At 40.2% G+C, this 71,615-nt stretch overlaps 4 protein-coding genes across 4 annotated transcripts in view; 1 reads left to right on the top strand and 3 right to left on the bottom strand.

Moving 5' to 3' along the window:
* Window positions 1-22,199: 22,199 nt before the first annotated feature.
* LOC148131912 (vomeronasal type-2 receptor 26-like) lies at window positions 22,200-27,787 on the bottom strand. The gene is made up of 3 exons (XM_087958869.1): window positions 27,447-27,787; window positions 24,913-25,704; window positions 22,200-22,463 (listed from the first exon to the last, which is right to left on the bottom strand). The coding sequence occupies exons 1-3, from the start codon at window positions 27,753-27,755 to the stop codon at window positions 22,200-22,202; spliced, it is 1,365 nt and encodes a 454-aa protein (XP_087814995.1). The 5' UTR covers window positions 27,756-27,787.
* Window positions 27,788-32,778: 4,991 nt separating this feature from the next.
* On the top strand, window positions 32,779-48,265 carry LOC148131911 (vomeronasal type-2 receptor 26-like). The gene is made up of 6 exons (XM_087958868.1): window positions 32,779-32,999; window positions 33,656-33,947; window positions 38,296-39,090; window positions 42,808-43,020; window positions 44,901-45,027; window positions 47,361-48,265. The coding sequence occupies exons 1-6, from the start codon at window positions 32,788-32,790 to the stop codon at window positions 48,263-48,265; spliced, it is 2,544 nt and encodes an 847-aa protein (XP_087814994.1). The 5' UTR covers window positions 32,779-32,787.
* A 14,015-nt stretch (window positions 48,266-62,280) lies between these two features.
* On the bottom strand, window positions 62,281-66,093 carry LOC148131910 (vomeronasal type-2 receptor 26-like). Its single transcript, XM_087958867.1, has 3 exons — window positions 65,914-66,093; window positions 64,579-64,705; window positions 62,281-63,341 (listed from the first exon to the last, which is right to left on the bottom strand). The coding sequence occupies exons 1-3, from the start codon at window positions 66,091-66,093 to the stop codon at window positions 62,440-62,442; spliced, it is 1,209 nt and encodes a 402-aa protein (XP_087814993.1). The 3' UTR covers window positions 62,281-62,439.
* Window positions 66,094-70,769: 4,676 nt separating this feature from the next.
* LOC148131909 (vomeronasal type-2 receptor 26-like) overlaps window positions 70,770-71,615 on the bottom strand; it is a 5,308-nt gene continuing 4,462 nt past the window's right edge. Inside the window, exons 3-4 of the mRNA XM_087958866.1 lie at window positions 71,035-71,287; window positions 70,770-70,792 (exon numbers count right to left, since the gene is read on the bottom strand). Coding sequence (XP_087814992.1) covers window positions 70,770-70,792; window positions 71,035-71,287 — 276 coding nt within the window. The remainder of the gene's footprint in view (window positions 70,793-71,034; window positions 71,288-71,615) is intronic.

Raw genomic sequence — 71,615 nt, 5'->3', positions numbered from 1 at the left:
TATATGTGTATCATATGCATATGTGTGTGTGTGTGTGTGTGTGTGTGTATTGTCAGAGTTCCAGCGATTTCCTAATTAAATCATGAGCCTCCAGCCAAACTTCAAAAGAATGCAAAAGATTTATTAGGAGCAACATGTTGGCATTATCCTAGTGGAAGCCAACTCTGACATATGTAATTCACAGTCACCTGTGACTCTGTTCCCTCTTCCCCCTGGGTGTGTCATACATCAGATTCTCCCAGCGAAGCATGTTCATAGGCTTGTCATCAGTCACTATCCAATGAAGGATTTTCATGACTATAAGCTTTCCTATTCCTCTGTATCAGTTATTATCCAAGGTTTCTGGAAATGTAAAAGGAGAGACTATAAAAGAAATATTCCTTTCTGATTTCTCAGATAGTAAAAAATACACTTCTGTACCTGATGATCAATATCCAACCAAGAGCCAGGATTAGTGTATCCCCAAAGAATATCCTTCTTTATCCTATGAAGAATAGCTGGGCATCACATCCTGGTCTCCTTTTCCTTACTGTTATTTGCAACCACAGATTCATCTTAATTACATTCATTAAATACCTCGAAAGTCCCATTGTCAAAGCAAACAATTGGGACCTCTCCTTTATTCTCCTGGTCTCCCTCTTGCTTTGCTTCTTGTCCTCTTTTTGATTTCTGGGTCGACCAGGAAAGCACCTGTCTTCTACGACAAACTGTATTTAACATTGTTTTCTCAGGAGCTGTGTCTTCAGTGTTGTGGCTCAATCCCATGGTTGTGCTGGCCTTCCTGGCCACAAAACCAGAAACTGAGTGAAGAGATGGTTGAGGGAAGAGCTTGGCCAACTCCATCATCCTTTCTGGTTCTGCTGTCTGGGGTACTGATCTGTTCCATCTGACTGGGTTTCTTCTCCATTCCTGAATCTGACCTACACACCCAGCCAGGAGAGATCATCCTGCAATGCAATGAAGGCTCTGTCTATGTTTTATGTTTGTTAGGGATATACACTAACTTAGGCGTTAGCGGCAGTCTAGCAGGCAGGCATATATGTGAGACAAAACGTTGTAGTAGCTTACACTCAGTAAGACAGATACACTGTGCAAGTTAAATAGTTTTTATTCCAGCAAGAGTTATAGCATAGTTAAAACGGTCCATATGTCATACACTAAGTTCAGTCAGTCCGGGGGTTAATCAGTTTGCAAAGTCCAGTGTTGAAAAAGAGTTCATTAAACTTACAATCAATCAGTCCAGTGATATATCTCTTTTGCAGTCAGAGATATGAAGAAAAATCAAAACCCCTTTTCTTCTCTCAGCAAACACGCAGTTATCACCATCAATTCATCATTGTCAGCATTCCAGTAAAAGCCAGGACAAACAGTGAGCTCTCTTGCTCCCTCTTATGGTGATTTTACAACCGCACCCAAATACTTGGTTTACAGTTTAAAGTGATACATACACTTAAACTCGCTAACATAGTTTATATATATTATTTTACCCAAACTAAGTTAGGTAACCAATGTTATCCCTAACAATGAGCAAAGCAAAAAATTGCAATAGCTGGCAGGTTAACATCACTTCTTAGAGATAAGCAATCCAGGCTGGGTCTAATAAGGGAGGAAATAACAAAAGATAAATCTCCTTTGACCAACTTGACTGAAGCAAAAACAACAGAGTTAATTACAGGTGGGAGCCAATTAGAAGGGCCTATTATCAGTGCAGTGTGTGTTTGTGTGTTTGTGTGTGTGTGTGTGTGCTATGAAAAACAACAACAAAAATAAATCCCCAAGAGAAATTCCTGAAGTGAAAACCATCCTTCATTATAAAACCCCAATTCATAGTCAGAAAGGAATTGGGAGCGAACTAACACAACAAGGTTGTGCAGGAGGGAGAAAGCTGGAGAAAGTGAAAGGTGCTTTTAACCGGGACAAGACGGGAGAAAGTGATTTGGAACCTTGAAAGCTGTTAAGGATATATTGTTCCTTGTGAGAGCCACAAGCTGCAAATACCCTAAAGGGGAAAAAAAATTTTTTCTTTGTTCTACTCTCCTTCCTAAAGTGACAGTGGGGAAAAAAAAATCTTTTTGGCTGTGAGTGGGAAGGGAGAGTGAAAAAAAAAATCAGAGCAAAATTTGAAAATAAGGAGAAGATTGCCTAGAATTGCAAAGAGTTTAAAAACTTCCAAAAATATATTTGAAAAGGATTTGTGATTACTTTAACCTCAGAAAGAAAAAGTGAAGAAGAAGAAGGTATTTAAAAGAAACAGTCTGTTTGGATTGTTTGGTGATTTTGGAACCTTTGGAAATTATTTCTGATTAAATCATCTGGATGGTTGTTTGGAAAAACTTTTTCTCTACACAATGGCATCACCTGTGGATGGATTGGAACTTATATATCAAAAATATGAAAGAGAAAAACAAGGAGGGGAAGATGGACTTGGCACTATTTTTCAATACTTAGAAATGGCGGTTTATATTTATGCAAAGCAGAATGGGGATGATGGGGACAAAGAAGAAGAAGAAGCCATCTTTGATGAAAAAGGACTTTGATTGGAGACGGGAAAAAGCAAGAGAAAAAGGAAAAGAGGTCTTTAAGATCTGAAAAAACAGCCCAAAAAGAGAAGAATAAGGTGAAAAAGGGACATTATGTTAAGAAACAACAGAAAGGGGGAAAGCAGAATAAAAGGGAGGTGGAGAGACAAGGGGTTAAAGAGGACAAGGAGAAGAAGAAGCAAGGGAGAAAGGAAGGGATGAGAAGCTCTAATGGTGGGGAGCAGGATATTAAGAAGCAAAAGTTTTTCAGAGATAATGGATAGATCTTATTGTTAATGGGATTCTAGAAAGGTACATAAGATTGCATTTTTATATCTGTATTTAGAAGTAATTATAGAAAATTAGAAATAATATGTAGCTTAAAATGTGATAAAATATCTAACATAAATAAGTGAAATTTTTGTTAAGAAAAAGAGTACTGTAATGAAATATGATTCAAGATTATGATGTGGGGGTAATAATCGTGGAAAGCATAAGTGTTCCCACAAAAGGCATAATATTCAATTGAAATGGATAAAATATTTAAGATATAAATGATTGTTAAAATTAATGATTAGAACATGGTATACTAGCAAAAAATTTTGTGAAATGAGATTTGAAGTAGAAGAAGGAGGAACACTTCAATGAAATATTGAGCTATAATATGTGATGTGGGGGGGGATAATTATGGAAAATAGGGCTCTCATAAAAGTATGTGATTTAATTGAAAAGTAATGAGTTAAACGTCTAAGATATGAATGAATATCAATATTAATGAATAGATTTGTATTATTTTTGATAATATAGTATAATTTTAGAATGTACCAGACAGAATCCCAATGTATGTTATGTATTTTATATTAGGTACTATAAATATAAGGGAAAAAGATAAAGGCATCATCTCCATATAGTGTACAGGAGAAGTATTTCTTCTTTTTTTTAAAGAAGAAAAATAAATGATTGGCTGGAATAGAACAGACAAAGAATAATAAATATTAGGATATGAATTGAGAGGAGGGGAAAAAAATAAAATAAAATTGAGAAAATTTAAAGGAGATGAGAAGTTATATAGAAAATTGAAAATGTTAATAAGATATGAAATGGTATGTAAAATGAATATGAAACTGAACTTGTGTCTGTACCAAGAGTTTTAACCCGGGATTAAGCAACTTTCAGAAAAGAGATTTTTTATGCTTTTATGTTTTGTGTTTATGTGTATTTATGTATTCTTTGTCTTGAAAATAAAACTTGTTTTTTTTAAAAAAAAAAAACTTACAATCAATCAGTCCAGTGATATATCTCTTTTGCAGTCAGAGATATGAAGAAAAATCAAAACCCCTTTTCTTCTCTCAGCAAACACGCAGTTATCACCATCAATTCATCATTGTCAGCATTCCAGTAAAAGCCAGGTCAAACAGTGAGCTCTCTTGCTCCCTCTTATGGTGATTTTACAACCGCACCCAAATACTTGGTTTACAGTTTAAAGTGATACATACACTTAAACTCACTAACATAGTTTATATATATTATTTTACCCAAACTAAGTTAGGTAACCAATGTTATCCCTAACATTCTCCCCTTTTAGGTAATATAATAATATATATATATATCTATTTACAATTTCAACCCATAGTTTTTACAATTTTCCTTGTGCTTGACTGAACCTTGGGCTTTTGTAAATCCATCTGCAAAATTTTCTTCAGTCATGCAATATTCCAATCTTATCAAACCATTTTTTCACAGATTGTCTAACATTCAAATATCTAAGGTCAGTGTGCTTAGATCTAGTCTTTACAGCAATATTTGTAGCCAACCTTATGGCTGCTTGATTGTCCTCATAAACTACAATGGCATCCTTAACAGTTACTCCCATATCTAACAACAACTGTTTATACAGAATTAAATAATAAAGATAGAATAAATAATAAAGAATTACATAATAAAGATAGACATGAAAATTCTGCTTCCATTGTGGACATACTTATATGTTGCTGTCTAATTGACCTCCAACCAATCAGTGTTTTACCTAATAGTATAGCCATGCCTGAAGTTGATTTTCTAGTTTTTATATCTGTTGCAAAACTTGCATCAGCATATGCACTTAAAATCAAATCATCTTTTGGCTCTAAATACAATGCGTAGTGCATTGTCCTTTTAAGATACCTTAATATACGCTTTAGCGCTTGCCAGTGACGTTCATTTGGTTCAGCATTAAATCTTGCCAATTGATTAACGCCATAAGCAATATCTGGCCTTGACCAATTACTTATATATGATAAACTACCTATTAATGACTGATAAATAGTCTTATCAGATTTTGAACTTTGAGCATCAGTATGACAAAATTCCTGACTCATTGGAGTTTTTGCCAGTTTACAAAGTTCCATTTTATACATTTTTAGCAATTGGTATATTTTATCTTCTTGTGATATCTTAAAGCCACTATTGGTTTTGTTTATTGTCAATCCTAAATACTGTCTTATTTCTCCTAAATGCTTTAATTTTATCCTCTTACTTAATAATGATATTATCTCAGTAGCTTCATTATTAGTCTTCGTTATTAAAGCAATATCTTATGGGTAACAGTCCCATTTTTACCAGTTTTTAACTTAAATATCCATTTGCAGCCAATGGACTTTTCACCTGGAAATAATTTGGCATTTTCATAAACTTTCATTTCCTTTAATGAATTTAATTCCTTCTCCATTGCCTTTTGCCAATTCTCCTGATCCTTTGCAGGATACATCCTAAGTTCTTCAACAGTAGTTGGAACTTTACTAACTTGGCAAACTACACTTGCTTGATACCTATCAGGTGGTCTGGTTACATGTGTAGAACGTCTAGGTATTACAGGGCTTACAGGTGGACTTTCATGTTCTACCTGTTCCTGATTATCTATTTCTTCCTGTTCTGGTATTTCTTCCTGTTCTGGTCCTATATGCTCTTCATGTAATTCCTCTTTAATTGTACTCTTCTTATTACTGATTTTTTCTTTTTGTCTTTTGTAGGGTTCTATAATTACTTCCTTACTTGAATCTTGCTCCAGTTTTTCCCATCCTACATGTTCTAGGAATTGTGCACTAGCGCTACAGTAAACTCTAGATGTACCTTTTTCCCAGAATCTGTATGATTTGTGATTAGATTCATAACCTACAAAAAATAACCTTTTAGCCCTATGTTGCCCTTTCTTTCTCAGTTGTGTAGAGATATACACCCATGCTGGTGCTCCAAATGTATGTATGTAGCTTAGGTCAGGTTTTCTGCCATGCCACCGTGTGAATGGTAATTCACCAGTTGTTGAATTAACAACATTATTCAATATATGATTACCACACATTATTGCTTCTCCCCACAAAGTTTCAGGTAATCCTGAATCCGACAACATAGTACGAGCCATTGCTTGTAATGTTTGGCCTCGTCTCTCAATAAAGGCATTATGTTGTGGCCTATATGGTGCAGACTTTTTATGTTCAACACCTGCCATCTTCAGTTTATTTTGGAATTTATTGTTTATAAATTCCGTACCATTATCAGTGATAAGAGTTACTAATTTCCTTTTAGTTTTTCTTTCAGCGAATTTAAGCCAATTAAAGAAATTCTGATATGTTTCCGTTTTGCTGTTCATTAGATAACAGAAACCATATCTGGAATAATGGTCCATTATACTTAGTATGTAACGAGCACCTCCCACACTTGGTTTTTTAGGACCTATAATATCAGCAAATACTACCTCTAGAGGCTCCTTTGTTTTAAATCCATTAACTCTATTTGCTGGTATCACCTTGCTTTTCTCTTGACTACAAGAATTGCAGTGCAAATACTTACTGCAAGGTTTCAGTTTTATACCCTTAGATAGTTCTACCGTTTGTTTAAGCATTTTAAAATTTATACGCCCTAAACATCTGTGTAACAGATGTATGCACTCATCATGAGGTTTAACATTATTATAAACTGTGTTAGCTACCTCTAAATTATCATTTAACACATACAATTCACCTTTTAAAGTTGCAGTCACTTTTTTACCTTCTTTTTCAATTATGCAATTGTCTCCCCTAAAGGTAATTACATAACCTAGTTTATCCAAAACTCTAACCGAAAGCAAATTAAACTTAAGCTGTGGTACATATAACATTTTTACATTTTCTTTTATGCAAGAACAATATGCTATACCTTCACCTTTAGCTTTAAGTTTCCATCCATTAGCTAACGATATCAGCTGTGAACTCGTGGACATCTTAACAAATCTTTTCTTATCTTTCGTTATGCAGTGTGATGCTCCACTATCTACCACCCATAAATTATTATTCACAGTTTCGTTGCTATACATGGCTAACTCTATGCATTTTTTATCCTTTTTTTGCTTTTTAGCATTCTGGCTGGCCTTTTGGCTTTTTCCTTTCTTGCAGAATCTAGCCAAATGTCCTTTTCTTCCACAATTAAAACATTTTCTAATTGTATACGCTGACAAAGATATTTTCTCTTCTTCACATTGTGGTTTTTCCCTTCTGAGTTGATCCCTTTCAAGCCTTCTCCTGGCTTCTTCAATTAATCTGCCAGTAATGTCAGTTAATGTAAGGTTATCTTTTGGCAGAACTTCAAGTGAAGTTACGTAGTCATCGTAACTCTCATCTAACGAAGACAAAATTATATAAACTTGATGTAATTCAGTGAAGATAAGTTCTTTTTCATGCAGTTCTTGAAAAATTCTCTTCATATTGTTTATATGACTCAGCATGTCTCCATTCTTTTGAAGATGTGTTCTGAACAGCTTTCGTGTAAGATTTATATGTGCTCCTACACTGTCTCGAACATAAATCTTCTTTAAATTCTCCCAACATTTCGCAGCTGTTTCTTCTCCACGAATATGGACAAGTTGCTGGTCACAGAGTGTCAGTCCTATTATACAGAGAGCTTGCTCATTCTTCACTTGATATTCTTGTATTTTCTGGGCATCATTCTCATCCTCCGGATCCCATGCATCTACTTCTGGTGGGTTTTGTATTATACTCCACAAACCTTCTCTTCTTAGAAGTAGGCTGCATTTCATAGACCATGAAACATAGTTTGTTCCATCCAGTTTGGATATTAGAGACAAACTTTGTAAATTGACTTGTGCCATCTTTTTCTGGATATTAAACTATAATTAATAAAACACAGCTGTCTGTTTACAGTATTGTGTAACTAAACAAACTCTCACTCACAAGCCTGTTATATCCTGGTTAGTCTGACTGTGCACCTGGGCCCATAACCAGTGTTAGGGATATACACCCTAGCAGAACGTGCAACAGCAGTCTAGCAGGCAGGCAGATATGTGAGACAAAACGTTGTAGTAGCTTACACTCAGTAAGACAGATACACTGTGCAAGTTAAATAGTTTTTATTCCAGCAAGAGTTATAGCATAGTTAAAACGGTCCATATGTCATACACTAAGTTCAGTCAGTCCGGGGGTTAATCAGTTTGCAAAGTCCAGTGTTGAAAAAGAGTTCATTAAACTTACAATCAATCAGTCCAGTGATATATCTCTTTTGCAGTCAGAGATATGAAGAAAAATCAAAACCCCTTTTCTTCTCTCAGCAAACACGCAGTTATCACCATCAATTCATCATTGTCAGCATTCCAGTAAAAGCCAGGACAAACAGTGAGCTCTCTTGCTCCCTCTTATGGTGATTTTACAACCGCACCCAAATACTTGGTTTACAGTTTAAAGTGATACATACACTTAAACTCACTAACATAGTTTATATATATTATTTTACCCAAACTAAGTTAGGTAACCAATGTTATCCCTAACAATGAGCAAAGCAAAAAATTGCAATAGCTGGCAGGTTAACATCACTTCTTAGAGATAAGCAATCCAGGCTGGGTCTAATAAGGGAGGAAATAACAAAAGATAAATCTCCTTTGACCAACTTGACTGAAGCAAAAACAACAGAGTTAATTACAGGTGGGAGCCAATTGGAAGGGCCTATTATCAGTGCAGTGTGTGTTTGTGTGTTTGTGTGTGTGTGTGTGTGCTATGAAAAACAACAACAAAAATAAATCCCCAAGAGAAATTCCTGAAGTGAAAACCATCCTTCATTATAAAACCCCAATTCATAGTCAGAAAGGAATTGGGAGCGAACTAACACAACAAGGTTGTTTTATGGCCACAAGTCAGAGAAAGTTCACAGTTGGTGCACAAGAAGAATCTCTGTGTAGGCCCCTCTAGCTATGGCTGTCGTTAAGCAGTAGTTGTAAGTGTAGGAGAAGTCCCAATTGTGAAGCACCTCAATCTATGGAAATGCCACCCCATCCACAGTCAGAGGTAGACTATCATCTGATTTTGGGGGAGGGGGAGGAATCAAAAACAGTAACCCATGGTAAGAGGGCCCTGGGTGCTAGTTGCATCATATGTAACATCTTGATGAATTTACCTCTTGCAATCTAGGATTTTGTAAACTTTCATTGCTTTGATTGGGTTTTATAAAATGTTTTATTGCCGGTTTTCTTGTCAGAGACACTTTGCGTGAAGTGGATGGCCCTCTAAATTTGAAAAATAAATAAATGAAATAATTGTATGTCAAAAAAAAGAAGATTAATCCTCAAGTAATCCAGAAAGAAATATTGAATCGGTTACCTGTCTTTGCAAAGTTTTTAAATGGTTCCAAAAATGAAAAGATGAAGCAATATATTTTCATTTTAGATTTCATTTGAAAAATTAAAATGAAATGAATGCCAGATAAATGGATATTATGTAGATTTTTTTAATTAGTTCTCTTTTTCCTCTCTTAGATTTGGTTCCTTTTAGTCCAAAAAAAGTGTATGTAAGCCTCTTTTTTTTCTTTTCAGAAACACAACTATATTTTTTTTTAATTCTTGGTGGTGTTGTGTTATTGTTTCTATTTCACTATTTAATAAGAAAGATAATTGGAAAGATAACAAGAGATGGGAGGCCCAGGAGCCATTCTATCATGGAATCAATGCTGTAGGTGATACTAAACCTAGGGCTGTTGAACTGGGTTATAAACAATATGTCAACCCTGAATATGACATATGTGTAGCCATATTTTATATATAGCCTTTGTATTCCTTTTTCTATTAACTTTTAGGTTTGTAGTATACTGATACTTAAGGTTCATCACTTTCTAATGGTTATAAGGGGGGTTGTAAAGATAAAGAGGGGATGTTTTGTCTAGGTGACATTCCTTTCCTGTGGAAACAGATCAGATGCCTGCAGCAGAGGTGGTATTCATCAGGTTCTGACCAGTTCTGGAGAACTGGTAGCAAAAATTTTGAGTAGTTCGGAGAACCAACAAATACCACCTCTGACTGGCTCTGCCCCCATCTATTCTCTGCCTCCCGAGTCCCAGCTGATCAGCTGGTTCTTCTTTGGTTGCCCTGCACAGGAGAACGCAGCTGGAAAGCAGGTTAGTGGGATGGGGAGGGAATAGGATTTTGTAGTAACCTTCCCCAGGAGTGAGGAGGGAATGGAGATTATAGAGTATCCTTCCCCTGCCACATCCACCAAGCCCTGCCATGCCCTCCAAGCCACGCCTATAGAACCAGTAGTAAAAAAAATTGAATCCCACCACTGGCCTGCAGCTGGCTGAAGGTGGAGTTTGGAGTCGTCAGACAGTTGGAGTGAAAAGTGATTAGAGATTGTGACTGAGGGGGCAAGTTTCACACTTTTGTTTTCATTGGGTATAATTCCGGATCCACTTCAGAGTCAGAATTACACCAAGTCCTTGCCAATTTAATGTGTTCCTAATAAATGGAATTGAAATGGAAAATGGATGCCATGGACTTTATTCTTTGGGACATGTTACTTGGAGGCTTGACAAAATATTTGTGTTTACCTCTTAATCCATAACATGGACCATTAGAGTATTGGAGAAGAGAGGCATATTTTATCCCTAATAATGATCAATTAAGTGTATGGCCTTTCTCTCACACTGGTTCACTCTCAATAGATTTTATGATGAGTCCTCTGGTTTTCTTTTCATGTTCCTTGCTCCCAACCACTCTCTCTCTCCACAATCCTCCCATTTATATCTGTCTGCTTATGTGGCTGTATGGTCTTAACAAATATTGACAGATTGACCGATTGATAATTAATTGATTGATTGTTTTATGCTTTGGCTAGTAAAATAAAGTTGGTTTGGGTGAGCAACAGAAACTATTTCTAAAGTTTAGGGACTTCCGGTTTGCAAGGTTTCGGCAGCGGCAGGGATTCACAATACTGCGCGATCCCTGCTGCGTTCGCCGCCAAGGTTCCTCCGATCCATTTGGATCTGGGGGATATAGCTGCCCTGTAGAGGCAGCTGAAGACAGGGGGATCCGGACAGGGGCTTGGGGATGTCGCAGACCCCCTCCCCAGCCGGCAGAACCCCCTTTTCCCAAGGCGGAGGAGCGGCAGTCAGCAATGGCCGCCACGAAGAAACCTGCAGCCGGATAAGCTGGTGCAGGAGGGAGAAAGTTGGAAGAGTTATGAAAGTGGCTTTCGACCGGGACAAGGCAAGAGAAAGTGCCCTGGAATCTTGAAGGCTGCTAAGGATACATTGTTTCCAGAGAGAGTTACAAGCGGCGAATATCCTAAAAGGGAAAGTTGTTGGTTTTTTTTTGTTTCACTCTCCTTCCTAACGTGACAGCGGATGGAATCATAAGAGAAATCCCAAAATCTGCATTGGAGGTAATTGAATGCTGAAGGGATAAGGATTTCTGAACATTTAAAGGGGAAAAAAATCTTTTTGGCTGTGAGTGGGAAGGAAGAGGGGGAAAAAATTGGAGCAAAATTTGAAAATAAGGAGAAGATTGCCTAGAATTCTAAAGAGTTACTAAACATCAATAAGACTTCTAAAAGATATGTTTTAAAGGGAACTTTGTGACTAAACTTTAACCCCAGAAAGAGAAAGTGAAGAAGGAGAAAGTATTTAAAAGAAACAGCTTGTTTGGATTGTTTGGTGATTTTGGAACTTCTGAGAATTATTTCTGATTAAAAGCACTTGGGTGGTTGTTTGGAAAAACTTTTTCTCTATACAATGGCATCACTTGTGGATGGACTGAAACTTGTATACCAAAAATATGAAAAAGAAAAGCAAGAAGGGAAAGATGTCCTTGGCACTCTTTTTCAATTTTTAGAAATGGAGGTTTGTACTTATGTAAAGCTGAATGAGCAACAGGATGACTGGGACAAAGAAGAAGCCATCTTTGATGAACAAGTGACTTTGGTCGGGGAAGGAAAAAAGAAAGAGAAAAAGGAGAAGAAGACTTTAAGACCTGGAAAAACAATCCAAAAAGAGAAGAATAAGGTGAAAAGGGGACATTATGTTAGGAAACAACAGAAAGGAGGAAAGCAGAATAAAAGGGGGTGGAGAGACAAGGGCGTAAAAAGGACAAGGAGAAGAAGAAGCAAGGGAGAAAGGAAGGGATGAGAAGCCTTAATGGTGGGGAGCAAGATGCAAAGAAGCAAGTTTTTTAGAGATAATGGATAAATTTTATTGAAAAAGGGATTCTAGAAAGGTACATAAGATTGTATTTCTACATTTGTACTTAGAAATAACCATAGAAAATTGGAAATAATATGCAATTTAAAATGTGATAAAATATTTAGTATAATTTAGTGAAATTTTTGTTAAGAAAAGGGGAGTACTTCAATGAAACAATGATTTAAGATATGTGATGTGGGGGAAAAAAATAATTTTGGAAAGCATAAGTGTTCCCATAAAGGCATGATATTTAACTGAAATGGGTAAAATGTTTAAGATATAAATGATTGTTAATATTAATGATTATACTATGTTATCCTAGTGAAACTTTTTGTGAAATGAGAGATTTGAAGTAGGAGAGGGGGAACATTGTAATGAAATAATGATCTATAATATGTGATGTGGGGGGGGAATAACTATGGAAAATAGGTGCTCTCATAAAAGTATGTGATTTAACTAAAAAGTAATGTGCTAAATGTTTAAGATATAAATGAATATCAATATTAATGAATAGATTTGTATTGGTTTTGATAATACTGTATAATTTTAGAACGTACCAGACAGAATCCCAATGTAAGCTATGTATTCTATATTAAGTATTATAAATATAGGGGAAAGAGATAAAGGCATCATACTCCAATTAGTGTACAGGAGAAGTTTTCTTCAGAGAAGAAAGATAAATGGATAGCTGGAAATAGAACAGACAAAGAATAATAAATATTATGATTTGAATCGAGAGGAGATAAATAAAATAAAATTGAGAAAATTTAAAAGAGAGGAGAAGTTATATAGAAAATTGAAAATGCTAATAAGATATGGAATGGTATGTAAAATGAATATGAATTTGAATTTGTGTCTGTACCAAGAGTTTTAACCCGGGACTAAGCAACTTTCAGAAAAGAGATTTTTTATGCCTTTATGTTTTGTGTTTCTGTGTATTTATGTTTTGTATGTCTTTAAAAATTGATAAAATTTGTTCAAAAAAAAAAAGAAACTATTTCTAAAGTTTCAAAGAATTCAGATGTTCCTAAGAAAAGCAAACTTGGAAAAACACTTCCCAAAGGACAATGCCATGGCCCCATGGGAGCCCAGTTCCTTAAAAATGTAAATATGGAAGGACACTTCCCAACTGTCAAGCAGAAGGGAGATTTCCTCTGGCAGAAGTAACCTTACCCAATCCATCATGTCTTTCTATCTCTTCCCACCTCATCCTTCAAGGTTGTATTCTTATTCCTCCTATTATGCAAGAAATTGGGCATGTTGAAAATAAAGACATACAAAATAGTCAATGTTAGATGTGTCTTTCAACAAGCTTGATGATCAAAATGTTCTGGATGAAACCAGTATCCTTTCCTCAAGTGTCACCCACCTTCCTGAGTGGAGATGGTCCCCTCTGGACAAGGAATGCAGTCATAGCAGCAAACTGGATGTCCTTCTTGAGCCCGCTTCACAAATCCAAGTTGACAACTTTCCACACATTTGGACTGAGGCAGAGTCTTTGCAAAGAAAACCATAACAAAACAAGAAATGCCAAACAAAATGTGTCAAGCCATGGAAAATGAAGATAGGCATGAACAGTATTTAAGTACTATTCTATGCTTTACTTAGGTAAATACACAATCCCTCACTGTTTTTTAAAAATAAAGATACTTCAATTACTTTTTCCATGTTGCTTCTGGAATATCAAATTGCCATAAAGTAAATTTCTACTTAATAATGTCTGGGAGAATGGAATCAAGAAATTATTTCAGCATTGACTACTCGTGGCCAAATGTCTATGGAGGTTCTCAGATATCCAAAGGTGCTTTTTCAAAAAGCAATTGGGCTTTCTTTGTTTTTCCTTGAAGATATTTTGCTTCTCATCCAAGAAGCTTCTTCAGTTTTGAAGACATTCAGTTCTTCAATTAGAACTGAAGAAGCTTCTTGCATGAGAAGCAACATGTCTTCAAGGAAAAACAAAGAAAATTCACTTGCCTTTTGAAAAAGCATCTTGGGAACCACCAGTGGGTTCTTCCTAATGGCCATATTAACATGCATTCCTTCATTCTTCATGTATCTTTTAAAGTATGATTACCTATTCAATTAATATTTAAAGTATTGTAAAGGTTTATAAATTTTTATTTCATTATAGTTATTAAAATAGAACAAAACTGTGATGAAGAAAGAAACTTCTAACCTGTAGGACCTGGAAAGATTTCTTCTAGATAAACATAAAACTTTGCAATCTTTGAAAGTATTCAAGAACAGTCTCCAAGTTAAGATACAAAGGTGTGATGACCCCGGGCATGACACAAAAATAACAAAGTCACAAAAATGAATAACTTTCCTTTAATGCCTCCAACTTGGCCCACAATGTCCAATTATCCTCGGCTGGATATCAAACTCTTCCAAAAACAGTCTATGAAAGAAATGCAGTCCAAACCCAAAGTAAAAATAATTAGAAATTAAAAAACCAACACAAACCACACTGAAGTAATTAAAACGGCAGGCCAGGATGATAAATTGCATACTTCCAAAAGATAAGGCAGCACCCACAGTTGGGAGAATGCCAAAACCCAGATAAGCCTCAACCAATATAATGCACACTTTGTTTCCAGCAAGGAGCTGTATGCAAATGCCCCACTTATATCCTATTCTCCCAGCTGCAATTAATAAAGGGGATCAGGGCCTTTTTCTCTTCCATAAGCCACATTGCTCCCTTCTGAGTTCCTCCCTGCATGCCCTAGGATGAAGAGGGAATGGACCTGAATGCCCAGCCAGACTGTGCTCTTTCCCCTGTTTTTTCCACAGCCACCGGACCCACACTCCCACTCCCTGTCAGCTGCTCAATCTCCCCCTCAGAATCAGATTCCAACAAGGGCATGACACAAAGGACAAAATTCTTAGGGTTCTTTCAGTTCATAAGGCTGCCTGGCTGGTGAAATAAGATTAAAAATGACTGCCTAAGATGAAATGGAGATAAAATGGAGGTGAGGTCATGAGAAAGTCTCCTTCAACAAAAGTAAGACAAAAATCTTTTGGTGCAGTACCTGGGACATGAGTGTAAGCCCTTTGTCAGCTTTGGAAGCCATATTGAGACCAGGTGCTCCCACACTGCCACATTTTTAGCCTGGGAAAATGGGAGGGGAATTCTTGGAATGTATGTAGTTAGACATAATAGCACTCTTTTTCTAATTCAAGGTCATGTTAGTTTGCGCATAAGTGAGGGGAAGTCTCAAGTTGAGACGGATGGTGATTGGGGCATGTGATGTGATGATGGGTGCAGGGGATGGATTTGTAGTTTTTACTTATTGCAAGGAAGCCCAGAACTTTCAGATTCAGGATTCCCCAGTTGTGCCAGCTACTATCCAAATAAAAAAAAGAACTTTTGAGAGGATGTTGTGGGAGCACCATCAGTTGAGACTTTCAAGAAGAGATTGGACTGCCATTTGTCAGAAATGGTGTAGGGTCTCCCACTTGAGTGGGGGGTTGGACTAGATGACCTACAAGGTCCCTTCCAACTCTGATTATCTGTATCTGTATCTGTATGTCTATCCTGGAGTTATTGGTTGGAGTGGAGGGTTTTTTTTGGAATGCTGACACCCTTTGTCAGTAAAGGACATTTCTAAGGTCCAGCTAAATATCCTAGATAATATCTTTTCCCTTCATAAATTAGAATTAGATGACTCCAACTAGCATGGAAAGATGGACACTCATTCATTATTAGTTAAATTTGGAGCCTTCTTTTTTATCAGAGATGCTTAAGGTAGCTAAAAATCAAGATAAACACTTGTATTTAAAGGGTTTTCAGATGAAGTGCCCTCTTAAAAGTCAAAGGCCAAATCTAAATAGCATTTCCATTCAAATTACCCTAATTATTTCAAATATAAGGAATGGCTTTTCTTAATAGAATAGAATAGAATAGAATAGAATAGAATAGAATAGAATAGAATAGAATAGAATAGAATAGAATAGAATAGAATAGAATACTTTATTGGCCAAGTGTGATTGGACACACAAGGAATTTGTCTTGGTGTAACTACTCTCAGTATACATAAAGAAAAGGTACATTCGTTAAGAATCAAGAATCATTTAATGTACAACGCTTAATGATAATCATAGGGTACAATCAACAATCAAATCATACTAGGAAACAGTCAATATAAATTGTAAGGATACAAGCAACAAAGTTACAGTCCTACAATCACAAGTGGGAGGGGATGGGTGATAAGGAGTGATGAGAAGATTAACAGTAATAGTAGTGTACACTTTGTAAATAGTTGGACAGTGTTGAGGGAATGATTTGTTTAGCAGAGTGATGGCTTTCGGGGAAAAACTGTTCTTGTGTCTAGTTGTTCTGGTGTGCAGTGCTCTATAGCGTCGTTTTGAGAGAAGAAGTTGAAACAGTTTATGTCCAGTTTATGCCCTCTTTTTGACTCGTGCAGTGTACAGGTCCTCAGTTGAAGGCAGGTGGGTAGTAATTGTTTTTTCTGCAGTCCTAATTATCCTCTGAAGTCTGTGTCTGTCCTGTTGGGTTGCAGAACCAAATCAGACAGTTATAGAGGTTCAGATGACAGACTCAATAATTCCTCTGTGGAACTGTATCAGCAGCTCCTTGGCCAGTTTGAGCTTTCTGAGTTGGCACAGAAAGAACATTCTTTGTTTTGCTTTTTTGATGATGTTTTTGATGTTAGGTGTCCATTTTAGGTCATGTGATATAGTAGAACCTAGAAATTTGAAGGTCTCTATTGATGATACTGTGTTGTCTAGTATTGTAAGAGGTGGTAGTATGGGAGAGTTTCTTCTAAAGTCTACCACCATTTCTACGGTTTTGAGTGTGTTCAGTTCCAGATTGTTCTGGTTACACCACGAGGCAAGTTGTATAACCTCCTGTCTGTATGCAGATTCATCGTTGTCTCGAATGAGACCAATCACTGTTGTGTCATCAGCTTCAGTATTTTAACAGATGGATCATTTGAGATGCAGTCATTGGTATATAGGGAGAAGAGAAGTGGAGATAGCACACAGCCTTGGAGGGCCCCTGTGCTGATTGTACAGGTATCAGATGTGATTCCGCTTAGCTTCACCTGCTGCTTCCTGTCTGTTAGGAAGCTTATGATCCACTTACAAGTGTGTTCAGGTACCGCTAGTTGGTTTAATTTACTTAGAAGAGTGTCTGGAATGATGGTATTGAATGCTGAACTGAAGTCTACAAAGAGGACCCTTGTGTAGGTATTTGGAGATTCAAGGTATTGTAGGATGTAATGCAGAGCCATGTTAACAGCATCATCTGTCGATCTATTTGCTCACTATGCAAACTGAATGGAATCTAACAGCTGATCTGTGATGGTTTTCAGGTGGGACAGCACAAGCCTTTCAAAGATTTTCATAATTACAGATGTTAGAGCAACTGGTCTGTAGTTCCTTGATGGAGGGCTTCTTTGGCACTGGGATGATGGTAGAACGTTTGAAGCAGGAAGGAACATAGCACATCTCTAGTGATCTATTGAAGATTCGGGTGAAGATGGGGGCCAATTGGTCAGCACAGACTTTTAAACAAGAAGGAGTTATCTTGTCTGGCCCTGGTGCTTTTCCTGGCTTCTGTCTGTGTAATATACCATGCTTAAGTCAGACCGAAGACGGCGTAATTCAAGGTTTTCTAGTTCTAGAATTTCAAGTCTGGTGGCATAAGGTATTCTACAACGAGTAGAGGAGTGGAGAACTCTTCTTGTGAAATATTTCTGGACTTTCTCAATTGTGCTAATATCAGATACGTAATGTGGGTTCCAGACTGATGAACTGTATTCGAGTATTGGTCTAGCAAATGTTTTGTATGCTCTGGTTAGTAGGGTGATATTACCAGAGAAAAAGCTACGTAGGATTAGGTTAACAACTCTTAATGCCTTTTTGGCTATGTAGTTGCAGTGGGCTCTAGCATTTAGATCATTAGAGGTGAGTATTCCAAGGTCCTTTACAGAGCTTGGGTCATCAACAAGTTCTTGACTATTCAGCTTGTATTTTATTTTCTGATTTTTTTTGCCAATATCTAAGACAGAGCATTTATTTGTTGAGATTTGAAGTTGCCATTTGTTTGACCATTCTGATACATAGTCAAGATCTTTTTGTAGGGTAGCAGTATTGTCTGTGGTATTGAACAGCTTTACGTCATCAGCGAAGAGAACGCAATTGCTCTTAATATGATCACAGAGGTCGTTTATGTAGAGTATGAAGAGAGTTGGTCCTAGAACACTGCCTTGGGGGACACCACTATTGACAGGTACTGGATTTGATAGGACGTTCCCGATTTTGACCATTTGTTGTCTGTTTGACAGGAATGCTTCTATCCAGTTATTCAGTTGTCCAGAGATACCATAGGATTTTATTTTTAGGAGTAGTTTGTCGTGTACCACTGAATCAAAGGCTTTACAGAAGTCTATGTAGATTGCGTCTATTGCTTTGCCCTGGTCGAGTTGTGTCGTCCATATGTTTTTGCAGTGTAAGAGTTGCAGATTACAGGATAGTTTTTTTCTGAAACCAAATTGTTTATTGGAGAGTAGGTTGTTTGTCTCTAAGTGGAGGATGATGGATTGGTTAATAATTGATTCCATGACTTTACAGGTGACGCAGCATAAGGAGATTGGTCTGTAATTTTCAACTAGGCTTGGGTCTCCCTTTTTGAAGTTGGGGATGACTGTGGCTTGTGACCATAGGTTAGGCAAGGAGCTGGTCCTGAAAGATTTTTCAAAGATTATGCTTAGAGGTTTGGCTATGGCAGTGGATAGCTTTTTTAAGAAGTAGGCACATATTCCATCCGGTCCAATAGATAGAGATGGTTTTAGATTGCGTAGTGCTTTTTCAACATTGTCTTCTGTAAAATCGATATGTATTAGATCATTGTTGTTATCTGTGGTACGGCTAGGAAATACTGGGCATGATCCATTGCTGTTTACAAATACTGAGCCGAAGAATGTGTTAAAGAGGTTGGCTTTAATGGTGTCGTCGTTGCAGTCTTTACCATCAGGTCCTATCAAGGGTGGGATGGACCTTGAGTCTTTTAGTTTGTTGTTTACAAAATTGTAAAAAGCACGGGTGGAATTGGTGCTTAGAAGGTTTTCCTCTTGTTTAATGTGATAATTGGTGCATTCGGTCTTTATCTGGTGGCATAAATTTTTGTGGCTTTTGAAATTGGCAACGTGACCAGATTTGTTTTTCCGCCAGAGTGATCTCTTTTTGGATTGAAGTTTCCTTATTGTTATGGGTAATCTGCTTTTTGTTTTGTTTTGGGAGTTGTTGTTGGTACATATAGTTTGATGACTCTTTTGACTTCAAGTAAAAATATGTTGTAATGGTCTTCAACAGTATTGCATCCAGTGAATAGAGATTGCCAATCAAGGGATGAGAGATCGTTGTCTATAAGATCATAGTTGCCTTTTTGAAGTTACAATTGGGGATTACATCATTGTGGTGATTTTTGTGTGGGCGTATGTTGAGACAAAAGTCAATCATATTGTGGTCACTGCTGGAAAAGGGTTCTTTAGTTTGTATTCCGTAAATTAAATTCAAACTATTGCAGAAGATGAGATCGAGGCAGTTGTTTAGTCTAGTGTTGTTGGTTACTAGTTGTTCCAGTCCCAGATTTGTAATAGCATTGTAGAAGGCTGTGTGTATGATTTCAGTTGTACATTCATTTAGGGTCCAGTCAATATGAGGTAGATTGAAATCACCAAGAAAGATAAAAGGGTATGGGCAGGATGCAGCCCATGTTAGTAATGTATTTAGCTTGTTTACATGTTCGATGTCATAATCAGGTGCTCTGTAACATAGTAAGAATTGAATTGTGATATTTAAGGATAGTTCACAGATGATGGTCTCAGGAAGAGCAAGCTCCTGGGTAACTTGGATATTTTTTAGATGTAAGGACTTTTTATAGAAGATAGCAACACCACCTCCTCTACGAATTTCACGATCTGATCGGTAAACATGATAGTCCCTTACTGTGGTAATGGAGTCAGGGAGAGATGCATTGAGCCATGTTTCACAGACAAATATAATGTCAAATTTAGCCATATTTAGTAGGAGGAAAAATTCAGGTATTTTATTCACGAGGCTTCTTGCATTGAGTAGTTTGCATTTAAGGCCTTGCATTTAGTTTGCATTTAACATATGATGTTATAGTATCTGTGATGTCATCTAGGTCTGCAGAGGCATCTTCAAAAACATTCCAATCAGTGCAATCAAGGCAGGCCTGAAGTTTCAGCTTTGCCTCATTCGATCAAGTCTTCACTGATTTAATTGTTGGTTTAATGATTTTAAGTCTTTGTCTGTAGGCAGGTACAAGGTGACTCATGCAGTGGTCAGAGTGTCCCACAGCTGCTCATGGTAAAGACCTATAAGCATCTTTTACTGTTGTGTAGCAGTGGTCTAAAGTATTTTTGCCTCTGGTGGGACAATTTACATGCTGGAAATATTTTGGGAGCTCTTTCCTTAAATTTGCTTGATTGAAATCTCCTAAAATGATGGGAAAGGAACCAGGTTGTTTGGCTTCAGCCTCCATAATTTGATCAACAAGAGTTCGTAATGCCTTGTTTACATAGGCTTGTGGGGGAACATACACAGCTATTAAGAGAAATGAGGAGAACTCACGTGGAGAGCAAAATGGCTTGCAGTTGATGTGTAAAGACTCTAAGTTTTCATCACAAAACTTATAGTTATATCCTGAGACCAGCCGTTGTTGATATATATACATAATCCTCCACCCTTTGTTTTACCTGATGTCTCTTCAATTCTGTCTGATCTAAATGTCTGAAATCCTTGGATGTATATTGTGTTGTCCCCATGAATTTGTGGATTAAACCAGGTTTCAGTAAAACAAAGACCAGCTGAATTATGAAAATCAGATTCCATCTATTTAAGAGATGAATTTCATCCATCTTGTTACCCAGTGAGCGTAAGTTAGTCAGAAAGATTGAAGGGAGAGGAGTTTTTTTCCCCCTATTCCTTAGTCTGTTTAAAATTCCTGCTCGTTTACTTCATCTCCTCTTCCAGCGTGGTCGCTTCTTTGCTTTCTTTGTTATAATCCATAGCACTGGGGAATTGATTAGAATCTCCTCTGTGTTTGCAAAGACAGGTGGGGGTGGGGAATCAGAAAGCTGCTCCTTAAGGAAACATTGCCTAATTCTTAGCAGATGGTCTCGTGCGTATGAAATCCATAGTGAATTGCAGATAATAATAAGGAATAAAGAAACCATTAGAGAGCATTTCACCGAGGCAGCTGTCGTCGGTGCCATCCTGACTTTTCTTTGGGTTAAAGTCAGTGTTTAAGTGTTGAGGGTATTTTTATCTCATATTGGACCAGTTGTTATGATTTTATGTGAATTGAAAGCCTTGGATCACCATCCCAGGAGAAGAAAATCTATTAACTATCCCAGTAGCGTGAAAGAGAGAAATGGATAATTTTGGCCCCAACTCATCTGCTTGAGAATTTCACAGATATGAACCAGTGGTGGGATTCAAAAAAATTTACTATTGGTTCTGGGGGCATGGCTTGGTGGGCATGGCAGGGGAAGGATACTGTAAAATCTCCATTCCCTCCCCACTCCAGGGGAAGGTTACTGCAAAATCTCATTCTCTCCCTAATCCACTAACCTGCTTTCCAGCTCCATTCTCCTGTGCAGGGCAACAAAAGAAGACCCAGCTGGGAATCGGGAGGCAGAGAATAGATGGGGGCAGTGCCAGTCAGAGGCGGTATTTGCCAGTTTGGAGAACTACTCAAAATTTCCGCTACTGGTTCTCCAGAACTGGTCAGAACCTGCTGAATACTAAATCTGATATGAACCTCCCCAATCATAATCAGCTAAATCTAACTTACAAAACTTGTTTCCTGTTGTGACCAATGAACCTCATCTTTTTATCATTTCATTTCATTGGATTCAGTCCAAACCTGAATGTAGATCCTGGTCAACAGAATAATTTATTCTTTGGTATTTAAAAGCAAGGAACAAGGCTATCAGCACTACAATCTCCAGTACTTGATGGCCTCTCTCTCCATTTTTATGGGGATACCAGATTGTAGAGGGAACCCCAAAGACCATAAGTTGTATCCTAAAAACTAATCATCCAGCATCCCTTAAAAAGTGTTCCATATTACAGCATCTGGAGGACACCTTGGTCAGCTATATTAAAGTCTTCCAGCTCATCAAAGAAAAGCATAAGGATTTTCTTTCCCACATTGACGTCTCAGTGAAGATCCACCTTGAAATTGTTCCTAAGCCTTTGGGATACACCTACCTTGTTGAGTAACTTTAGCCTTGAAATAGCATCTTGGCTGATAATAAGATTCTGTCTTTCAAAACTCCCCAGTTGCTCTTTGATGGGATCTTCCTTGGAGAGAATCAAGAAGCTCAAGATATTCAAATCTGCTGCTACATCTCCGTTTTCGTCCAAGTACAGTTTCCTCCATGAAAGATTGCAACATTCATTCTTCTTCAGAAAGGCATGGAACTAGAATGGGACATCCAAGGATTTTAAAAGCAGAAAGCTTTTTTTTTTTTTAATCTTTTCACATTTGAATCTTTCTTGCACAGTTGACTAACTTGCAAGTATGCTTAGATAGGAAAACAACTGAAAAAACATGGTTTAGCAATATTTGTCGACACAATACATATTGACAAAATAAATGTCAAAATTATTCAATTATAAAGGAATATTGTGGAGCAGGTCACAAATAAATTGAACAAATAAGAAATAAAAAGATTGTTTATAACCTACTTGAAAAACAGGGTGATGACTGGAAATTATGGATTTGTCAAAAAGAAAATTGCCAAGCTAACAGTGGGACAAAATGGTAAACTTGACCAGATGAATACCTATGGAGATTCTCAGTCGTTCAGGTCATGGTTGTCCCAAAGGTGCTTTTTCAAGAGGCAACTGGACTTTCTGGTTTTACTTTGAAGATGTTTCGCTTCTCATGCAAGAAGCTTCTTCATCTCTGATTGGATGGTGGGAAATGAAAGGATTCTGCAAGGAATATAAATTGTTCCATTCCTCCCATCCAGTCAGAGATGAAGAAGCTTCTTGGATGAGAAGTGAAATGTCTTCAAAGAAAAATGAGAAAGTCCAGTTGCCTCTTGAAAAAGCATCTTTGGGTTGACCAGATGAATTAATTTTATTATATTGAAAGGCTACATTAAATGAAACTTGAAAGTGTGAAAGCAGAATATCTATCAAAAAGAGGGCTGTGAAAATGTTTACAGATGCCTCACATCTTGGACATAAACTGTTTCAACTCCTTCCCTCAAAACGACACTATAGAGCACTGCACACCAGAACAACTAGATACAAGAACAGTTTTTTCCCGAACGCCATCACTCTGCTAAACAAATCATTCCCTCAACACTGTTCAACTATTTACAAAGTCTGCACTACTATTAATATCAATCCTCTCATCGTTCCTATTACCCGTCCCCTCCCACTTATGACTGTATGACTATAACTTTGTCGCTTGTATCCTTACAATCTATATTGACTGTTTCCTAATATGATTTGATTGCTTATTGTACCCTATGACTATTATTAAGTGTTGTACCTTATCATTCTTGATTAATGTACCTTGTCTGTTATGTATACAGAGAGCATTTGCACCAAGACAAATTCCTTATGTGTCCAATCACACTGGGCCAATAAAAGAATTCTATTCTATTCTATTCTATTCTATTCTATTCTATTCTATTCTATTCTATTCTATTCTATTCTATTCTATTCTATTCTATTCTATGGAGATTCTCAGTCATCCCAAGTCATGGTTGTCCCAAAGGTGCTTTTTTCAAGAGGCAACTGGACTTTCTAGTTTTTCTTTGAAGACGTTTCACTTCTCAGCTCAGAAAGTAGAAATCTCTCACCAACTACTTGTATGGCTTGATAAGTTAGGGAGTTAACCAGTGGTAGGATTTCAATAACAACCGGTTCTCTGGCTGGATAGGCGTGGCCTGTTGGTCATGTGACTGGTGGGTGACATCACTCATCACATCCAGCCCCACCTCCTGGCCACTTGCCTCAAAGGCAGAGGTAGGATTTGGCCAGTTGAAACTAATCCCACCACTGGCAGGCCCCATCCCCACCCATTTTTTGGCCTGTTTTTGGCCATTTTTAACCATTTTCAGGCCATTTTGGGGGCTGTTTTTGGCGCAAAAACTGGCCCAAAATGCGTCCAAAAATGGCATGGAAAACAGGCTGAAAAACTAGCAGGGGCAGGTCCAGCCAGTGGTGGGATTTGCCGGTTTGCTGAACTGCGCAGAATCTTAACTACCGGTTTGCCCAAACTGGTGTGAACCAACAGTAGCCCACCTCTGGAGTTAACTAGTTTTTTTTCTCTCCCCATTACTCCATTGCAGGATCCTCCCTCCCCATATCTCATATTTCCTAGCCAGCATCACATATCACACATGTGTTTAGTACATCACACACGTGTGCGATACTTATGAGTGTGATAAGATTTTCTTAGAAATTATTTAAAAATGCATACATCCTCTTAAACATTAGCAGTGTTTAATATCCAAACATATCTGTCATGGCACCTGCTCTTTTGAACATTATGCCTCAAGTGATTAGATTGGCCAATCCTGTTGTTTTCCCTATTTTTCCTTTGGATTCCTTCTAAAAAAGAACTAAGTCTGAGGGATTCTTGTCAGGAACATAGAAGAGAGAAGAATAAAAATGGAAGGGACCTTGGAGGTCTTCTAGTCCAACCCCCTACTCAAAGAGCAGACCCTATACCATTTCAGACAAATGGTCATCCAAATTTTTTAAAAAGTCTCCAGTGATGGAGCATCCACAATTTCTGAAGGCAAACTGTTCTATTGGTTGATTGCTCTTGTCATTAGGAAATTTCTCCTTAGTTCTAGACTGCTGTTCTCCTTGGTTTTTTTCCATCCATTTCCATCCATCCTCATACCTGCCATGGCTGCAGCCTCAGGGCCTCCGACATGTCTTTGCACTCCTTCCTTCTCCTCCTGGATCTGGAGGAATATGCGGCATTCAAGGTGTGAACCAGAGTCTTAATGACACTGTAAAAATGGTGGTTATATCGGACCTGGATACGATGCCTTTCCTCTTTGGTCTCCAGGGGTGCTTTCTGGGTGCATCTTCTCCGGCCTTTGACAGAAAAGATGTGCTTTGAAAACAAACATTGAAAAGACTGTTCTTCAAACTGGGGTTCAAAATAGAGATTAGATTCAATGAAATCATTTGGCCTTTTCTTTTCCTGGAAAACAAAGGTCCAAATACTATGGATGTATTTGAGAGGGCTGTTCTTTTTTATTTTATATGTCCCCAGGGTGGTCATAATCCAGACTTTCCCTTCAGTGGGTCCTGGTAAACCTTCAAGTGTTGAATGGAAAAGAGAAATTATGTCTAAAATGGGAGTATATTCTATGAAGTGAACAAAGACATTGACTTGTCTCCACTTGGAGATTGCATCCCTGAGGGGTGCTGTATTTCCAGTCATTGACAATCGTTGTGATATGACAACACAAATTCCATTCCTGTCAAGCATCGGAGTAAAAGTTCTCATGAAATGTTCTCCATTTTCTGTGTCTGAAGCAAAGAGGCCAATCAAGGTCCATCTGAAATAGAGGAGCAGTTGGACAATTCCTGGATAGTGGAATCCTATTATGGGGAACATCTGATGGAAAAATGGGAATTGATTTTTATCCCTCAGAGCCTCTGAAACAATTTTATCACTGATCTGAAAAATCAACAAAGAATCCCATGTCATATTTGGGATCACATCAAGGCCAAAATACATTTAATAAATCCAGCTTGGTTCTCATGAACATATTGTTGATTACTTAATAGTCTATGTCAGGATATAGAACATAAATTAGAGAATGTTAATCAAACTATACATACAATATAAATAGAATGAAATGTACAAATTAAGTAACAAAGAATAAGAATAAATCAGATTTCTGTGCCAATTCTACAATCAACTGCAGTCAGACTCACATGAGCAGATTTCAATTGAACTATTTTCTTCAAAGAAAGGGCCATGTCATAGATAAATTTTGAATTCTGATTGCACAGGAAATGTGTTATTTCAATAGAGAGCTAGTTTGATCTAGTGGTTAAGGTGCTTGCCTAGGCATCTTTTGACTTTGATTTATTAATAATCATAGAATTTCTATTACAGTCTGAGCAAGTCTTCTTAATAGTCTAAAAACAGCTTGCAAACGTTATAGTATCTTTGTCAGTATATAGCAAGGTTTTACTATATTTATTTAGTGCCTGAGACATTTGTATTTCAAGGTGGTTCAATAGCTTGGGTAAGTCATTAATATCTAAACTGAATAACAATAGATCAAGTAGGAGTGCAAATCCAACATATAAACCTCAAGACAACAAATCAGACAATGAGGATAGGGGTGGGTTTATTGAAACTTGGTGGGATGGAACCTGTCATTGGAATATATTAGAATAGGGGTCTCAAACTCAAAGCCCATGGGATGCATCCAGCCTGTGGGGTGCTTAAATTTGGCGCATGGAGCTGCCTTGGAAACAGGTAAGGACCAGCCCGCAATGCCTCTGCCAGTGAAAATGGAGCCATCATGGCCGAAAATGGGGCTCCACCTTCACTGGCAGAGGGCTAGCGAAACAAACTAAAAACAAAAGGAAGGAGAAATGTTTCCCCTGTTGCATTTGAGCATCCAAGAAGGGACAGGAAAGGATAAAGGAAAGAGGAAAGACAAAGAAAAGGAAGGAAAGTTGGGAAGAGAGCAAGGAAGGAAAAATAAGGAAAGAGGGAAAGGAAGAAGAAAGGATAATGAAGAGGGAAGGAAGGAAGGAAGGAAGGAAGGAAGGAAGGAAGGAAGGAAGGAAGGAAGGAAGAAAGAAAGAAAGAAAGAAAGAAAGAAAGAAAGAAAGAAAGAAAGAAAGAAAGAAAGAAAGAAAGAAAGAAAGAAAGAAAGAAAGAAAGAAAGAAAATTATAATGAGAGGGAGGGAGGGTCTGAGGGAAGTCCTGCCAGCACTTGGCCACCATAGGTGCTGCTGAGATGAGTGATGTTAAGCTGATTGTGCCCCTCACCTGGCCACACACACCCCAGCCCCCCCAGAGGTCAAGCACAACCCTGATGTGGCCCTCAATGAAATCGAGTTTAACACCCCTGTACTAGAAAGATATAACTTAGCAAAAAGAAACAAACCCAATAAAAGAGGAAGAGGCATTGCACTGTATGTAAAGAATTAGTACATCTCGACAGAAATACACAATACCAAGGATGGAAACCTTCTTGTGTGTCTAGCTCAGAGGATATATCTGCTTTCATCCTAGCCCCTTCCCCACTGTGTATCTCAATCCCCAACCGTGACATCTACAATGGCCATTGTGAAAAGCAGCTCTTGAATACCATAGAGAGGATATGGTTTGATCTATCACTCACCCACTATCACCCCACTCATTTTATCATATAGAGAAACACACACACACAAACCTGTGGGACTTTATAGGCACCTACTAATGTTGACATCTGGATAGAAATATCACTGGAAGCTCCATCAAGAAGAGCCAAAAGGTTATCTTCCCTTCCACAGCTGTAGTTGGGAACATTGGCTTCCCCAGTAGAGAGCATGTCCAGCAAGGCTTCTGAAGTAGCAAGTGTGTTAAAATAGTTGTCATGGATATTGTAGGCAAGAGTGAGATTGTGTAGGAGCTGGGGAGTCTTGTTCACCACTTGAATGGCGAAAATGAAGCGGAGAATTCTAGACTTATTAGTAGATAAACTACTGTAAAAAATATTCATGTTATCAGCAGAGCAGCAACACGATAGTTTTATATATTCACTGTATTCCTCTTTCTCCAAAATCCTATAGAGTCTTATTGATCAAAATCAGAGGCAAATGTATGCTCAAGAATCACTACATAATTTTTAGGAGTGTTGAGAAGGTGGGATGGAGAGTCTTCAACAGGGTTAATAGCCACAAATATATTTGCCGTAGTGCAAATTTTTATTTGTCTGATAACCAGGCTTCAAAAATCCTTCAATCATTAAGACCACAAAATCATTAGAATGACCACAAAAGGAAGAGGATGTTGCATAAATTACCCAGAAAAGAATATCTTAACAAAAACATCATCCTTTATTCCTATAAGGATCAGGCAATGAAGAGCAATGAACAACTATTAAAAAAATATGGAATTGGGCTGGGCAGGGGCAACTACAACCAGTTCAATAATTACTTTAAATAAAAGACAGTATTCAAGTGATGAACTCAGAATTGGATGGAGAGTGGAATGTAATCTGGACTTCTTTTAGCTTGCTTTCTGCCCCATGTTTGGAATTGAGTCACTTCTGCAAAATTAAAGAGGGAAGGGAAGCTATGGAAATGAAAATGATTCAAGAAATTAGATAAAGTCCTGTAATGCAGGAGCAAGCAAAATAAGAAGAAAAGAATGAGAGTGTTAGAACTGAAAATGGAGGGAATGAAACTCCATCACACTGAATGACTTACAGATGAGACTGTTTCTCAGGAGTCATATTGAAAGGCAATATTACATGCCGTATTTTTGTTGCCGTGGTGATGAAACTAAACAGATGGTCTCCTGGCCCGTAATAACTCCAGGGTTTTTCTCTATCCTGGTGCTCAAAATTCAGCAGGCACTTCATTCTAAGCTTCCCAGAGACTGCCTGGAACATCAGCAGCATCAGAAGCAGAAGCAGGAGCTCCATCATTCATAAGGTCCTGCTTCTACATAAGAACAAGAAGGAGAAGAATTTTTAAAAAGTCAAAACACTCTCATAAGAGGAAAATGCCAGTGGTTTTCCTGATTCAGAAGAAGACAACTGAGCTCCACTGAAAAAGGAGAGAAAGTACATTCAAGAGCAAAGTCTCTGCCTGTCTCAAAAGCTGAGCCTCATGCAGCATGACCTGAGGCATTTATCTTTTTCTGATGCAAGATCCATCTTGCTTCAGTCCGATGTTCAAAGGAAATTACTGCAAAAGTTAGCAGAAGAGGTCTCAAAGATGAGGATGATGATAATTACAGTGAGAATCAAGTTCTCCTCTGGAGTATCCAGAACTTCTTTGGGGGTAGGTTATTCTGAGCAAGGCTTCCTGAGACCGTAATTAAGCACACGCTTAGTCAAAATAACTCTTGTTTTATTTCAACGCTGGAATTATGTTCATTCCCAGCCCGTAATGAGTCCCAAACAGTCCCTTGAGATGAAGCACCCACCTTTATCTCCTTTGAATTGCTGCCAACAACTAAAGTGCTAAATTAACTGGGGGGAAAAACAACCAAAGTACAAAGTCCACACAGAGCTTCAAGGTTTAAACTGAACAGAGCGAACAACTTTGCTTCCTGCAAAGGTTTCTCTACCTTTGCACCTCCTTTATACCTTAGGGGAGGGGCAATCACCTCCAAGCCTTACTCCTGAGTTGCCCCTTTTGTCTCAGCTGCTCTTGCCTTCTAGCAGCTCTGCGCATAAGCACACTGGGAGCAGGCTCCCCGGGGTCCTCTGCTTCGCTGCTGCCAGGCTCCGGAAGCTCCGGAGTCAGCACCCCACCCCCTGGATATATATTCTCCAATGTGATGCATCCATAGCCAAGAGTCATTAATCATGCTCTCCAGTAATAATCTTGTGCACCAACAGCTTGGGCTGCCTAGCAATTATCTGAAGCATTTAAGGAATGCCCTACTTTCCCCCGCTCCCTTTCTGCTAGCAACTAAAAATACCAAAGAAGTATTTTTAGTTGACATTGGGCTCTGTACTAACTCCCTACCAAAGATATGATGTTTGATGTGTGGAAGCTAAAAATTCTCCTACTTTCCAGAACATCTATGAAGCATCTTAGTCATCCAGGCCATGGTTGTCCCAAAAATGCTTTTTCAAAAGGCAATTGGACTTTATTTTTCCTTGAAGACGTTTTGCTTCTCATTCAAACTGAAGAACTGAAGAAGTTTCTTAGATGGGAAGCAAAATATCTTCAAGGAAAAAACAAAGAAAGTCCTCTTGAAAAATCACCTTTGGGACTACTTTCCATGTAGAACATGCTTCAGGAGGCCCTTCAAAACATCAGAAGGCTAAGGGCCTTCTGGATCTATCCAGGAATCTCACTCCAGAGGGCAGGCAGTGCTACAGAGAAGGTGCCCAACAGTGGTCCCAATACTTGACATTGTTTCAACAAAGATATTTGGAGTGTTCCAAACCTAGTGGATGACATCACTAATGCAGAAATGATAGGAGACAGACTGTCCTTCAAGTAACCAGGTCCTATGCCATATAGGGCTTTATAGGTAGCAACCAGAGTCTTGAATCACATCCAGAATCAAACTGACAACCAATGGTGTGATAAAGCAGAGGTGTAATGTGAGAATACTGAGGCATCCTCCCATCATTGCCATTCTGGATCAGTTCAAACTTCTGGGTAATTTTCAAGAAGCCCCCCATGTACCCTGTTTCCCCAAAAATATGACCTACCCTGAAAGTAAGTCCTACCTTGATTTTTACACATGCACCCAATATAAGGCCTATTTCCCCCCCCCCAAAAAAAAAGCCCTAATTAAGATCCCACCCGCATCAGAATGCACAGGTAAAAATTAAGCTAGGGTGGGGAATGGGGGATGGAGCTACCCTATCCTTACCTTTGGACAGTTGTAGCCAGGCCTCGCACACCCCGACACCTGCCTTGCTGGCCCATTTCTTCTGCAGCTGGCAAGACTGGCAAGGCTTTCCTGAAGGTCTCTGACAGCAAAAAGGGGGCGACGCACGCAAGTGAGGTTAGTCAGTGGAGGGCATCCCCCACAAATAAGACCTGGTGCCTTTTTTTGGTGGCAAAATATATATATATATAAGACAGGTTCTTATTTTCGCGGCAACATGGTAGAGTGTGTAGTGGTCTTGACATGAGGAGACCAGAATATCAGTGACTGTCTGAAGGGTTCTCTGATTTAGGAAAGAGCACAACTGGTTTCTCAAATGGAGTTGTGGAAAGGCTCTTCAGGCCACACCTAGCAAGGGGCTGAGTTCAGAAATACTTACATATTGTGCACCATCTGTCAACCCTGAAGATGACATATGTGTAGCCATATTTTATTCTAGGTTGGTTTTTTTTGTATTCTTTTCTTAGCTTCTTTAGACTTTCTGCAAAGGAATTTAATGGTATTTCTGGCTCACCACTCTCTAGCTGTTGAAAGCGGGGAGTTATAGAGATAAAGGGAAATGTTATGTCTAGCTGGCATTCTTTCCTGTGGGAACAGAGAAGATGCCTGCAGCTGGAAGAAGGTGGAGTTTGGAGTCACTAGACTGATGGACTGAGAATGTATTGGAGATTGTGACTCTGGGGGGAAAGTTTCAAATTTTTGCTTTTTACTGGATGTAATTCTGGAATCTAACCAGAATCAGAATTACACCAAGTTCTTGCCAATTTGATGTGTTCCCAATAAACAGACTTTAAAGACAAGATGGATGCCTTGGATTTTATTTCAGGGGACATGGAGGCTTGACACCATCCCTGATAGGGCCACCTCATCAAAAGTCAGAAACGGACTGTTTGGAATGGAACAACTCACCACTGCCAATTCACCATGGCCAATTTGCTGTGAACAGCTCACTACAGCCAATTCACTGTGGGACAACACACCATGGCCACTTTGTCATGAGACAACTGGGACAGTTTGTCACAGGACAATTCAACAAATGTATTTAATTTTTTAATTTTTTAAATAATTAAATGTAACATAACACAATGTAACACAATTAAGTGGTGGCAAACCTATGGCAAGCATATGTGCCCTATGCATACACCCAGCCCCCGTGCATGCACCCCACCCACCCACACATGCATCCCAACCGACCCCCAAGCATGTGCCCTGCCTCCTGAGCATGCAAGGCAGAAACCTGAAAACCAGCTGGCAGCGGGAGGCGCGAGCACATGCATGACAGAGCTGAGCTGGGCTGATGGTGCATGTGCACACAGAGAGAGCTATGCATGCCACCTGTGGCACATGTTCCATAGGTTCACCACCACTGTACAGTCACGTTACTCTGAGTTATCATTGTTTCTCAGGATGGAGGCATGCTGTTTCTGAGTGATGGAGACAAGACACTAAGTTGAAAGACATAAGAAGTTAATTCCTTAGTGTTCAACTACTTTTTTCCCACATCACTTTCTGCAAATGTCCTGACAAGAAGGACCACAACCACTACTGAATAATACTCCCAGCAGTGTATCTCTGATTTTTCACTAGCACATGGAATCCCAAAGACATTCAAATTCCCAGAGAAGTTATTTCTCACTGTAATTATCACCACACTGGTCTTTAACACCTTTTCTACTCCTTCTCCAGTTATTGCCTTTGATGCATACATCAAACTGAAGCAACATGGAAGGGATCTTGTATTAGAAAACAATAAATGCTTCTGTTCTTCCTTGTTCTTTTGTCTCCTTTCCTGGTGAAGCTTGAATTGTCTCTGAATCAGGAAAGCCACTAGCATTTCCATCTTGTGAGAGTGCTTTGAATTCTTCTAAATCTGCTTCATGTTCTTGTTTAGAAACAGAAAGGGGATTGATTCAGCCATCTAAATAGCAATAGCAATAGCACTTAGACTTATATACTGCTTTATAGTGCTTTACAGCCCTCTAGGCAGTTTACAAAGTCAGCCTATTGCCCCCAACAATTTGGGCCCTCATTTTACCCACCTTGGAAGGATGGAAGGCTGAGTCAATCTTGAGCCTGGTGAGCTTGGAACTGCCAAATTGCAGACAGCTGGCAGTCAGCAGAAGTAGCCTGCAATACAGCACACTAACCACTGCGTCACTGTGGCTCACATTATGGATCTTCTGCTTCTGATGCTGCTAGTATTCCAACCAGTCTATGGGAAGCTTGGAATGAAGTGCCCTCTGAGTTTGAAGCACCAAGATGGAAAAAGACCATGGAGTTATTACAAGCCAGGAGACCATCTCATTAGTATAGTCCTCACTGCAACAACAATATCCCGTTCAGCATTGCCTTTCAACATGGCTCCTTATAAACAGTCCAAGACGTAAGTCATTCAGTGTGATGGAGTAGCACTCCTTTCATTTACAGTTCTTTTCATCATATTTCATGTAATCCTATATATATTGCAGGACCTGACTAACTTCTTGAATTGTTTTGATTACGATGCTTTCCCTCTTTTGTCTTTTTTGTGGAAGAGACTGAAATCCCAAGATGGGGCAGAAAGATATTTTTTTAAAATCCAGATTATCCCCTCAATCCAATCATTTGTTTAAAGTGGTTATTGAAATGTTTGTAGATGCTTCTGCTCAGCCCATTTACATATTGTAAGAATACAGGTTGGGATTCTTTTTACTGTTGCTTTTCTTTGCCAGCTATGAAACATCCTCTTCTTTCTATGATGGTTCTTTAACGATTTAATGACTTTGGAGTCTAGTTATTGGACAAATAAAAATCAGCACTTCTACAATTAATGACATATTTGTCACTACTAAATCTGGTGGATGAGTATCTCCATCCCATCTTCTCAACTTTCCTAGAAAATGAATGATAATGGGTGTCTATGCCATGGCTTTTGGATTAAAATTGACTTAAGACTCAATAGGTTTCTGGAGAAAAAGAGGAACAAATAAATAAAAATAGTTTGGTTTTGATGTTTGATTATTTTGATGATGATGATGCTAACATGAATGTTTTTTACAGTAAATTATCTACTGATCAGTCTAGAATTCTATGCTTCATTTCTGCCATTCAAGTGGTGAACAAGAATCCCCAGCTCCTGCACAATCTCACTCTTGGCTACAACATTCATGACAACTATTTGAACACCCTTGGTACTTCAGATGCCTTGCTAGACATGCTCTCTACTGGAGAAGCCAATGTTCCCAACTACAGCTGTGGAAGGAATGACAGCCTTTTGGCTCTTCTTGATGGAGCTAACAGTGACATCTCTATCCAGATGTCAACATTAGTAGGCATGTACAAAATTGCACAGGTTTGTGTTTGTGTGTAAGTTGCTCTATCTGGTAAAGTGAGCAGGGTAGCATTGGGTGAATGACAAATCCATCCATAACATCTCTATGAAATTTAAGAACTGCTTTCCACTATGACCATTGTATTGTCATTGATAGGGATTGAGATCCACAGTGGGCAGACAGCAGGGATCAAAGCAGTTCGATTCTCTTATGACACCATCCCCATTGCTTCATGGTCTTCTGCTGTAATACTTGTGAAGGTGAGGAAAGGCTCTTTAGAATAGAATAGAATACTTTATTGGGCAAGTGTGATTGGACACACAAGGAATCCTATTGTTGATCTTATACGTATCCATGTATTCATAACTATGTTTTTTTACTTACACCTATTATCTTGTAAGCAATTGACAAACCAAAATAAATAAATAAATTTGTCTTGGTGCATATGCTCTCAGTGTAAATAAAAGAAAGATACAGATAATCAGAGTTGGAAGGGACCTTGTAGGTCATCTAGTCCAACCCCCCGCCCAAGCAGGAGACCCTACACCATTTCTGACAAATGGCAGTCCAATCTCTTCTTGAAAGTCTCAACTGATAGTGCTCCCACAACTTCCGAGGACAAGCTGTTCCATTGGTTGATTGTTCTCACTGTCAGAAAGTTTCTCCTTGTTTCCAGGTTAAATCTCTCCTTGTTCAGAACAGGATCACAAATATTGGAAGACCGCTATCATGTCTCCCTTGGTCCTTCTCTTTACTAGTCTAGCCAAGCCCAGTTCCTGCAAACGTTCGTTGTATGTTTTAACCTCCAATCCCCTAATCATCCTGGTTGCTCTTCTCTGTACTTTTTCTAGAGTCTCAACATCTTTTTTATAATGTGGTGACCAAAACTGGATGCAGTAGTCTAGGTGTGGTCTTACTAAGGCTTTATAGAGTGGTATTAGTACCCTTGATCTTGACTGTATCCCTCTGTTAATATAACTTAGGATTGCATTAGTTTTTTTGGCAGCTGCTGCACACTGCTGGCTCATATTTAGCTGGTTGTCCACTAAGACACCAAGATCCCTCTCACAGTTACTGCTATTGAGCCTGGTTTCACCCAGTCTATATGTGTACTTTTGGTTTTTCTTACCTAAGTGTAGGACTTTACTTTTCTCTATATTGAATTTCATTTTATTAGATATGTCCCAGTGTTCTAGTCTGTCAAGATCCATCTGGATCTTAAGCTTATCTTCTTGGGTGTTAGCTATTCCTGCCGGCTTAGTTACATTCATCAAGAGTCAAGAATCATAAAGTGCAACCCTTAATAATAGTCATAGGGTACAATAAGCAATCAAATCATACTAGGAAACAATCAATAAAAATCATTAGGATACAAGCAGCAAGGTTTTATTTATTTAGTTTATTTATTTATTTGTCAAGTAATTATAAGATAACAGGTATAAATACTTATAAACATAGTTATGGATACATGAAATGGATACATATAAGAAAAAAACAGTAGGGCAGGGGCAGTAGGCACGTTGTGAAATATTTCTGGACTTTCTCAAATGTATTAATATCAGATACATAATGCAGGTTCCAGACCAATGAGCTGTATTCAAGTATTGGTCTAGCAAATGTTTTGTATGCTCTAGTTAGTAGTGTGATATTGCCGGAGAAAAAGCTATGCAGGATTAGGTTAACAACTCTTAATGCATTTTTGCCTATGTAGTTACAGTGGGCTCTAGCACTTAGATCATTAGTATTTAGTATTTTAGTATTTATTTGATTTGTCAATCGCTTACAAGATATAGGTATAAGAATAAACATAGTTTTGAATACATGAGATAGATACTTATAAGAAAAATAAAAAGAAACAATAGGACAAGGACGGTAGGCACGATTTGTGTGCTTATGCACGCCCCCTACAGGCCTCTTAGGAACGGGGTGAGGTCAATAGCAGACAGTCTAAGGTTAAAGTTTTTGAGGCTTGGGGAAGAAACCACAGAGTCAGGTAGAGTATTCCAAACATTGACCACTCTGTTGCTGAAGTCGTATTTCCTGCAGTCAATTTTGGTGTGGTTAACCTTGAGTTTGTATCTATTGTGTGCTCTTGTATTGTTATAATTGAAGCTGAAATCATCATTTGCAGGTAGGACATTGCAATGTATGATTTTATATACTATACTTAGATCGGACCGGAAGCGGCGTAGTTCTAGGTTTTCTAGGTCTAGAGTTTCAAATCTGGTGGCATAAGGTATTCTGCAATGAGTAGAGGAGCGGAGAACTCTTCTTGTGGAATATTTTTGGACTTTTTCAATTGTGTTAATATCAGATACATGCTATGGGTTCCAGACTGATGAGCTGTATTCAAGTATAGGTCTAGCAAATGTTTTGTATGCTCTAGTTAGTAGTGTGATATTACCAGAGAAGAAGCTATGTAGGACTAGTTTAACAACTCTTAATGCCTTTTTGGCTATGTAGTTACAGTGGGCTCTAGCACTTAGATCATTAGAGATGAGTACTCCAAGGTCCTTGACAAAGTTTGGATCCTCAACAAGGTCTTGATTATTTAGCTTGTATTTTATTTTCTGATTTAAGTACTCTGTCCTTAACAGAGTTTGGATCATCAACAAGGTCTTGACTATTCAGCTTGTATTTTATTTTATTTTCTTTCTCTTTTTTTGCCAATATGTAAGACAGAGCATTTATTTGTTTAGTGGGAGGAGGTGGGTGAATGGAAGCATGGGAGGATTAATAGTAATAGTAATGCAGACTTAATAAATAGTTTGACAGTGTTGAGGGAATTATTTGTTTAGCAGAGTGATGACGTTCGGGGGAAAACTGTTCTTGTGTCTAGTTGTTCTTTGTCCAATCATAGTCTTCTGTACAAAAGGATGGTGTATCAGTGATATTTTGTATTGCAAAACTAATATTTTCAATGATAAACAAACCCAGGTTCTTGAAAAGAACCCAATGGATTCTTATCTATAGATAAGTGTCTTGTGCACTTATAGTTATCACTAACCATTTTATTAACCTGGGAAAATTATAATGCTCAGTAATAATCATAGGAGATTCTTTATTTCAAGATTAACTTTATTCCTCACACTGTCTCAGTGATACCCTAGCCATTAATACAAATCCATGATCAACTGAGACTAGAAAGTATGTAGTCAACAAATATGAATATATGTAATCCTCAACTTACAACTACAATAGAATCCAAAATTTATGTTTGCTAAGTGAGAAATTTGTCAATTGAGTTTTGCCCCATTTTATGACTTTTCTTCCCACATTTCTTAAGTGAATCACTGCAGTTCTCAAATTAGTAACACCATTGTTAAGTGTTTGTGAAGTTCCTGAGTTAGATGATGTAACACATGTGTTATTTGAATGTCAATTGTATTAGAAAGAGAGGGATCAGTATCTTGAATGAAAGACCTTATATTAAGGACAATATCTTCCCCATGCAGTCAGAATTCAATGACCTACAAGGTCCCTTCCAATTCTGTTAATCTGTAAATTGGAACTAAAAGTTTAAATGAGATTTACATACGTGGTTCTGATTGTGGTAAATATTAGGGGTAATACAGAAGCTTGATTTGCATTCTGTATTCTGATACTTTTTAAATGAAATTGTTCCTTTATTCTATTTTATATACACCCTTATTAATGTTCTATGTTTCATATTGTCAGATCATGTATAATGTCAGGGGTGGGACCCTAGGGTAACTTTCTATATGCGATTTTCATGCCTATTGCTTCAGATCTTGTATTCTTCTGATGCTACTATGTCAATTTTCTGTAAAACAATGGAGTCTAAGGTTGTCTTTCTTGGATTTTGAATGGAGCCTCACCTGACATTGTACGAGATCTGAAGCAATAGGCACAAAAATCGCATATAGAAAGTTATCCCAGGGTCCCACCCCCAATAGTTCAAACTGGCCATCCAATCTGAGATGTGTATAATGTCATGTGGGGCATCTTCAGCGGGTGTTTCACACATCTGGTATGCCAAGATGGTTGACCTTGGCTTAGGTAGATAAGGGGCTACATCTGCGCAGTAAGCAAGCAAGCATAGCCAAGAAAACATCCCAATTTTTACATTTCACCAACTTAAATCTCCAGCACCCTTCCCCCCCCCCATGAAATATAATTATTCTTCCCTCCCCCCGTTTGTATGGCAGCTGGAAAGATAAACAGAAAAAGGATACTTGGAGGCTGACACATATTTTGTATCTTGATATGGCCTAATAGCCAATCAACAATCAACTATTCTAATATGCTCAGGAGAGCCAAGTTAGGTTTATTTTTTTAAAAACCCTAACATTTTGGACTTGATCTGATTCCAAATATAAATACGGCATTCTTCATTGCTTTTTCTAGATCAGTTATGCAACTACTTCAGAAGAACTGAATGATAAAAGTCAATTCCCTTTTTTCCACCGGACGGTCCCCAAAGAAGGGATCCACTACCCAGGAATTGTCCAATTGCTCCTCCATTTCAGGTGGACCTTGATTGGTCTGTTTGCTCCAAATGTAGAGAATGGAGAAAAATTCATGAGGACTTTTGCCCCTCTGCTTATCAGGAATGGTATTTGCGTTGTTATATCACAACAAATTTCAACAACTGCACCTATAGAATCCCTCAGGGATGCCATCTCTAACTGGAGACAAGTCAATGTCTTTGTTCATTTCATAGAATATGTTTCCCTTTTGGGCAGAATTCTTCCTTTCCATTTGACACTTATGCGTTTGCCAGGACCCATTGAAGGGAAAGTCTGGATTATGACAGTCTTGGGGGGATTTTCAATGAGAAAACACAAGCTTTTCAAATATCTCCATAGTATTTGGACCTTTGCTTTTCAGGAGAAAAAAAGACCAAGAGATCATGACTTTTATCCCGAATTCTTTGTAGAACCCAAATTTCAAGATCGGTCTTTTCGCTGTCTTTTTTCAAAGCACTTTTTTTCTGTGAAAGGCCGGAGAAGATGCATCCAGAAATTCCCACTGGAGACCCAAGAGAAATGGAACAGGAACAGGATCACAAATAAGCACCGGGTTTACACTGTCATTAAGACTCTGGCCCATGCCTTGAACACTGCCTATTCCTCCAGATCAAGGAGGAGAAGGAAGAAGGGCAATCAGAGTTTTGGATATCCAAGGCTGCAATCATGGGAGGTACGGAATCCCAATAAGGATCCATAAAATGGAGTTCCTTTTGACAAGGAATCCAAGGAGAAAGGAGGGAACCAACTCAAGTTTCTTATGCTATAAAAGACCCACAGGTTTGGGCAATCTAATTCCAGCTAAGATAGGATAGGATAGGATAGGATAGGATAGGATAGGATAGGATAGGATAGGATAGGATAGGATAGGATAATATGGTAAGGTAGGGTAGGGTGGGGTAGGAAAGATAGATGAAGAGAAGGGAAGGGAAGGGAAGGGAAGGGAAGGGAAGGGAAGAGAAGAGAAGAGAAGAGAAGAGAAGAGAAGAGAAGAGAAGAGAAGAGAAGAGAAGAGAAGAGAAGAGAAGAGAAGAGAAGAGAAGAGAAGAGAAGAGATGATATAAGATGGTAAGGTAGGGTAGGGTAAAGTAGGGTAGATAAGATGAGATGAGGAGAGGAGAGGAGCAGAGAGGAGAGGAGAGGATAGGATAAGGTAAAGTAAGGTAAGGTAGGGTAGGGTAGGGTAGGGTAGGGAAAATAGATGAAGAGAAGAGAAGATCCTTTATTGACATTTTTTTCTGTGGGCACAATGGCACACATTAAAAATGACATTCTGTTACCTGCTCTCAAAAGTGTACACATACATAACACACATATAGACATGTTATACACACACACACACATACACACACACACACCCTAACATATAAATACAATTAAATATTAATTACTGTCCCAAGCAGTGGGTACCATGACAGATATAATTTAATATCAAAGTATATTTTGCTAGTTTATAGAGTATATATTTATTTTAAATATATTTATGGGCCTGTGATTAGCATTGTAGAATTTTACCTTCATATATATGAAGTATGTCCTGAGACCAGCTAGCACAACCTCTCCTAATAAAGAATACTTATAGCTCAGGGTTGACATGAGGAGTCCTAGGTGCTCTCTGAGCTTCCTTATTTTCTTGCAGACATTTCATTACCCAAACTAGGTAATATCAGTGCTAGTAAGGTGTGCAGTTTGCTGTCAGTTTATATTCTGGTGTCTTGCCTGTCTGTGTGGGTGGGGACAACAGCCTTAGAGATTCTTTGGTTGGGCTGTTTATTGATGGCTGTTTAGCAGTTTCTTGATTGAGGTATTGCTTACTTGACAATACCTTAGAGCAGGGGTCCCCAACCACCGGTCCGTGGACCGGTACCGGTCCGCGGAACAAGTCCTACCGGGCCGCTGGCTTGCTGGGCGCCGCCATCTTTTTGATGAAAAAGTGCTTCCGGTGAGCTTTTCCGGTAGAAAGCTCACCGGAAGCACGTTTTCATCAAAAAGATGGCGGCGCAGCGCTCGGTGAGCTTTTCCGGTAGAAAGCTCACCGAAGCACATTTTCATCAAAAAGATGGCGCCAGCGCTTCTGGTGAGCTTTTCCGGGTAGAAAGCCATTTCTACCGGAAAAGCTCACCGAGCGCTGCGCCGCTCATTTGATGAAAAAGCTTCCGGTGAGGTCACCGGAAGCACTTTTTCATCAAAAAGATGGCGGCGCCCAGCTGATGCCAGTACCGGGCCGCGGCGCCCAGCTGATGCCGGTACCGGGCGCGGCGTAAAAGGTTGGGGATCACTGCCTTAGAGTATACCTGTGCTGATCTGGGTGCTGATTGCTGGTAAAGAAGTGCTGAAGTCTTTTGGGTTTTTTTTGGACTGGGTGATAACCTCTTTTGCATAGTCTATAGATCAGTGGTGGCTAACCTTTTTGGGCTTCTGTGCCAAAAATTGCATGCATGTTAGCACACACGTACTCATGTGCCAACACCCAGAATGCAATGCACACACCCCACGCCCCCTGCACATGCATGTGCAATCCCACCGCCACCCCCTTACCTGGACTGCGCTTCACAGCTGATTTTTCTGCTGGTTTGAGGCCTTTTCCGGCCTCCCAGAGGCTTGGAAAAAGCCTCTGCAAGGCTTTTCAGGACGAATAGGTCCATTTCGTAACTTCCTGTAATACTGGAAGTGACGAAACGGGCATATTATTCGTCCTGAAAAGCCTTGCAGAGGCTTTTTCCAAGCCTCTGGGAGGCCGAAAAAGGCCTCAAACCAGCAGAAAAATCAGCTGTGAGGTGCACACATGCACAGTGAGGTAAGTTTGCCTGCGGCTCGTGTACCAACACAAATGGCTCTGCGTGCCACTTGTGGCATGCATGCCATAGGTTCGCCATCGCAGCTATAGATGTTGTTAATGTCCATGTGTGTATTGATGGCTGACTTGTCAGTGTGCCAGGCTTCTATAAATTCCCTGACATTTTTGGACTTGGCTTGGTCTAGGATGGTCACATTTTCCTGACTGAAACTATGGTTAAATCTGTCAACTCTGCCTCTCTGCAGGAATCCCAGTTAAAGCTTTTCTGATTGATGGCTGCTCAATCTTTGAATTAAACCATTCAGTAAAGGAGAGACTGAATGTCTCTGGTTGATTGGCCCAGCTCTAAAATGGTTCATACTTCAAACAATTTTTTTAAACTCATTCAGTTAGAATCCCCTCTCTTGTAAGTTCATTTTTCCAGGTTCAACACTCTAGAATAAGTGAATGGATCGTAACCTTCTGAGAAATATTCTTCAGTTATTAGATGAGTGTGGTATTCTCAATTCTCCAAATAAGAGATTGTTAGTTGAAAAAGATGCTCTCATATTTGTTATTTTCAGCTCTTGTAGATTGACATGGCTCGTCTCTTTGTTGTCTTTCCTCAAAAAAATATCAGATGCTCCTTTGAGCTCTTTCTTGGTTTCTTTGCCATTACTTAAATAGAACCCAGGTTTCGTGCAAGTGCGGTATCTGCATGGGGACTTTGTACTTGAGTTGAGATCTCCCCAAAACAGAATGTGTAGGCCTGAGATTCTTATGGGTTCTGTTTATCTAGTCTTACAATATATACATCAGTTCACTTTTCATGTTTCCTATCTGGTTTATTTGGTAAAAGATTTACCTGAGAAGTTTCTTCTTGAAAAATCTATGCCTTCTGGATTGTTGACTGTTATTGTTGTTTTCTTAATTTTTTTATTTGCTTGTTTGAACCAGGATGATTAAGGGACTAGAGACTAAAGCATGAAGAATGGTTACAGGAACTGGGCATGGCTGGTCTAGTGAAGAGAAGGATCAGGGGAGACATGATAGCAGTCTTCCAATATTTGAGGGGCTGCCACAGAGAGGAGGGAATCAAGCTATTTTCTGTAGGCCAGACAAGAAATATTGGATGGAAACTGAACAAGGAGAGATTCAACCTGGAAAAAAGGAGAAACTTTCTGACAGTGAGAACAATCAACCAATGGAACAGCTTGCCCTCAGAAGTTGTGGGAGCGTCATAACTTGAGTCTTTCAAGAAGAGATTGGACTGCTGTTTGTCAGAAATGGTGTAGGGTCTCCTGCTTGGGCAGGGGGTTGGACTAGATGACCTACAAGGTCCTTCCAACTCTGTTAATCTGAATCTGATTGATTTTTGACTTGGTTTAGCATTTTTCCTACCTTTTTCCTGCCTATAATTTTTGTCAGTTGCATTTTGTTGATATGTATTTGTCAAATTTGATGAAACTTTGTCACTTTTGAAGATCATGGTGACACTTGTGCTCCAAACTAAGTATATTTACAATATAGAAGGAAGATTCAAATGTGAAGACACCACGTGGAATAAGAAACAATGTTTCCTGCTTTTAAATTTTCTGCATGTTTTGATTCTAGTTCCATCCATTTCTGGAGAAGAATGAATTTTGCAATCTATCCCAACAAAAACTGTACTTAGACCAAAATGGAGATGTAGCAGCAGATCTGAACATCCTGAGCTTGGTGATTCTCCCAAAGGAGGATCCTATCAAAGAACAACTGGGAAGTTTTGAAAGACAGAAACTTACCATCAACCAAGATGGTATTTCAAGGCTGATGTTCCTCAACAAGGTATGGGAAATATTGTTGTATTGTCTGTTTTCCAAAGCTGTAGGACCCATTTTATTATGCTTTAGGACATAGATCATGACCCTTCTGTGTCCCTCTACAATCTGGTATCTCCATTAAATTTCTGAAAGAGGCCTTCAAGTGCTGGGAATTATTTGATACCTTCAGATTTGCTTGATTCTTGAAATAGCAAAGGAGGCAATTCTGTTGACTTCTGCTTCAACTTGAGCTGGTTAATGAAAATGTCCATTGAGAGGGCAGGTCGATATTGATGTTTTTAAGCAGCCCAGATTTTGCCAGCGTAACCTGTTCCTTTCTTTTAACCCACCAAGATACAGCAGTAGGCCTTCTTCTTCTAGGAAGCAGGTCCAAATTCACATGATTATGGTTTGGATATGAACTAATGCCAAAGAAAAACCCTTCTTGATATCAGAAGTTATGAGGGACAATTTCAAAGAAAATGCTATTTAGGTTTCTCCTTTCCCAATGGTGCTTTTTCATGAGTCAACCGGATTTCCTTGTTTTTTTCCTTGAAGACATTTTGCTTCTCATTCAAAAAGCTTCTTCGGCTCTGACTGGATGGTGGGGAATGGAAGGATCCAGAACCACCATCCAGTCAGAGGTGAAGAAGCTTCTTGGATGAGAAGCGAAACATCGTCAAACAAAAAACAAGAAAGTCCAGCCGCCTCTTGAAAAAAAAACCCTTTAGGACAACCATGACCTGAATGACTGAGAATCTCCATAGACCTTGGGTTTGTCCTTTGGCTTAAATGAGAGGACTTCACCTGAAAATCCCTTGAATGCAATTGTTTCTCTTGATTGTTAGCTACTTTAAGTCTCTCTAGGCAAAAAGGACATTCCAGATTTAACAAATAATATATGTGGATCTGCATGTCCACTGATTAATTATAAACCTCTTGTAGAAAAGAGTTTTTTGGATACTAAGCTGGACTTCATAAATATCCCTTATTGACTTGTACTCATGTCCCATGTGCTACAGTAAAAGATGTCCAACTTATCCTTTTAGAGGTTCTAATGACCTCATCTCTACCTCATCTTACTACAGTTCTAGAAACCAGGCATTCAATTTTGGTTTTAGTTGAACAGTATGGCAGCCATATAAATTGAAGAAATAAATATACAAATAAATAAAAAGCATTCACGCCTTTAAGTTTGATGGTCCTAATTTATAAGGATTTTTTTTCACTTGTATTTTAACTGGAAGACTATTTTGGGCTGTTTTCAAAGGGGAGCAGCTTTGCAACATTTCATGTCATAAAGAATCTTCCAGATCCTACTAGTCAGACATTTCTTTCTTTAACACAGTTGTATTCTAATTTAACAAATCTAATAAAACAAAACTTAAAATGTGAATAGATCATAGCACTTTAAAAATCATGGATCTATGAACAAAGAACTTCAAACTGGGCAAGTTTAAGACTTGGGGACTTCAACTCCCCAAATTCCTGAGCTAACATGACTGGAGGAGGAATTCTGGGAGTTGAAGTCCACAAGTCTTAAAGCTGTCAAGTTTGAAGACCCCTGATCTATGAAGAATGGGGGAATATGGGTTAATACACCCATGAGGAAGAATCCACTGGCTGTCACTTAATGCTTAAATATTTCTCAATTTCAACCCTCCAGGCTTTATTAAATTGAAAAAGACCTTTATTGCTATGTAGTACACCAGAAGAAAAAGAGAGGAACTAAATGAAGAATCTGCCAGTAGTTATATTTCCTACATCTGTTATGAATGAGTTAATAATTTCATATTTACATAAGTGAATCCCAGAGACTACTTGGCTAATGTTCATTCTACTTCCATTTTCCATAAATGTGAGCCCTAACACATTTTCTTTGGCATTTCTTGCTTTCCTGCTTAGTCTCTGCCTCAGTCCAAATGTGTGGAAAGTTGTCATCCTGGATTTGTGAAGCAAGCTCGGGATGGAGACCCAATTTGCTGCTATGACTGTGTTCCTTGTCCGGCGGGGACTATCTCCACTTGGGAAGGTGGTAACGTCTGTTGTGGCTTGTCAGCCACTGGCCCCTCCAATGGCCGAATCAGAGAAGGAGAAGGCATGGGAGTCAGGGTCAGCAATCAAGGAAACCTGGGAGCTCCAAGGGGGAAGAGGGAATGGAGCTGGCAGAGAGAGAGAGAGGTGGAGCCTGGGCCATCAGCCCTCAGATGGAGAGTCAACAGCTCCCAGGTCTGGAGCTGATTGATGAAGAAGAGGAAGAACAGCTAGGTCCAGTGCCTGATGCACAGCTATACAGAAGGCAGAGGAGAGGAGAGCAGTGGAAATCCATGGGCCAATCCTGGGGAAAGAAGAGCCACTGCTGCTAGCAAGGCCCCACCCTAGCTCTGGGGATAAAAGGCAGGGGGTGGAGATGAATAGGTGTGGCAGACAACTATTGTACCCTATAACTATCATTAAGTGTTGTACGTTATGATTCTTGATTCTTAATGAATGTATCTTTTCTTTATGTATACTGAGAGTATTTACACCAAGACAAATTCCTTATGTGTCCAATCACACTTGGCCAATATTCTATTCTATTCTATTCTATTCTATTCTATTCTATTCCATTCTATTCTATTCTATTCTATTCTATTCCATTCCATTCCATTCCATTCCATTCCATTCCATTCCATACCATTCCATTCCATTCCATTCTATTCTATTCATCTTCTGGCCAGATAGACTTATTAGCCTGCGAGATAAACTTTTTGCCAGGGCTGCTGACATTCCTAATAAAGGAATTTTTTGAGTTCACGCCAGAGGGTTTGTCATGTTTGTAGAGCTGGGTTGGAACAGCAACAAAGAAAAGAGCAGATTTTGTGGAGGTGGATTCACCCTCAGTATTGTCATGAAAATGCAAGACAGATTTTCATAAAAGACAGATTGAAGCTCAACTCTTTTCTTGTTTTCAAACTGTGCCATTCCTTATCTAAAGTAAAGGAAAGACTTTGAAGGAGGGAATGAATAGAGGTAGGAGGACATGATAGGTTAGAGAAAACATTTCTGCTTTTAGTTTTGATGTGTCATTCCAGATTTCCCTCTCTAAGAACATCACAGTGTTTTGAGAGAAATTTTCCTAGGTCTAACTCTTAGAAGAATTTTTGAAATGTGTTCTATATGGATCTCCCCTTGAGGATCAATAGGAAGGTATCACTGGTCCACAATGAAGTGGTGTGGACAATTATGGGTGAACCTCATTACACCTATATTACTCAGTAGCCATTTCAGATTATTTATAGGGCTAACTTTCTCTGGCAGCCAACCAGTTTTTACAAAAGAAACATTCTCTGGATTCAGTATGTTAATAAGTGCCATCTGGCAGGATCCAAGATGTTTGTTTAGATTATTGTTTACCTTTAAGAATATAGGTTCCTATGCAGGTTTTCCACATTACTTCAAGTCCTAGGTCTTCCCCAATTACATAGTCTAGATAGATAAATAGATAGATAGATGATAGATAGATATAGATAGATAGATAGATAGATAGATAGATAGATAGATAGATAGATATAGATATAGATATAGATATAGATATAGATATAGATGATATAGATATAGATGATATAGATATAGATATAGATATAGATATAGATATAGATATAGATATAGATATGATATAGATATAGATATAGATATAATATAGATATAGATATAGATATAGATATAATATAGATATAGATATAGATATAGATATAGATGTTCCTGTCAGGATTCCAAGTAATAAATCCATTGCAAGCAAAAACTCCAAGGCGAGTGAATTATTCAAAGAATAGCTTTATTGGAAATATCATATTGGCACATATCTGGTGAAAACTAACTCTGAAGGGCCCCTTGGTTTTCACCTAATTAAAAATAAAAGTTTTTCCCTCAACCGTAAACAGTCAGCCACATGGCCCAATCGCTGCAGTGTCCGCTGGTCTGGTGACATCACTCCTCCTTCTCTCGGCCAGGTGTGAGAACATCCTTGGTTCCCAGGGGAAAGTCTTGAGAAAGTATTTTATTTTGACTACACAAGCCCAGCTATCTCTAATCCCCCCCTCCCTATCCCTCACTCCAGTGTGGAAAGACTGAAGCTCCAAGATGGCTTCACTCAGTTCAGCTTCAAATCAATCAAATCGAATCAAACCCTTATTGTCAATGCACAACATGTACAATGAAATTGAATAATTTCAGGGTTGACAGTTCACCTTATCTTTTTTTTCTGTGGAGATATTAAGAAATGCATCTTGGAAAATGCTCCTGCAATTATTTGCTGTTGTCCGAAGAAGGTATGGCTTGAAAAGGGCAGAATATTAAATAAATATTGCTTTTTTGTTTTTTCAGATACAAAAAAGTGCACCAAGTGCCCAGATAATCAACATCCAAATGAGGACCGAATCAAATGTATCCCCAAAATTATAACCTTCCTGACTTATGAAGAACCTCTGGGTATCATCCTGGTCTCCTTTGTGCTATTTTGGTTCCTAACTACAGGGCTTGTTTTAATCATATTCACACAGTATCTAGAAACTCCCATTGTGAAAGCCAACAACAGGGACCTCTCTTACATCCTCTTGGTCTCCCTCTTGCTTTGCTTCTTGTCTCCTTTTCTCTTCATTGGTCAACCAAGGAAAGCCACTTGCCTTCTCCGACAAACAATTTTCAGCATCATCTTCTCAGTTGCCATTTCTTCTCTCTTGGCTAAAACCATCATGGTGGTGCTGGCTTTCCTGGCCACAAAGCCAGGAAACAAAATGAAGAGATGGTTGAGGAAGAGCTTGACCAACTTCATCATCCTTTCTTGTTCTTCTGTCCAAATTATCATCTGCTTCTCCTGGCTAGGAGTTTCTCCCCCATTCCCTGATTCTGACTTTCAGTCCCAGCCTGGAGCAATCATTCTGCAATGCAATGAAGGGTCTGTTGTCATGTTCCACATCACTCTCTGCTACTTAGGCTTCCTGGCTGCTATCTGCTTCATGGTGGCTTTCCTGGCCAAGAATCTTCCTGGGACCTTTAATGAAGCCAAGCTGATCACCTTCAGCATGCTGGTCTTCTGCAGTGTCTGGGTGACTTTTGTGCCCACCTACCTAAGCACCAAAGGGAAATACATGGTGGCTGTGCAGGTTTTCTCCATCTTGGCCTCCAGTGCCGGTCTGCTGGTCTGCATCTTCATCCCCAAGTGCTACATTATCATTCTGAGGCCAGACCTGAATATAAAGGAACAACTTACGGCCAGAAAAAATGTGTGACACAGGAATTTCAACTCTCAACATGTTGCAGCAGACCAAAGTTATTAAATGACAATGAGTGGAAATTGGCACTGTCTGGTAAAGCACTATAGTCTTGTTAAGGCTGATAGTCTAGGTGAAGGACATATTTGTTCAGCATCCATTGTAAATCACTGTTCTCGTACATCCAATATACGCTGTCGTCAATCTTTTTTTTTAAACAAATTTTATTCAGTTTTTCACATTAAAAACAAAAATCTCTTTTTAGTGGACAACATATTTCCAGGTCATCACCTTTACATGCAAATATGACAGCAATTATACATTCATATATGCATACTTAATTCTATTATTACCTTTTCCATTCCAAATTTGCAGTAAGGAGAGAAACAAACACATTAATTCTAGCCTCTTTCATTAATCTCAATCGAAACATCTTTTTGTTTCATTTCAATTATTTCAAATATAATCCTTTAATATTTATTTTAAAAATAAAGATAAACAATATGTGTTTGAATAATAATAATAATAATAATAATAATAATAATAATAATAATAGTAATAATAATAATAATAATAAAAAGTTACCAATCTCTCCTTGCTTTTAATAGTCTATATTAACTTATTAATTTAGTTGGTTCTTTAGTCTGTCATATTCCCTTTCCATCTCTAAAAAAAAAACACAAGTATAGGTTTCCCCCCCTTTTACTGCTTTGAGTGTGACACATCAATGATTAAAATATATCTTTATTCCCTCATCTTGATTCCCAATAAACCATTATTTTTAAGAAGTTACAATAATAATCATTACATCTTTTCATTTGGATTCCGCAGCATATTGTTCCCCCTTGATTTTTAATAGGAGTTATCAGTATCTATATTACCCTATTTTCTAAATATTTTTAATTGCAGAAATATTCTTATTAACCCTTGTCACCCTGCAGAATCCCCTTTTTAATTCATCAACCATTATCTCTGAAAAAACAATTTCTTTTCAACATTTTACTATTTTCGTATTTCTTTATTTCATGCACCTATTTCTTACTGCTTCTCCTCCCCCTCTTTTCCCCATATCTTTACTCATTCCAGTATATATCCCTCTCTTTCTTAATATCTTCCTTTCCCCTTTTCTTCTGGGTCTTTCTGCCTTTTCTGACTTCACAGGTATTCCCCCTTTTGATTGCCTTCTTAAATCTCAACTTTTTAGCCTTCCTTCTTTCCCCACTTCTTTGTAGTGTTCTTTGTGTTAATTGTCTATTTAAAATGTCTTCTTCTTGAATCGACTCCGACTCCTCTGAAGCTCTTTCTTCTTGTTCTTCAATCGCCATTTCCATTTTTTCTAACACAGAGCAAAGTGATTCACCTCTTTCCTGTAGTAATTCTCTCATATTTTTAAGTTCCATTTTTAATTCCTGAAGAGATATCATCATTACACACTCTTATATTTTATGATCGTTAAAGTCCACAAAAAAAAAAAACATTTACTTTCCTTCTTTCTTCTTTCAATTTTCTAAAGTTCTCAGTTATTCCAGCCCAGGGTCTATACCAAAAACATCAATCAATCCCACAGTCAGTCTTTCCTTGCTTTTTTCTTTATTCTGGTTCTGCTTTCACTTTCTAAGATTCTTACTTTGTTTCAATATTTCTTTAATGTTATATCCACATGAGTTCATTCAGAAATAGGATGCTTTCCCTTTTGTTTGAGCTCAAATTTTTGTCAAAAGATGGCACTCACCATTATACAAAGTCTTCACCTTTTTCCCCTATTTTTTTATTTAGGGTTTTTTGAACCTCAATATTCCAGCACAGTCCAGTCTCCAATGTGTAAACTTTATTATTATTATTTTTTGACAATCTTAAGTCCAGCTTTATTTTATGCCTGTTTATTCCCAAAATGTTTAAGTCCAATTTAGTTAAATCTTTAGTTCCAGCTTCTTCCTTTCCCAGTTCGAAGCCCCGCTTAGCTGTCAAAAATATGTTCTTTTTTTTTTCCTGTCCCTTTGTAATTTCGCCGCTCACTTTTCTTTTCTTAAAAATTCCATGTTACCGTAATCCCGGGGTACTTTTGTTTAGTTGTATTGCCCAGTTGTCCCGGTTCAGATGTTATCCACCTCTTTCTTCCCTCCTGCACAAATTTTAATCTAGCTGAGTCCTCCTCTTCAAGGTGGCCATTTTAAACCACCGCTGCAGTTGTCTTCGGAGGGGGGGGAAAGACCAAGCCCACGAGGGAGATGCGGCTCCCCTCAACCTCGCTTGTGGCTTCCCCTTACTCCACCGCCCCTCCAAGGCAGCTTCAGTCCCTAATCGTAATGATCGGGGCTCTCCAATGAAAGAGCACGGACCATAGCCGCAGAGAGTCACGATCTACGGTCCGTCAACGAGGAGGCTCCGCCTTCTTCCGGCGCTGTCGTCAATCTTGAATGACTCTGGTGCTGTCCATTTCTCTTTATTGTTGCTGACATGTTTCTACACCTTGAATGGAGTCAACATGTGGTAAACTAAAACATATGAAGAATGGTTACGGGAACTGGGCATGGCTAGTCTAATGAAGAGAAGGACCAGGGGAGACATGATAGCAGTCTTTCAATATTTGAGGGGCTGCCATAGAGAGGAAGGGGTCAAGCTATTTTCTAAAGTACCCAAAGGCCAGACAAGGAATAATGGATGGAAACTGAACAAGGAGAGATTTAACCTGGAAATAAGGAGAAACTTTCTGACAGTGAGAACAATCAACCAATGGAACAGCTTGCCCTTGGAAGTTGTGGGAGCTTTATCACTTGAGACTTTCAAGAAGAGATTGGACTGCCATTTGTCAGAAATGGTGTAGGGTCTCCCACTTGGGCGGGGGATTGAACTAGATGACCTACAAGATCTCTTCCAACTCTGATTATTTGTTATCTGTTAAATTAAATTGATTGGACATAATATGGGCATGATATACCTGTCATGCCCCTGGTGGAGACTGACTTTGAGGAAGAGGAGGAACAGCAAACAGGAAATAGGGAGTGGAAGTGTGGCTCCAGAGGTGGTGGAGGAGACTAGGGAAGGGCAGAGGCTGGCTGAGCAGTCAGAGGAGGATCCAGGCCCATCCCCTATCCATCCTAGGTAACGCAGGGAGGAGAAGATCAGGGAAAAGCAAGGTCTACTCAGGAGATTACCATGATCCTCCTCGTGGCTTGCAGCTGGGAGCTATGTATATAAGTTTGTAACTACATAGTCAGAATTGCTGGAGTCAATGTTTAATGTTTTATTTGAAAGAGGTTTATCTTTGCTGGCGTTCTTCCCATGAACTCTCCTGGGAATGTATGATTAATTATCTTGGCTTGCTTTGGAACTCTCATCAATGCAGTTTGTTTTGGTTTTCTTTTTGCCTCATTATTTACTTTTGTGACTTTAAACTGTGCCTAATAAAGCAGTGAAGTTAAGTTGGGCATTACCGGACTTTAATGTATGTTTTGGGTTTTGGGTTATTTTGAGAGACTACAGGTCATCACATTTTGACTCCAGCCACCCCTTCAACTTATTTTTGCTTTTTGTGGGGTGACCATGGATCAGCTCAGAGCAGACATTGCCCAGTTAAGCCAGCAAATGGTTCTTCTGACTGCACAGGTGGCACAAATGCAAGCTGCCCGGCCACGCCGAAAAGGCCCAGTGGCAGTGCCAGATAAATTTGATGGTTCCCTGGCCCAATTTCCAGCATTTTTGGGCAGTGCCAGCTTTACATGAGCCTTCGGTCAGAGAACTTTCCCACTGACCGGGATAAGGTGGGGGTTTTGATTAGTTTGTTGTCAGGCTCTGCAACACATTGGGCGATGCCTCTGTTGACCCAGCCCAACCAAGTGTTGGACAATTATGCCGAGTTTTGCCATCAGTTTCAGGCTATGTTTGAGGACCCTGTTCGAAGCCAAACAGCAAACAGACGTTTGAGAGTGTTGAAGCAGGGCCGTGGCTCACTCATGGATTATATTGCTAGTTTTCAGGTGGTTGCTCAGGATGTACAATGGAATGAGGCAGCACTATTAGACCAGTGGATGAGTTGGCGCGCACTGAATGCCCTTGCACTCTTCAGGAGCTCATGCATCTGTACCTTCGTATCAATGCTAGACTTCAGCAGCGACGGGTGCAATGACAGACAGAGACCGTATCTGTTTCCAGCAAGACGGCGCCCTTGGTGGAAGTGCCTTTGAAGGAACCCATGAAGTTGGGGGCTGGCTGCCCTCGCCTGACTCAAGTAGAAAAGGATAGACGTCGTCGTGATGGTTTATGCCTCTATTGTGGCAATCGAGGCCATTTTGCAGCCAAGTGTCCTGTTAAGACATCCACAGCAACGACGCCTGCGATGGTGGGAAACGAGCATTGCTCAGCCTATGGGGCTCTGTAGGTTGGGGTGTAAAGTCCTTAGGCCTCCCATCTTCACCAACCTTGCCATCCTCGCCACCTTTGACATCTCCACCACAATTGTTATTGGTGAAGTATCTTGTGCTGACAGCAAGTGTGTTCATGCCTGGTGTGGGAGCGGTGGAGATCCAAGCCTTGGTTGACTCAGGGGTCACAGCCAATTTCATGGATGCTCATTTTGTAGAGCAGTGGTTCATTCCTCAGCAACAGGTGTCCCCGCCAATAATGGTAGAGACGATTGATGGTCAGCTCCTTTGTTCAGGATCTGTGGTTGCTGCAACCAAACGCCTTTGCATTGGGCAGCATGTGGAGAAAACTGTGTTCTACGTTACCACAGTGCCTCACTTTCCAGTAGTGCTGGGTTTGGAGTGGTTACAGGCCCATGATCCACAGATTGTCTGGTCGTCTGGAGCTGTGCAGTTCCTTGATAGGAAGTGCGCCAACCATTGCTTGCGCACCTGTGCAGGGAGTGTGGCTACGCCCATGGACCTGGATCTACCTGTGGAGTTGGTGGACTTTGCTGATGTCCATGTTACCGTAATCCCGGGGTACTTTTGTTTAGTTGTATTGCCCAGTTGTCCCGGTTCAGATGTTATCCACCTCTTTCTTCCCTCCTGCACAAATTTTAATCCAGCTGAGTCCTCCTCTTCGAGGTGGCCATTTTAAACCACCGCTGCAGTTGTCTTCGTGGGGGGGGGGGGAAGACCAAGCCCACGAGGGAGATGCGGCTCCCCTCAACCTCGCTTGTGGCTTCCCCTTACTCCACCGCCCCTCCAAGGCAGCTTCAGTCCCTAATCGTAATGATCGGGGCTCTCCAATGAAAGAGCACGGACCATAGCCGCAGAGAGTCACGATCTACGGTCCGTCAATGAGGAGGCTCCGCCTTCTTCCGGCGCTGTCGTCAATCTTGAATGACTCTGGTGCTGTCCATTTCTCTTTATTGTTGCTGACATGTTTCTACACCTTGAATGGAGTCAACATGTGGTAAACTAAAACATATGAAGAATGGTTAAGGGAACTGGGCATGGCTAGTCTAATGAAGAGAAGGACCAGGGGAGACATGATAGCAGTCTTTCAATATTTGAGGGGCTGCCATAGAGAGGAAGGGGTCAAGCTATTTTCTAAAGTACCCAAAGGCCAGACAAGGAATAATGGATGGAAACTGAACAAGGAGAGATTTAACCTGGAAATAAGGAGAAACTTTCTGACAGTGAGAACAATCAACCAATGGAACAGCTTGCCCTTGGAAGTTGTGGGAGCTTTATCACTTGAGACTTTCAAGAAGAGATTGGACTGCCATTTGTCAGAAATGGTGTAGGGTCTCCCACTTGGGCGGGGGATTGAACTAGATGACCTACAAGATCTCTTCCAACTCTGATTATTTGTTATCTGTTAAATTAAATTGATTGGACATAATATGGGCATGATATACCTGTCATGCCCCTGGTGGAGACTGACTCTGAGGAAGAGGAGGAACAGCAAACAGGAAATAGGGAGTGGAAGTGTGGCTCCAGAGGTGGTGGAGGAGACTAGGGAAGGGCAGAGGCTGGCTGAGCAGTCAGAGGAGGACCCAGGCCAATCCCCTATCCATCCTAGGGTACGCAGGGAAGAAAGGATCAGGGTAAAGCATAGTCTACTCGGGAGGAGAGGGCCATGATCCTCTTCATGGGTTGTAGGTGTGAGAGTTTGGACCTGCATGCTAACAGACGCTGGAGACAAATTAGTGTTTTATTCCTAAAGAAGGTTTATCTTGGTTGGCATGCTTCCAATAGACTGCACCTGGTTATCTTCCTGAAGTTGGCAATTATCTATCTTAGTCTGGCATGGAACTTTATTCAGTGCAGTTTGGTTTTGGTTTTTGCTTCATTATCGGCTCTTTAAATTTGAACTGTGTTTGTTTCCTTTGAAATGTTATTTTGAAAATAGTTTATTCCTCCACTGTGAACAATTAAACAGTAAAGCCAAATTGAAGGCATTAAAGGACTTTTATTTACATTTTGGTTTTTGTTATACTTCTGATATACTCTGAGTCATCATATTTTGTCTCCAGCCACCCCTTCAACTTTTTTCTGCTTTTCATGGGGTGACCATGGATCAGCTTAGAGCAGACGTTGCCCAGTTAAGCCAGCAAGTAGCTCTTTTGACTGCACAGGTTGTGCAAATGCAAGCTGTCCAGGCCCACCATAAATTCCCAGTAGCGGTGCCAGATAAATTTGATGGATGCTGGCCCAATTTCCAGCATTTTTGGGGCAGTGCCAGCTTTATATGAGCCTTCGGTCAGAGGACTTCTCCACTGACCAGGATAAGGTGGGGTTTTTGATTAGTTTGTTGTCAGGCTCTGCAGCACGTTGGGCAATGCCTCTGTTGACCCAGCCCAACCAGGTATTGGACAATTATGCCAAGTTTTGCCATCAGTTCCAGGCCATGTTTGAGGACCCTGTTCAGAGCCAAACAGCAAACAGACATTTGAGAGAGTTGAAGCAGGGGCGTGGCTCACTCATGGATTATATTGCTAGCTTTCGGGTGGTCTCCCAGGATGTACAATGGAATGAGGCAGCACTGTTAGACCAGTTCCAGGAGGGTTTGTCATGGGAGCTCCTGGACAAGTTGGTGCACACTGAATGCCCTCGCACACTTCAGGAGCTCATGCATTTGTGTCTTCCTATTGATGCTAGACTCCAGCAGCGATGGGTGTGATGACAAACAGAGATTGCATCTGTTCCCAGCAAGACAGCACCCCTGGTGGAAGTGCCTTTGGAAGAGCCCATGCAGTTGGGTGCTGCCCCCTCGCCTGACCCAAGTAGAAAAGGGTAGGCATCGTTGTGATGGGTTATGCCTCTATTGTGGCAATTGAGGTCATTTTGCGGCCAAGTGTCCTGTTAAGACATCCACAGCAATGACGTCAGTGGTGGCGGGAAACAAGTATCACCTGGCCTACGGGCATCTGTAGGTTGGGTTTCAAAGTCCCTAAGCCCACCATCTTCACCATCCTTGCCATCCTCGCTATCTTTGACATCTTTGACCTCTCCACCCCAGTCGTCAATGGTGAAGCATCTTGTGCTGACAGCAAGTGTGTTTGTGCCTGGTCATGGAGCAGTGGAGATCCAAGCCTTGGTCAACTTAGGGGTCACAGCCAATTTCATGGATGCTCATTTTGTCGAGCAGTGGTTCATTCCCCAGCAACAGGTGTCCCTGCCAGTAATGGTGGAGACGATTGATGGTTGGCCCCTTTGTTTGGGACCTGTGGTTGCTGCAACCAAACCCCTTCGCATGTGTTTTGGGCAGCATGTGGAGGAAGCCGTGTTCTACGTTGCTGCAGTACCTCATTTTCAGGTGGTGCTGGGTTTGGAGTGGTTACAGGCCCATGATCCACAGATTGTCTGGTCGTCTGGAGCTGTGCAATTTCTTGATAGAAAGTGTGCCAACCATTGCTTGCGTTCCTGTGCAGGGGATGTGATTAAGCCCGTGGACTTGGATCTACCTGCGGAGTTGATGACCTATGTTCCAAGTGGGGGGAATCAACGTGCTGACACATTGTCCCGGAAGCCCGAGTATACCCAAAGGGAGGACAAAATCTTGCTCCGGATGGCTTGCAGCCACAGAGGAGCCTGTGGACCTTCGAGTGAGAATTCAGGAGGCGCAGCGACAGGATCCATTTTTGGCAGATCGGCATCGTGAATTGGATGAGAATGGGAGACAAGAGTCTCCTTGGGCATTTATTGGGGACCTGTTGCGGTTCCGTGATCGCATTTATGTGCCTGCAGTTCCTCTTCATAGCCTTATCTAACATCAATGTCATGATAGTCCAGCGGCAGGACACTTTGGGGTGTTCAAAACACTGCACCTCATCCCAAAGACATTTTGGTGGCCAAGACATAAACATGATGTGTCAGGATATGTGGCATCCTGTGGGATCTGTCAACAAGCCAAGTATGCTCCTGGTGTGCCCCCTGGTCTCTTGCAGCCATTACCCATGTCGAAAGACCTTGGGGGGCAGTTTCATTGGACTTCATCACTGAACTGCCACCATCAAAGGGTGCTAAAACCATTTTGGTGGTGGTGGATATGTTGACTAAAATGGCCCACTTTATTCCGTGTGCGGGTCTTCCTACAGCCAGGATAACGGCCCAGTTGTTTATCTCCCATGTATTCTGGTTGCATGGGTTACTAGATTGAATAGTATCAGATCGGGGGGGGTACAATTTATGGTACGCTTCTGGCAGACCCTACTCACGAAACTGCAGGTTCAGGCATGTCAGTCATCCGCCCATCACCCCAAAACTGATGGGGTGACAGAGAGAGTGAATGCTATTTTGGAGCAATACCTCTGCTGTTTCAGCAATACTCAACAAGACAATTGGGTGGAAGTGCTGCCAGTGGCAGAATTTGCTTACAACATTGCTCAACATACATCCACCCATGTGTCCCCGTTCTTTGCCAACTATGGTTTTCATCCACGACTTTTTCCTTTAGCCCCATCTGACTCCCCAGTTCTGGCAGTGGATACATTCCTGCAAGAGTTAAAAGCCGTGCACCACATGGTTTGAGACCAACTAGAGAGAGCCAAAGAGGACTACAAATGCTTTGCAGACCAACATCATCGTGATATTCTACCTTTAGCGATAGGCAATTGTGTGTGGCTCTCTACTCAATACTTACTGACAACGCAGCCATCGAAAAAGCTCGATCACCGTTAGTTGGGACCTTTTCTGGTCGAGGCAGTAATCAATCCTGTGGCTTTTCATGTCTCCCTGACATGGACCATGCAGGGATCCATCCTGTTTTTCATCGCTCCCTGTTAGTCCCTGTTTTGGCCAACAGCCTGCATAGATCAGCTCCACCACCGCCGGGCCCAGTAGCCCCTCAGGGAGAGGTGGAGTACGAAGTGGATAACATCCAAGATTCATGCCAGTTGCAAGGTCGGTTTCAGTATTTGGTGGCATGGAAAGGTTATGGACCAGAGGACTTCACCTGGGTCAATGCCACTGTTAATGCTCCTCGTTTGGTCCATGACTTCCACACTTGGTTTCCTCAATGTCCTCATCCACCTGGTTGTGGGGGAGGGTGCCCTGCAGGGGAGAAATAGTGTCATGCCCCTGGTGAAGACTGATTCTGAGGAAGAGGAGGAACAGCCAACAGGGAATGGAAGTGTGGCTCCAAAGGTGGTGGAGGAGGCTGGGGAAGGGCAGAGGCTGGCTGAGCAGTCAGAGGAGGATCCAGGCCCATCCCCTATCCATCCTAGGGCACGCAGGGAGGAGAGGATCAGGGTAAAACATGGTCTGGGTTGCAGGTGTGAGATTTGCATAAGAGTTTGGACCTGCGTGCTAACAGACGCTGGAGACAAATTAGAGTTTTATTTCTAAAGAAGGTTTATCTTGGTTGGCATGCTTTCAATGGACTGTACCTGGTTATCTTCCTGAAGTTGGCAATTATCTATCCTGGTCTGTTGTGGAACTTTATTCAATGCGGTTTGGTTTTGGTTTTTGCTTCGTTATTGGCTCTTTGAATTTGAACTGTGTTTCTTTCCTTTGAAATGTTATTGAAAATAGTTTACTCTTCCACTGTGAACAATTAAACAGTAAAGCCAAGTTGAAGGCATTAAAGGTCTTTTATTTAAGTTTTGGTTTTTGTTATATTTCTGTTAGGAATATGAGTCACCTAACAGCTATTTGGGTTGGAAATATATAAACCAGGATGGACATTTTAGTACTATGTCTTTAAGAGAATGCAAAAACTGCAATTGGGTGTGGTTCTGCAAATGGCCATAAGATGGAGTCATCACAATACCTCTCTATAGAAGGCCTTACAGTTGACAATGCATACTGAAGCAGAGCAAAAGTCATGAAGTCAAAGAAACTGCCTGCAGAGCTCAGAAACAGGATTATTGCAAGGCACAGTTATGGGAAAGGCTATAATAAAAATTTCTGCTGCACTGAAGGTTCCTAAGAGCTTAGTATTCTCCATAATTCTCAAATGAAAGAAGTTTGGTGCAACCAGGACTCTTCCAAGAATAACACATATTCTGCTAGAGAGAAGTTAGATACAGATAATCAGAGTTGGAAGGGACCTTGTAGGTCATCTAGTCCAACCCCCCACCCAAGTTCCCTGAAGATGGGCTCCAGCACAAGTCCAAAAGCTCAGAAGACTAAACCTCTGGTCCCAGTGACTGACTCAGTTTGGATCCTACAACATTATCCTGGGACATGGATATTTACCTTCATTTGGGGGGGGGGGTGGAATAAAATTCAGATTTTGGGATTTATTGATTAGACAAATTAGTTGTTATAGAAATGGCTAGTATATATTAAATGTGCAGGAAAGTTGAGGCTGCAATTTTGTGATACCTTTATTCTTGAATCTTGATGAATGTATCTTTTATTTTATGTACACTGAGAGCATTTGCACCAAGACAAATTCATTGTGTGTCCAATCACACTTAGCCAATAAAGAATTCTATTCTATTCTATTCTATTCTATTCTATTCTATTCTATTCTATTCTATTCTATTCTATTCTATTCTATTCTATTCTACTCTACTCTACTCTACTCTACTCTACTCTACTCTACTCTATGCTGAAAAGTTGGACGTTACTATTTGTTTGCTTTCTTTCCCTTTTCCCCCACCCTTCCCTCTTCTCCTTTTTCCTTTCCCCGTTTTCCTACTATGTTAATTGTCCATCTGGTTCACCGAACCGGTAGTTCCAATGACTGGCTGGCCCCACCCACCCTGCCCTACCCTTCTCAGGACTCTCCACACAGCCTGTTTTGGATCCCAAGCAAGTGCAGGGCCCACGTGGAGGCTCTGGGAGGGTGGAAAACGGGCCTCCCAGAAGTTCCAGAAGGCTGGAAACAGGCCCGTTTCTGGCCTCCAGAGGGCCTCCAGAGCCTGGGGAGGCCGTTTTTGCCCCCCTGGAGGCTTGAGGAAAGCCACCATGGTGCAGGAGGCTGACTAGGCAATGCCCACCATGGCCACTCCCACCCAGCAACCAGGCAGAGAACAGGTTGCTAAATTTTATGAAGCCCACCCCTGATTCAGGCCCATAGATGCCAAGAAGAGAAGTAACAGCTTCTTATATCTCCTCCCTTGTTTCATTGGGCAGTTATTATCTGGTGGTCTTGTTCCAGATGGTGAGTTTTCTCCTGGATAAGAGGTGGTCTACAGTTTTTTTTAATTTATGTGTAATGTCTAGTTATTCAAATATTTTGCTGGTGATATCACTTAGATTCACTTCAATCTGAACTCTATCTGGACAGTCTTTGGTAGTGACTAGGGTATCAGTAGCTGCATTATCTGATATTCAATCTGTTGTCAACTCATAAAACATTCCTATGCCTGTTTTAGTAGTTGCCATAAAAAAGGGGAGAGAGGAAGGAAATCTGGAAGAGCAGTGCAGCAGTTTGAAAGTGAAAATACATTCCGACTTTTATCTTTAAAAGATTGTAACTAAAATACCAGAGCTTTTGCCTGCAAATATATTTAATTAGAGAACGTGAATGATGACACCCAGCCCGTGAATATGCTCAATTGGAGAATCTGGTTTAGGAGACACCCGGGGGGAGGGGGGACCAGGGTCACAGGTGGCTGTAAATTATGTATGCCAGAATTGTCTTCATACAGGGCAGTGCCAGTATGTCGCCTCTACTAAATCCTTTGAAGTTTTTTGAAGTTTTGCTCTAGAATCATAATTTAATTAGGGCGATTGCTGGAATCCTTACATCTGTTTTCCCCATGAAATGGAACAAGTGTACTCTCTTGATGTCCTCAGGTATTTGCCTCACCTGGCTTTTTAGGATATCTGGGCTGGGAGATTAGTCCAGTGTATCCAAGCGAAAAAAATGATGCCTTTATTCCCAAGATTGATTTGATTTGGCCATATGATCTTTTCCTTGTTATCTACTTGGTCACAAGCAAATTACTGTTCTAATCTAGCAGCTGTGAGTGAGCTGAAAACCTAAACCAGAATTGCTGGGGGTGGGGGAGACAAAATAAAACTCTCTCTAAACCAACACAGACATGTGGGTGAGTGGGACAGCACAATGATATCCAGTATATAGTCACTTTTTTCTTTTTTCCTCACCTTTACTTTTTGGTTTCTTGTTTGCTTGTTTGTTTTTAGTTTAGGTGTTTTTGAAATCTGTTTTTACTGTATATCAATCACTTAAACTTATATACTATATTACAGTGCTTTACAGCCCTCTCTAAGCAGTTTACAGAGTCAGTATATTGCCCCCAACAATTTGGGTCCTCATTTTACCCACCTTGGAAGGATGGAAGGCTGAGTCAGCCTTGAGTCTGGTGAGATTGGAACTACCAAATTGCAGGCAGCTGACAGTCAGCAGAAGTAGCCTGCAGTACTGCACTCTAGGTACTGTACCACCATGGCTCATAATAAATATGCACACACACACACACACACAAACACACAATTAAAAATTTAAAGAATTGATGTCCTCTTTGCTGAGATTCTCTTAGTGGTTTCTACTAGCAAAGTACAAAGTTCACACAAAGAATATCATCTTGTCTTCATTTTTTAAGTTTAATACCAGAAAAAAAATATTCTTATGCACACTGCAGTGATGGGATTCAAAAAATTTTACTACCAGTTCTGTGGGCGTGACATGGCTTGGTGGGTGTGACTTGATGGACATGGCAGGGGAAAGTTACTGCAAAATCCAATTCCCTCCCCACCCCACTAACCTGCTTTCCATCTCCGTTCTCCTGTGCAGGGCAATAAGAGAAGACCCAGCCAATCTGCTGGGACTTGGGAGGCAGAGATTGAGGGCGGGGCCAGTCAGGGGTGATACTTTCCGGTTCTCTGAACTACTCAAAATTTCCGCTACCAGTTCTCTAGAACTGGTCAGAACCTGTTGAATACCACCTCTGATAAGTAGTACAAAATAATAGCAATGATATTTTATTGCTATTATTTTAAACATCTGACTCTCCACATTAAAGTTGTGACTGGTTGTACTTGAATTTGTTTCTGTCCTGAAAGTATGTGGAAGAAACCTGAGCTCTTTCTCCATTGTGTATCTCCATCAAATGGTTTCAAGTATTCTACAGCTAACATCTGATTTTTTTTTTCCTTCGGAATCAAGGTCCCTTTCCAACTCTTTCATTGTGTTATATTCCCCAATTTCTGATGATTCCTCGTAGTGTTTCTATGGAGATATTAAATTGCAGAGTGGATACCATAAGGTTATGACCTCAGTGCTAAAAAGTAATTAACCAGCACTGGTTGTTGTACATGGATGGATGCATGTGCAGCCTGATTCATGCAAGCAGTGGGCAACTGCAGCCCTCTTCGCAGCCCTATATCTGCTGCTCACACAAATGAGCTGTGTGGGTGCACCACTGGTGGGATTCAATTTTTGTTTACTACCAGTTCTGTGGGCGTGGCTTGGTGGACATGGCAGGGGAAGGATACTGTAAAATCTTCAGTCAGAGGTGGTATTTGCCAGTTCTCTGAACTACTCAAAATTTCCACTACCGGTTCTCCAGAACTGGTCAGAACCTGCTGAATACCACCTCTGGGCTGCACATGCCTGCCCCTCACACAAAACCATTCCCTCTCCCCCCCCTTTCCCTCCTGTTCAGGGCCATCAACCCAGAAATGTTGGGGAATGATGTTCTAGCCCTTGAATGTAGCCCAGATAAGAAGCATCATTAGGAGAACTCATTCTATTGTAAAGTTACATTAACCAAATCTTGATATGCTTTTTCTCGCAAAATTGTTTTGTCATGAGGAATCCAAAATTGTTACCTTAAAATACAAAAAAAGGCAATCCCTACATTCTTACTTTACTTTTAATATAAGCTGCTCCTTTGTGTTGAGATCTGGCCTGAGGATAATAATATAGCACTTGGGGATGAAGATGCAGCCCAGCAGCCCAGCACTGGAGGCCAGGATGGAGAAGACCTGCACAGCCACCATGTATTTCCCTTTGGTGCTCAAATAGGCGGGCAGGAAGGAGATCCAGATGCTGCAGAAGACCAGCATGCTGAAAGTGATCAGCTTGGCTTCATTGAAAGCCCCAGGTAGGTTTCTGGCCAGGAAAGCCACTGTGAAGCAGACAACAGCCAAGAAGCCCATATAGCCCAGGGCTACATAAAACATGGCAACAGACCCTTCATTGCATTGCAGGACAATCTCTCCAGGCTGGGAATACATGTCAGAATCAGGAAAAGGGGGAGAGATAACCAACCAAATGGCAGAAATGGCAATCTGGACACTAGAAGCAGAAATAACAATGGAGTTGGTCAAAGCTTTTCCCAGCCATTTCATCATTGTGTTTCCTGGCTTTGTGGCCAAGAAGGCCAGCACCACTGTGATGGTTTTGGCCAAGACAGAAGAGACAGCAAGTGAGAAAACGATGCTGAAGGTTGTTTGACGGAGAAGGCAGGTGGGTGTTCTTGGCTGACCAAGGAAGAGAAAGGAAGTCAGAAAGGAAAGCAGGAGGGAGACCAGGAGGATGTAGGAGAGATCCCGGTTATTAGCTTTGACAATGGGAGTTTTTCTATGTTTAATGAAGATTCCTAACACCAGAGCAGTAGTGATGGAGAAATGTAAGATAAAAGAAATTAGAATGATCCCCAAAGATTCTTGGTAGGACATGAAAGTTATCCTTTTAGGGATACATTGAACTTTGGCCATGTTTGGATATTGATCTTCTGGACAGGTCAGGCATTTTTTTGCATCTGAAAATAAAAAAGTATAATATCTCTGGTAGAGGTTTTTCTTTTTCCATTTGGTCGAATGCCCTGTTTGAGGCGAAAGCTCCTTCACACATGTTTGAGGTGGAGATTTTATAAAAATGATGAAGCATGGGAAGAATTTAGGGAATGGAGGACCATTCCCACCCCCCGTCACCAGCAGTTTTCAAGATAATATGGGAATCCCCACCCTAACAAACTGAAAGGCAACTGGGTTGCCAAATTAAATATATCTAGGAGCCTGTTCTGACCCAGCCTTCACAAGTAGTGATAAGATGTTTACTCACAAGTAAAACCCCTTTTTATATAAGTATATTATTCACAGGGATAAACAAAATATCAAACGTAATTAGTCCCAACAAACTTGGGTTTATCCAAGAAATCTGAATTGCTTGCTGTATACTAGAAACAAACAGATGTCTGTGACAACTGGTCACTCCCAAACCCCTACTATTTATTTCCCAGTCAGAGAGGTGCTGGCTATCATCTGCATCTGCCTCTCCCTGAGAGTCAGCTTATTGATTTCCTTTGCTCTCCTTGCCTTTCCTCCCTATGTAAACATGCATCTGGGATGGTCCCCATTTGTTCCTCCCACTCAATCAACTCAGACCCTGAAGACAGCTGCCTCTCCACCTGAGGGAAGGGCAGAAGACCCTGGCTCTGGCTCTGTCTGTGATGCTGCTTCCTAATCAGAGTCTTCCAAAGGCTCCAAAGCTGGCCCAGGCCCACCCACAACCTCCTCATCGTCACCACAGAGCTGCCTATTTCTGTAACTTAAACTTCTTTTGTAGGAATTATAGGCCCAAATGAAAAGGTATGAATGAATGAAATGAATCAGTGTATGACTGATTTGCTACACATTTTTCCCAGGTAGTGGATCAGTGAGTTTTTTTCCATAAAAATCAGCATCCTAGTCTGCTTTTGGTAGCTGCTGGGAGAATGTCAATAATGGCCTTGGCTCTGGTGTCCATAGGATCAGACTGATGAAAGTAGAGTGTCAATTTTGATGCAAATCTCAGCCTTTTTCTAAGTGCACCAAGACATGGCACACACCAAGACACGGCCCAGAGGGAGAAAGTTTGTGGCTTGGTGTTGTAGCACCACTTTCATTATTCTGGTGAAAACTGAGTGAACATGTAGATACTGCTAGCTTTCCCAAAATGCCAAATTTTCAGACAGACACACAAACACTCCTCCTTCCTTTTTCTCCAGCATCACCCACCTTCCAAAATGGAGATGGTCCCTTCTCCACAAGGAAGGCAATCATAGCAGCAAAGGGGTTCCCCTTCCCAAGGCACCTTGACAAAACCTGGATGGCAGCTTTCCACACATTTGGAAGAAGGCAGAGGCTGAGCAAGAAAAAAGAAAGAGAAATCAAGGAAATATGATAGATCCAGTTTACAGAGTCTGCATACTGCCCCCAACAATCTGGGTCCTCATTTTATCCACCTCAGAAGGATGGAAGGCTGAGTCAACCTTGAGACTGGTGAGATTTGAATTGCCAAATTGCAAGCCACCAGCAGTCAGTAGAAGTGGCCTGCAGTACTGCATTCTAACCACTGCACCACCATGGCTCTGGAGTGAGCTCCAGGTGATTTGATGGTGCCTTGCAAATGTCAGCATATTTTATTGCTAAGGAGCTTTCTCCATTTGCACCTAGCCCTGATTAAAAAAAGCCTTGATTACTTTGTATTTCTGTTACCTCCCTAACACACTGTACTCTCATTATCCACAATCCACAAATAATATTGATTTAAGTTTTCCTTGACAACTTCCACAAGCCCCATAACTCAGAAAATGAATGGGAGAAACCGCCATGTTCTTTTTGTCATTCTGGATTCCTCTTGTAGACCTTTATAGACTTCATTGCATTGTCATGCCAATTTAACAGTAAAGGTAACAGTCTCTGTGTGATGTCAAGAATGGTCACGTGATAACAGATAATAGCTGATAACATGTAATCAGAGTTCGAAGGGACCTTGTAGGTCATCTAGTCAAACCCCCTGCCCAAGTGGGAGACCCTATACCATTTCTGACAAATGGCAGTCCAATCTCTTCTTGAAAGTCTCAAGTGATGGTGCTCCCACAACTTCCAAGGGCAAGCTGTTCCATGGGTTGATTGTTCTCACTGTCATAAAATTTCTCCCTATTTCCAGGTTAAATCTCTCCTTGTTCAGCTTCCATCCATTATTCCTTGTCTGGCCTACAGGCACTTTAGAAAATAGCTTGACCCCTTCCTCTCTGTGGCAGCCCCTCAAATATTGGAAGACTGCTATCATGTCTCCCCTGGTCCTTCTCTTCACTAGACTAGCCAAGCCCAGTTCCTGTAACCGTTCATTGTATGTTTTAGTCTCCAGTCCCCTAATCATCCTGGTTGCTTTTCTCTGTACTTTTTCTAGAGTCTCAACATCTTTTTTATAACGTGGTGATGTTTATGAAGGGATGATAAATCACCAGTATAGGAATAATATCAGTAATGGAGAGATGAGGTCTTTTGGTTTTTGCAATTAAAATAAAGTTACTAAAGTTGGAGAAATTAAAGCCTTTTCCGTCTCACCTTGTCCAGTAGGCTGAGGAGGGCAATGCCATCTTGATCAATGAAAAGGTCTAGAGATTCTTCTCTTCTCAGACTCCCAAATTTCTGTCTCTTTGTGGACTTATTAAGGAATATCACAGAGCTCATGATGTTTAAATCAGCTGCCTTCTTGCCATTCTCATCTAAATACACTCCACCCATGGAAGAGTTGTAAAAATGAGAGCTTTGGAGGAAGGAGTGAAACTGGAACAGGGGAAGGAGAAACCAGGAGAGGGAAAATAGGAAGAATAGATGAAGTAGGAGGGGAAGAAGAAAACCCTAACCCTGTTATCATTTGGACTGTTAATGGCTTATTCTCTAAGCAAGCCCACTTTACAGCCTGTAAAGGACTACTATCTGCAAAAAAGCTTGCAAAACTGTTCATGAAACATATTTATAGGCTACACGGAGTACCTCGTAGAATAATCTCAGACAGAGGGGTACAGTTTATCGCTAAGTTCTGGAGGGAGTTTTTAAGATCTATTGGGTCATCCCAAGGGTTATCATCAGCATTCCATCCGGCATGCAACGGTGCATCAGAGAGGGAGAACACCATGGTGGAATAATATATTAGATGCTATGTAAATTATCAACAAGAAAAGTGGGCAGAGTTATTACCATTTGCAGAGGTTGCTTATAATAATGCAGTACATAGCAGCACAGGTTTGACTCCATTCCAGATCAACACTGGCATGGAATTCCCTATGACGGAATTACCTAAAGAACCCCCCACATCCATGTCTGTAACAGAATGGATGAACTCATTAAAAAAAGGTTGGGAGGATACAAAAAAAGCTTTAACTGAAGCTGCTAAGGAATACAAAAAGCAGGCGGACAAACATAGATCCCTCCAACCACCATTTAAAGTAGGAGACAAAGTATTTTTGTCAACAAAATATCTCAGATTGAAACTTCCTAGTAAGAAGTTGGGCCTAAGTTCTTAGGTCCATTTCCGATATCGAAGGTAATCAATCCGGTCACCGTCCAATTAAGTCTTCCCTGGTGATTGGGAAAAATACACCCAGTGTTCCGTAGTAGTTTATTGAAACCAGCAGTGGCGTCAACTATAAGACTACTTTCTGACAGTGAGAACAATCAACCAATGGAACACCTTGCCCTCGGAAGTTGTGGGAGTACCATCACTTGAGACTTTCAAGAAGAGATTGGACTGCCATTTGTCAGAAATGGTGTAGGGTCTCCCACTTGGATGGGGGGTTGGACTAGATGACCTACAAGGTCCCTTCCAACTCTGATTATCTGTTATCTGTTACCAATACCAACAGCTCCCCCAAAACATTTAATCATACAGGGTGAGACACATGAAATCAAGAAAATCCTCTATTCCAGATTACACCAAGGAAGATTACAATACTTAGTATTGTGGAAGGGTTACCCTGTATCAGATGCAACTTGGGTTAAAAGTTGGGGTGTACATGCTGATAGATTAGTCAACCAATTTCATGAGGAATTCCCCGACAAACCAAAGGGTCCTCTTGGAGAGGAGGGGAGAGGGTTAAGGACATTGCATTAACCCCTGGTTGTGTTTTGTTTATTATTTCTTTTAGGAGGTGAACTTTTCAAGGGGGGACGCCTGTCAGCTTTGGAATCCTGATTCATTGCTGCCACATATTGCTTTAGTAGGTGGGGGGGTGATTTTAATTGAGTAGCTTTACATAGACAAAATAGAACTCTTTTGTTAGTTCAAGGTCATTAAGTGTGGCGCAGGAACAAAAAGGAATTTATTTTGGGATTGGCTCATGTGATGTGATGATGAGAGAAAAGAGGATGGTTTGTAGTTTGGGACATTGTGGAAAGCTGGGAGATTTTTAGTTTCGGAATTACACAGATGTGCCAGGTGCTATTCTAATAAAGGTACTTTTGAGATGATGTTTGTCTCAGAGTTACTGACTGGAATGGAGGTTCCCTGGAATGCTGACAAGCAATGCAGACTTAGTAAACAGTTTGACTGTGTTGAGAGAATTATTTGTTTAGCAGAGTGATGGCATTCAGAAAAAAACTGTCCTTGTGTCTAGTTGTTCTGGTGTGCAGTACTCTATAACGTCGTTACTTTTGTTTTCCACATATCTGAACTATTCACTGTTCAACCTTCATTGTTGAACTCTGGATGGTGTACAATAGAACATTACAATATAAAACAGTATATATGAAAGTTAAAAATTAAAAGGAGACAAGAATGAGTGAATGCTATTAAAATTAGTTAAGAGGCAAAAGGAGGGTTTTCAGGGTATCAACCAGCCCCATGGCTGCATAATTCTCTGAGCTCTCCACACAGATCAACAGACCCATGTTTTAAATCCTCTGTCAACCCTGAAGTTGAAGCCATTTTGACATCCTTTTCAGAAGACCAGAGGCTGCTTCAACTTTGGGGAAAATGGCAGAGAAGGCTCTCTTTCTAGACCCCACCAGTCAGAGTCTTTAACTGATGGAGTCGGTAATATACCTTTCCTCCCTGGCTGGGCGGGATGGACTGGTGTAATGGGATGAAGATAATATTGCAGTTGTTAAGTAGTTATCATTTTAATCACATTAATTTTAGATTTTTTTTAAATAAACACTTGAACTATTATTGTTTTGTACCTAGGAGAGTCCAGAGATATTTCATAAGAGTCCTCCACCAGTGGTGGGATTCAAAAATTTTTACTACCAGTTCTGTGGGTGTGGCTTGGTGGGTGTGGCATGGTTTGGTGAGCATGGCTTGGTGGGCGTGGCAGGGGAAGGATACTGTATAATCTCCATACCTACCTCACTCCTGGGGAAACGTTACCACAAATCCCCATTCCCTCCCCACCCCACTAACCTGCTTTCCAGCTCCATTCTCTTGTGCAGTGCAACAAAAGAAGATCCAGCCAATTGGCTGGGGCTCAGGAGGCAAAGGATAGATGGGACGGGGCCAGTCAGAGGTGGTATTTGCTGGTTCTCTAAACCAGCGGTCGGCAACTGGTGGGCCGTAAGAAAATTTTGGTGGGCCGCAGAGGAATCTCACCCCCCAGAGCACCCCCACAAAACAATTAATCCAGGTTGTGCAGAAACACAAGTCTGCACCACTCACATGGTCTGCAGGAACCCTCCCCGCCCACTCACTCCTTACCTGGTAAACTTGCCTGCTAAATTGCTATTTTTCCTTTTTCCGACCATCATCTGTTCTGCTGTGCTGGGAGATTTAGATAAGCTAGGAAGCAGGAAATGGTTGGATTTCTTGCTTTCTAGCTAGTCTTTAGATCTTCGGCTCAGCACAGCCGAACCTCCCTTAGGACTGAAGGTTTGCTTTTTGCAAGCAAATTCAGTGCAGACTCATGGCAAGCAAATTTGAGAGACTGAGCTAGCTGATGGCAGATAGATAGATCACCGAATGATTCTGTGAGCAACTCAATCTGCCTGCTTTGCCTGATTTTGGGTAAAAGTTGCTCTTTTTTTAAATAAAAAAAATCAATATTTACATGCATGGTGTGTTGTGAGTTAATTTTGTGAGTTTGCTTGCAAGCAAATTTTATGTGACAGACTGAGCTAGCCAATGGCAGATAGATAGATCTCTGAATGAATCTTTGATTCTGTGAGCAATTCATTCTGCCTGCCTGCTTTGCCTGGTTTTGGGTAAAAGTTGCTCTTTTTAATAAAAAATTCAATATTTATATAAATATTTATAATATTTACATACAAGCCATGCCCAGCCAGTGACATGACCACCAAGCCACACCCACAAATTAGGCCATACCCACAGAACTGGTTAGTGATCCCTGGGATCTAAAATTATGAGTTTGGTGGTCCCTGAGGTCCAAAAGGTTGGCGACCTCTGTTCTAAACTACTCAAAATTTCTGCTACCGGTTCTTCGAACTATTCAAAATTTCCACTACTCGTTCTCCAGAACTGATCAGAACCTGCTGAATAACACCTCTGCCCTCCACTCTTCTGGTTGCAACAGAATACCTTATGCCACCAGACTTGAAATTTTGTGCTTAGGCAACTTAGAATTATGACACCTTTGGTCTGACCTAAGCGTAGTACACAAAATTATCTGCTACAAGGTCCTACCCATCAATGAATACTTCAGCTTCAACCACAACAACACATGAGCACACAATAGATATAAACTCAGGGTAAACTGCAGAAAACTCAATTGCAGGAAATACGACTTCAGCAACAGAGTTGTCAATGCCTGGTGTGGTCTCTTCCCCAAACCCCCAAAACTTTAACCTTAGACTGTCTACTGTTGACCTCACCCCATTCCTAAGAGGTCTGTAAGGGGTGTGCATAAGAGCACTAATGTGCCTACCGTCCCTGTCCTAATGTCCCCTGTTATTCGTACCCATTTCATGTACTCATAATCATGTTCCTAATTTTATGTGTTATCTAAAACATGCTTGACAAAAAAAATAAAAATATTAAAGAAATTAAATAAACAAAAGTGTTGCATTTACTCAAATCACAGCATGGTGCATTGTTTCCACTTAGCTATACAATCCACGCAGTTATAGTACTGAGCCTCAAGTAGAGGATGGAGACCTATAATGGAAAAGGTAATACCTGCCATGGTTGCAATTTATGAACTTCCATCCTGTCTCTATCCTTCCTCCTCATCTTCTCACTTCTGGAAGAGTATGCAGTATTTAATGCCTGTGCTGCAGCCCAGACAGAGTGGTAAATTTGGTAGTTGTCTAGAAATAAGTTTCTTTCCTTCGCCTCCTTGGACATCTGGATCTTCAGCTTCTCTTTCTCAGTGCACCTCATCCTACCTTTTTTGGAGAAGGGATGCTTTGAATATGAACAATGAAACGTTATCTCTAAAAATTTCCTAATAAATGGATAAAATAAGTGGAAATCATCCTGGTTTGCCCACTTTTTCTGGTGGGTGAAGAAGGAAAAATAAACAGAAGTGTATATATCTTGTGGACTGTATTTCAAATCGAGCATAAAATCCCAGCTAGCTGTCGTGATCCAGACTCCACCATAAGTGTAGGCTTTCACAGTGCTAAATATTTCCTGCATAATGAATATTCCATGTATGAAGGAACCTTGTTCTCCAAAATAAACAAAGACATTGACTTGGGTCCATTTGTAGAATTGTTTTAAATTAATAGCTGTACCGATGGCAATCACAGAGAAGGTTTGGGACAAAACCACACAAATTTCATTCCTTGTGAGCAGGATTGTTAAAGTCCTCATGAAAGTTTCTCCGTCGTCATTGTCTGGAGCCAGGAGCCCAATTAAAATCCATCTGAAATGATGGAGGAGCTTCACAATCCCCGAGTACTGGGTTCCTTCTGAAGGGACCGTTCGATAGAAAAAGGGGAACTGAGTTTTATCACTTAGCGCATGTGAAGCAAAAGTATAACTGATCTGAAAAGAAAAGGAAGGTGTTAAGGGTCACTGTTTCATCAGATCAAGGCCTCTACTCATTGTAGAATATCTTATACCACCAGACTTGAAATTCTAGACCTAGAAACCTTGAATTACACCGTCTTCGGTCTGATCTAAGTGTGGTATATAAAATCATACATTGCAATGACTTACCTGTCAATGAATAATTCAGCTTCAACCATAACAACACAAGAGTATACAATAGATACAAACTCAAGGTTAACTGCACTAAACTTGATTGCAGGAAATACGACTTCAGCCACAGAGTGGTCAATGTCTGGAATACTCTACCTGACTCTGTGGTTTC

This window comes from Notechis scutatus, chromosome 2 (genome assembly GCF_049901735.1).
Source record: "Notechis scutatus isolate UNSWTSFEM ecotype Mainland chromosome 2, rNotScu1.2, whole genome shotgun sequence".
Classification (NCBI taxonomy): domain Eukaryota; kingdom Metazoa; phylum Chordata; class Lepidosauria; order Squamata; family Elapidae; genus Notechis; species Notechis scutatus.
This window is presented reverse-complemented; position numbering and strand designations above follow the sequence as displayed.

Bases quoted from the DNA above. Each gene is read 5' to 3' on its own strand.
- LOC148131911 (XM_087958868.1), top strand. From the start codon at position 32,788: ATGGATCTTCTGCTTCTGATGCTGCTAGTATTCCAACCAGTCTATGGG. The intron at 33,000-33,655 runs GTAAGTCATTCA...TGTTTTTTACAG, and splicing joins CCTTATAAACAGTCCAAGAC to TAAATTATCTACTGATCAGT. The intron at 45,028-47,360 runs GTGGTAACGTCT...TTGTTTTTTCAG, and splicing joins GACTATCTCCACTTGGGAAG to ATACAAAAAAGTGCACCAAG.
- LOC148131910 (XM_087958867.1), bottom strand. From the start codon at position 66,093: ATGGGTGGAGTGTATTTAGATGAGAATGGCAAGAAGGCAGCTGATTTA. The intron at 64,706-65,913 runs GTGAGACGGAAA...TTTCTTGCTCAG, and splicing joins TCCTCAGCCTACTGGACAAG to CCTCTGCCTTCTTCCAAATG. The intron at 63,342-64,578 runs GTGGGTGATGCT...TTTTATTTTCAG, and splicing joins GACCATCTCCATTTTGGAAG to ATGCAAAAAAATGCCTGACC.
- LOC148131912 (XM_087958869.1), bottom strand. From the start codon at position 27,755: ATGAATATTTTTTACAGTAGTTTATCTACTAATAAGTCTAGAATTCTC. The intron at 25,705-27,446 runs GTTTGTGTGTGT...TTGATTTTTCAG, and splicing joins GTGCCTATAAAGTCCCACAG to ATCAGTGATAAAATTGTTTC. The intron at 22,464-24,912 runs GTATGAGGATGG...GTCCCATTCTAG, and splicing joins TGAGGCTGCAGCCATGGCAG to TTCCATGCCTTTCTGAAGAA.